The sequence below is a fragment of the Macrotis lagotis genome, chromosome 1 (assembly GCF_037893015.1).
Source record: "Macrotis lagotis isolate mMagLag1 chromosome 1, bilby.v1.9.chrom.fasta, whole genome shotgun sequence".
NCBI lineage: Eukaryota > Metazoa > Chordata > Mammalia > Peramelemorphia > Peramelidae > Macrotis > Macrotis lagotis.
The window spans coordinates 925,156,754-925,225,025 of record NC_133658.1 but is presented as its reverse complement, the minus strand read 5'-3'; the positions used below and the strand labels follow the sequence as shown (position 1 = coordinate 925,225,025).

The following is a 68,272-nucleotide window of genomic DNA, read 5'->3' as shown; positions in this document are numbered from 1 at the left end:
AAATATAGAAGGTTAATTTTTAAGTTTTGACCTTTGGCAGAAAAAAGATTCCTCATCCCTTATCTACAGAATATGGTTTTTTTCCCCTTTCTTTTCTTTGCTTCTTTTTTTTTTTTTTTTGCAAGGCAAACGGGGTTAAGTGGCTTGCCCAAGGCCACACAGCTTGGTAATCATTAAGTGTCTGAGACCAGATTTGAACCCAGGTACTCAACTCCAGGGCTGGTGTGCCACCTAGCCGCCCCCAGAATATGATTTTTTAGGTTCAAACTAACTTCTGGTCATTCTTTCATTAATAAGGGAAAACAGGAGGACTCCAAACTTTATATCTACCCTCTTCCTACTAAATGTGAATTCTACAATGGACACATTCAGAATGGAGGAGCTCTCCTATTGAGATCCAGAAGCTCTACTATGAGAGAGAGAGAGAGAGAGAGAGAGAGAGATCATGTTCTGGATCCCCACCAAGGGGAAATTCCCCAAAGTCTCTAGATTTGGCAAGCTGGGATGGGGATTTGGACAGGAAAGACTACTGACTTCTCTGATGTCTTTTCCTTCAGCAACCTGATATGGGCCTGGCCTTACCGATCTTTTCTCTTGAACCTGGAAGCCAGAAATGCCCAAAGAGATGGAAGAGAACTCTATTCCCATTCTTACCAACACCTCCAACTCCAATGAAGGTCCAGGAACTGGTTTCCCTCAGTGAATTCCATACCAATGGACTTTGGGACTCCAGTCTGACACTGATATTTAGGAAATGGAGACTAAGAGAGAATGTTCAGTCAGGTAGGAGGAGAACCAGGAGAAATCAGTGTCATGAAAACCTAGGGAGGAGAAAGTCTCTGGGAGAAGAGGGATCAACAATGCCAAAAGATTGACAGAGAAGTCGAGAGGAAGAGAAAAGACAAACGATTATTGTTGGCAACCCTTGAGAACTGTTCCTATTGAGTGGTGGTCTTGGAAGAGAGATTGCAGGTGTATGAAATACAGGGTAACATTGATAGAGTTTTTTAAAATTCAATTTTACTTTATTTTCAGTTCCAAATTCATTTCCTATACTTTCCTCTTCTCCATTCATTGAGAAGGTAAGTAAAACAAACCTCATTTAAAGCAAATTCATACATTAGCCACATCTTTAAAAACAAGAAAAATCAAGAAAAAAAAGAAAATCTGCTTTAATGTGTACCCTTTGTACACATTGCCTTCGATCTGGGTATGGATAGGGTGTTTTGTCATTAGTCCTTTGGAACTGTGGTTGGTTACTTTGTTGATCAGAGTTCCTACTCTTTTCACAGTTAATTATCCTGACAGTATTGTTATTAATGTATAATTTTGGTTCTGTTTATTTAATTTTGCATTCGTTCATATCAATCTTTGTAGGTTTTTTCCTGAAATGATGTCCTTCATCATTTCTTATAGCATAATAGTGTTCTATCACATTGATATATCATAATTTGTTCAGTTATTTTTCAATTGAGGGACATTCCCTCAGTTTCCAAATCTTTGCTATCACAAAAAAGAGCTGCTATGATTGATTGGTTCTTGTATTTTGTTATCAAAGAAGACCAAAATGACATCACTATGTTAGAGTGCGTCTGGCAGTATATCTGACTGTGACTGATCAGAACAATATGAGCTCAGAATGCTCTATCATAGAAGCTGGGCACAAATAGTCCGTGTGAACACCTTGGGTGTTTACTCTAAACTTATATGTCATGTTTCCTCTGAACTGCTTCATTCTGCCTTGCCCATGGGGCACAGCACCCTCTCTGATGAGGGCACACCATGTTGGGTGGTTGCCACCTAGCCACCCCAGTTCCAAAGAGAGACCTTCAGGGTGTCCCTGCATTTCTTCTTCTGACAGACTCCCCCTCCCAGAGAGCTTTACCCTGTGTGAGTTCCCCATAAAATAATCTTTTTTGGCAAGGGTCCAGTTGGCATTTGAACAACATGGGCAGCCCATTGGATTCATCCTCTCTTTAATAATGTTGAAATGCTTGGTGGTTTAGCTCAAGCAAGGACCTCGGTGCTTGGTCCTTCTGCTAGGTGATATCTAGAGTCTTCCTAAGACAAAGGGCAGTGATTCAGTTTCCCGGCATGATGCTGGTAGACCATCCAGATTTCATAGGCATATAGCAATGAGGTCAGCACAACAGCTCAGTAGACCAGTTTAGTAGTCAGTCTATTAACTTCTCTCCCACACTTGCTTTTGGAGCCTCCCCAATCCTGAGCTAGCTCTGGCGATGCCAGTCTCAACCTCACTGCTAATGTGCACCTCCCTGGAAAGGACACTGCCAACATCACTGAATTTATCCACAGTCCTCAGAACTCCTCCATTTGCCATAATCTATAGTTCTACATATGGATGGCAGGGGCTGATGGAGCACCTGGGTTTCTTGCTGGTAATTATTAGGGCAAAATTGGCAAAAGTAGCAGAGTCAATCTATACTTCACTTCCTCTTAGCTTCAGGGGCTGTACTGAGGGCACACAGAAGATCATAGACCAAAACTGCCTCCACTTTGGCCTTGAGTTGTGGCCTTTTCAAGTTGAAGAATTCACCATCAGTGTGGTAGTTAACCTTGAGACTGTGTTCATCCTTAGTGAAGGCATTTGATAACATGGCTTAAAACATTAGGCTAAAGGGGCAGCTAGGTGGTACAGTGGTTAGAGAACCTGGAGTCAGGAGGGCCTGAGTTCAAATCATGATTCAGACAGTTAATAATTGCCTAGCTGTGTGACCTTGGGCAAGTCACTTTAACCCCATTTCCTTAAATAAATAAAATTTTTAAAAAAATTTTAAAAATCATGCTAAAAAGTATGGGAGCAAGGACACATAATTGTTTCACTCCACTGGTGACAATGGTAAAATTCTGAGCGCATTGTCTAATATCCAGAACCAGGCAAGCATGGAACCATGAAGTTGACATGTAATACTGATGAACTTCTCTAGACAACTAAATTTTGACATACTTTTCCACAAATCTTCATGATTGACAATATTAAAGGCCTTGGTCAGATCTACAAATGTTGTATTCCTGTTCTGTTCCTGGCATTTTTCCTGGAGGTGTTGGACAGTAAATACCATATCAACTATTCCCCAACCCTTTCTGAAGCCACACTGGCTCTCAGGGAGGTGACCATCTTCCAGGTGAAGGATCAGTCTATTGAGAGGGACTCTGACAAAAATCTTCAGCAATGACTAAAAGAGAAACACCCCTTTGATTGTCACAGGACAATCTATTCCCTTTACCTTTATAGAGTTGGAAGATGGAGGTATCTGAATTCTTGGAGGATCACCTCTTCGTGCCATATAACCCGAGAAACTTCAATCAGTTTTTGGATGAACAATGGACCCTCCACCTTGCAGATCTCAACTGGGATAGAATCAGTGCCAGATGCTTTGCCCTTGAAAGGAGCCTAATGGTGTTCAAAATCTCTTCTTCAGTTGGAACTTCAGCTAGGGACTGACTGACTTCAACTTGAAGAAAACGATCAGTGACTTCTGCATTGATTGACGATGGTCTGTTAAGAACACTATGGCAGTGTTGAGCCTATCTCTCTAGAATCATGTCCCTATCACTAATCAGTGTGGATCTATCAGCATTGAGTAGAGATGCACCATAGGTCTTTGGCCCATAAATAACCTGAATAAAACTGAATTTGATTTGCCTTCTTTCTGAGCCAAGAATCCTACATCTCTCTAAGCTTCATTTGTACTTTTGATGAAATTAAACACTGCTTTCTTAGAAATGGATGAGCTATCTTGTTGGTAAACCCTGTTTTTCATCTAGCAGCTTCTGTACTTTCCCATCATTTCCATCAAACCAGTCTTAATGTTTGTGGGTATTCTGACTCAGATGAGCAAAAGCAATACAGCATATCAAATTTCTGAAAGCTGCCCACTCTTTTTCTGTTCCACTATTGCTAACTGTGTGTTGGTTCAGCTTTCTGAGTTAGTAACAAACTGTTCCTGCTCAGGGAAGCACTTTTATCTCTTGACGTTAATTCTTCCTTTGCCTTGAAGCCACCACTTGGGTTGAATATGAATATTTAGCTTGGAGAGGATGAGGCTATGATCAGTTCAGTATTCTGTGCCACACTTTTATCACTCTCATATCCTATCTCTCCTTAAAATCACATTGTCTATTAAATGCCAATGTTTGCTGAGAAGGTGCATCCAGAAAATTTTATTGCATTTAGGTAAATGGAAGACCTTTGTGGTGAGAAGGTCACGAGATGCACAATTCTTCAGTAGTAGGTGACCATTGCTGTTATTTCCAACTCTATTCCTCCCAAGGACTCCCTGCCGTGTCTGATAATCTGAGTTACTGAATAAAGTCACCCAGAATTATAAGCTTATCCTCTTTTGGTACAGATGATAAGGGTCTCCAGGTCTTCATAAAATTTTACTTTGATTTCAAGAAGATTCGTCATGGTGGGAGAATAGGCACTGATGTTGGCATGGCTTTTTCCTTCAAGTGGCAATCTCATTTTCATGAGATTGTCTTTCTTTCCTTTTGGTAGTAGGCATACGACCTTGTTAACTAGATAAGTCAACATTAGGGGACTCCCCTTCATTTGATCACTCCAGAAAAACATCTATCTAGCTCCAACTTCAGGAAGCTGGCCTTCATTTGACATCCTTGTTTCACAGGACTGCTATTTGGATGTGATCCTGCTGAGTTCTCTTGCAACAAGAGCTGTTCATTTTTCAGGTCTATTGGATTTTGGATTGCCTTTGAGTGGGTGCATATTCCATGTATTGATGGTGAGTGGAATCATCCTTGAAGAAGTTTTTTTTTTTTTTAATTTGTGTATGTGTTTTTCAATCACAGAATGGGTGTCCTGCCTGCCAGATTTGGGTAAATATGCACCCTTTTTCTCTTTCTTTGTTCACTTTGGGCTATAGTCCTAGTATCTGTCAAAGGGTAAGCACAGTTTTATGACCCTTTGGACATAGTTTCAAAGTTGCTTTCCTTTCACTAACAGTACATTAGTGTATCTGTTTTCCCACATCCCCTCCAGCATTTGTCATTTTTCTTTTTTGCCATTTTAGCCAATCTTATTGGTGTGATATAGCACCTCAAAGTTATTTTAACTTGCATTTCTCTTTATTATTGGTGACTTAGAACATTTTCCCCCATATTTCTTTTGATTGGATTGATTTATTTCTCTGAAAATTGATTATTCATGTCTTTTGATCATTTCCTGGTTTAGTTTAAAAAAAAAATTTAGGTTTTTAAATGTTTTTTGCAAAGCAATGGTGTTAAGTGACTTGCCCAAGGCTGTGTACAGCTAGGTAATTAATAAGTATATGAGGTCAGATTTGAACTCAGGTCCTCCTGACTCCAGGGCCGGTACTCTATCCACTGCACCACCTAGCCACCCCTCTGGTTTAGTTTTTGCAAAAACCTTTCAATTTTATAAAAATCAAGATTATTTACTTTATCACCATGAACCTCTCTAGCTTTTATTTAGTCATGAACTCTTCCTTTACCCATAGATTTGAGAGGTAGTTTCTTCTATACAATTCTAATTTCCTTATGATACCACTGTTCATGTTTACACCCTGTGCCAATTTTAGACTTATTTTGAGAGATTGTATGAGATGCTGGCCTATGCATAGTTTCTGCCAGACTACTTTCCAGTTTTCCCAACACTTTTGGTTAAATAGCAAGTTCTTTACCCAAGCCTTTGGGTTTATCAAACACGAGGTCACTCTACTTCTGTGTGTTATGTGTACCTTATTGTCCACTGATCCACTATCTGTTTCTTATCTATTATTTTGATGATTACTCTTTTGTAGTATAGTATGACCTGGTACTGCTAGCTCACTTTCCTTCTTGGTTTTTCCTTCCATTGATTCCATTGATAGTCTTGACCGTTTGTTCTTCTAGATGAATTTTGTTTTGATTTTTTTCCCTAGTTCTATAAAGTAGTTGTTTTGGTAGTTTGAGTGATTGACACTGAATAAGAGAATTAAATTAAGTAGTATTGTCATTGTTGTGTAATTCATATTTCCCCCAATTATTAAGATTTATCTTGTCTTATTTGTTTTGTAATTGTGTTCATAGAGTTCTGTGTATATCTTGACAGACTCCTAAACACTTTATACTGTCTTCAGTAACTTTAAAGATAATTTCTTACATCTATGTTGATTATTTGTGTGAATTTATTTTCTACCCTGCAATTCTACTGAAAAATAACAAAGATGATTCAATGGATAAAATACTGGGCTTGGAATCAGGATGACTCATATATTCATGAGTTCAAATTCCTCCTTAGATACCTAATTGGTTGTATAACCCTGAGCAAGTCACTTAACCCTATGTGCCTCAATTCCTCATCTATACAATGAGCTGGAGAAGGAAATAGCAAAACATTCCGGTATTTTTGCCAAGGAATTCCCAAATGGAGTCATGAAGATTGGACATGACTGAGCAGCATCAGTAACAAACTTGCTGAAGTGATTGTTTCAATTAGTTTTTTAGTTGATTATCTGGGCTTGTCCAACTGTGCCATCACATCCTATATAAAGAGTGATAAATTTGCTTTCTCATTGTCTTATTTTTTCAATTTTCTTATTCTTGTAGTATTGTTATAATTAGCATTTCTAGTTTAATATTGAATAGTAATGGTGAAAATGGATATCTTTGCTTCACCTCTAATCTTATTGGGAAGGCTTCTAGTTTATTGCTATTATAGATAATCCTTGTCTTAGCTTTGGATGAAATGAATAAATATTGACAAAAATTATAAATGACCCAGATTAACAAAATAGAAAATAGAATACATAAAATCATTATCTTAAAAAAAAGAGAAATTGTGGGATGGCTAGGTGGCGCAGTGGATAGATTACTGGCCCTGGAGTCAGGAGTCCCTGAGTTCAAATCCGGTCTCAGACACTAAATAATGACCTAGCTGTGTGGCCTTGGGCAAACCACTTAACCCCATTTGCCTTGCAAAAACCTAAAAAACAAAAGAGAGAGAGAAAAATTGAACAAGCCATAAATGAAATCCCAAAGGGAAAAAACTCCAAATTCAGATGAATTTACAAGTGAATTCTACCATATATTTGAAGAATGATTAATTCCAATGCTACATAAAATGTTTGGAAAAAATAGGTAAAGAAGAAATCCTACCAAATTCCTTTTATGACACAAATATGATTTCAGTACTCATTTAATTGATTATCAGTTTTAATGGCATAGAGTTGAACCAAATAGTTCCTAATAATTTCTTTTATTTTATCTTCCTTCGTTGTGAATTTACCTTTTTTTTTATTTTTGATACTGGTAATCAAATTAGTCAATGACTTGTCTATTCTATTTGTTTGTTTTTAAAAGTAGGTCTAGTTTTATTTGTTAGTTCAATGATATTTTTATTTTCAATTTTGTTAATTTCTCCTTTGGTTTTTCAGGATTTCTATTTTGATGTTTAATTGGGGTTTTTTAAATTAGTTGATCTAATTTTTCTGCTACATTCTCAAGTCATTGATTTATTTTTTTCTCTCTTTTATTGTACATAGAGACATAAATTTACCCCTAAGTACTGCTTAGCTGTATCCACAAATTTTGGTATGTTACTTCATTGTTGTCATTATCTTTAATGAAATTGTTGGTTTTATTCTTTGTTCTTTGCCCAAATCATTCTTTAGGATTAAGTTATTTAGTTTCTATTGAGAGTTTTAATATATGCTTCAAGGGTCCTTTATTGAATGTAATTTTTGTTTTGTTATGGTCAAAGATTCATCTAGTATTTTTGTTTTTCTATGTTTTGTTCGAGATTTTTATGCCTTAAATGGGGAATTTTTATAAAGTACAGTGCAGGGGCGGTGGATAGAACACCAGCCAGGAGTCAGGAGTACCTGACACTTAATAATTACCTAGTTGGGTGACCTTGGGCAAGCCACTTAACTCCATTTGCCTTGCAAAAACCTAAAAAAAAAATAAAATAAAGTACAGTGCATTACCGAGAAATAGGCACACATTTCTATTCCCATTCAATATTCTCTACGACATCTAACTTCTAAAATTCTATTCATCTCCTTTCTTTCTGGTTGATTTTGGGATGAAACTTATTTTTATCTGAAAGGGGTAAATGGAGATACCCCACCAATATAGTTTTGCTATTTTTCCTGTAATTCACTTGATTTTTCCTTTAAGAATTTAGGTACTATTCCATTGGTGCCTGCATGGTTGGTATTGATATTAATTTTTTATGGTACCTTTTAGTGAAGTGTAGTTTCCCTCTTTATCTCCTTTAATTTGGTATGTTTGTTTTTGCTTTATCTTAGCACATGCTTGCCACCTCTGACCTTTTGACCTCAGTTGAAGCATAATAAATTCTGCTCCGGTCCCTTACTTTTACTCTGTTTCTGTTTCAGATATTTTTCTTGTAAGCAATATATTGTTGAATTTCATTTTCACAGTTAATTTGCCTCCATCTGCCTTTTTACTTTGTCCCTCTTTCAAAATCTATTTTGTTTGTTATCTCTGACTCCCTTAATCTGCCCTCCCTCTTATTTCTACTCTCCTGAGGCCATATTTGAACTCAGGTACTCCTGACTCCAGGGCCGGTGCTCTATCCAGTGAGCCACCTAGCTACCCTATCCTCTTTGTCTTAATACCTTTTCTTCCTACTTCCCTATTGGGGGAAAATGAATTTCTGTACTCAATTCTGAATCTTTGTATACTCTTCTCTCTTTGAGCCAGTTCTGACGAGAACATGGCTCAAGGTTGCCTACTCCCCCAATTGCCTCTCCAAAGAAACTCTTTCTTGATTACCCTGTTTATGTGAGATAATTTTCTTTAATCCTATTCTCCCTTTCTTTCTCTCCCAGTACATTACTATATATTCTGCAATCTTCTTCTGAGATCATCAAAATATAATAGAATCATACCCAGGCTCTCTAATTAGATTCCCTGGAAGACCTCTAGTGATAATAAAATTCTGAGGAGTTACATGAATCATCTCCCCATATAATAATCTACAGAGGTTTTTGTCCCTTAGGATTTCTTATTCGTAATTACCTTTTTAGGTTTTTCTTGAGTCTCATGTTTGAACATCAAATTTTTTATTTAGCTTTTCTCTTTTCATTAAGTATTTATTATTTCCCTATGAAGGATTATATTCAATATTCCTGGGTAAGTTATTCTTGGCTGTATTTTCTGGAATATCACATTCCAGACTCTCTGCTCCTTTATTGTAGTAACACTAAATCTTGTGTGAACCTGACTGTAACCCTATGGTTATTGAATTTTTTCTTTCAAGCTGCTTTGAGTACTTTCTCCTTGATGTTATAGTTTTGAAGTTTGGCTATAATATTCCTGGGAGATTTCATTTTGTAATTTCTTTCAGGAGATGATAGATTTTTTCAATTTCTACTTTGTCTTCTGCTTCTAGAATATCTGATTTTCCTTTAAAATTTTTTGAAATATGATGTTATAGCTTCTTTTTTTCTGTTCATAGCTTTCAAATAGGTCAATGATTATTGTGATAGATAATTAATTGGACACCTATTTTATTCCAATCAGTATTAATCAGTTTCATATAACTCCAAAGGAGTGGTTGTTATGCTTTCTGAGAGTAGACCTCAGAGCTGTGAACTACAGATTATAAATTTATTTGCTTAATCACAAAAAGTTAACTAGATATCCACTTTTGTGTTTCCTTGTTCAGCTGACCAGGCCAGTGTGACAGAGGTGACTCAATTACATATAAAGCGGCCCCAGCTATTTTTGTTGCCCCTTAATCCTTTGTCATCCCTCTATTGCCCAATACGGGGAGATGACCACTTAGTTAATGAGTGATCCTGGTTGTTAGATGGTAGCTTAACCAGTCCATCAACCTATGGATACTGTGACATTGACTCATCAGTCTAACTCCATGAGCCTTTCATTGACTTTGCTAGGACCTCTGGAAGGTGAAGCTAGGTCTGTTAAGGTCTGCTCATTAGCCCATTTGTCAACCAATGAGATTATGAATTTTTTGTATTCCTCTAAGGGGTCAAGGACAAGGCCTACCCTCCAATCAGACTGTATTTTTGACCTGCTCTATCTGTATTGTCCGGGTATCAAGCATTATAAAACTAAGGCCCTGGGGGAAGGGGATATCATGAGTATCTGCAGTCCTCTTCATTAGAGGGGATGGTGGGTGAACTCTTTAATAAAGTGCCATTGGCTCAGAGCTCTGTCTCAATGGTTTTTCCTTGAAGATTGAACAAGTTTGAAAATATTATTTAATCATGTCTCCTCAATCTATTTTCCAGGTGTGTTGGTTTTCATATTGTCTTCTATTTTTTTCCAGTCTTTTGACTTTCATTATTTGTTTTTTTTTTTTTGCAAGGCAAATGGGGTTAAGTGACTTCCCAAGGCCACACAACTAGGTCATTAGTAAGTGTTTGAGGCTGGATTTGAACTCAGGCACTCCTGACTCCAGGGCCAGCGCTCTATCCACTGCATCACCTAGCCACCCCTGTTTAATTACTTCTTGAAGCCTCATAGAAGCATTAGCTTCCATTTGATGAGTTCTAATTTTCAAATAGTTATTTTCTTCAGAAAGGTTTTATATCTCTTTCCCCAAGCATTTAATTTTCTTTTCAAAACTTTCATTTTTTTTCCATTTTTCTTTCTCCACTCTAATTTGGTTTTTTAAATCTTTTTTTTTTTTCTCTTTTTAACATCTCTTTGGTTAGCTCTGGCTTTAATTGATCTAGTCATTCCTTTTGGACTTGTGGCCAGTGTTGATGAACAGGCTCATAGGGTTAGGCTGATGAATTGATGTCAAAAAATATTTTTCTTTGAGTCATGATTTGCAGCGATTTTTCAAGTTATTGTCTCCTTTTATATTTGTGTCTTGAGTTTCCCTGTTATCTTTTTTTTTTGCAAGGCAATGGGGTTAAGTGACTTGCCCAAAGTCACACAACTAGGTAATTATTAAGTGTCTGAAGCCAACTTTGAAGTCAGGTCCTCCTGACTCCAGGGTGGGTGTTTTTCCCACTGTGCCAACTAGCTGCCCCAGTTTCCCTAGCACCTTAATGGCTCTTTATGATCTTTTTTTTGTTATTAGTTCATTCTCGGCTTTAGATTTCAGGCTATGAGGGAGACCTAAGCATGTTTCTAAGAAGCTAGGAAGATGCATTTAGATAAAGAGACATTGAAGATAAGGAAAAAATTGATAGGGCAAAGTACTAGGAGAAATGGGTAGTGATGTGATTAAGTACCTAGAGAAGGAAGCTGGTCTTGGCAAGCAAAAGGGTCACTTCCTTTTCAGAGACTAAAGAAGGAAAGGGTGGGTAAAAATATACACTGTTTTAAGAGAGGGAGTAGGAGAGAAGAGGAAGTTCATGGGGAATAGTCTTCACTTTCTCAGTATCATATCATATTGCCTTGGGGGACCAAATTCTTAGAGAACAACTGATCACTTCAGCTCTTTTAGAAATTCATCATTGGGCTTTCTAGTATAATTGTTCATGAGCCCTCACCACTGTGCTTCCCCAAAATTATGAGATATATTTAATTAGCTTGTTGACGGGGTATTTGTCATGCAGTTATAGCAGAGGTAATTGGTATGAGAACAATTCTCCAGATATGGGGCATATTCTCCCATAAGAACTCACAGGAGTGCAAAGGTAGTGAGTCAATTGTATGGGAAAGGATAGATTTACAACTCCAGGTCACTGAAATTCCTGGGGGCCTCATGAAATTCCCCTTTGGTGTGACTATCTGATGGGCTTGCAAGGCTCCTCCACGTGCTTAGAGTATCTCTCAGTCTTGAGTTCGGACCCTGCCCTCAGCAGTTGAGCAATGCTAATGGGAAGTTCAGGTCTAGTGACCTTTCAGAGTTTACAAGAACCTTCCTTTAGTCTATGGCAGAGGGGAGGAGAGAGATCTCAGTACTCTCCAAGGGGCAGCTTCTTGGTCCTTCAAGAGCAGGGTGACTACTGGGAATCATGATTCTGAATTGGCTCACTGTGATTTTTCACACACCCTGAAGGTATTTCTGATTCTTTCAACCAATACCAATGCATTTCCTATCTGAATTCATTTGACTATTACTTTTCTTCCCCTAAATTGACTAACGATTTCTCTGCATTGACTTTCTCCCCACTCTTATATTAGAAAAGACTTTAGTTAGTGACTGAAATCAATGTGAATCGATGCTGTGTCCTTACTAGCTCAATCTCCTTTTTTAAATTTCTTTTTCTTTTTTTAAGTTTTTGCAAGGCAGTGGGGTTAAATGGCTTGCCCAAGGCCACACAATGAGGTAATTATTAAGTGTCTGAGGTCACATTTGAACTCAGGTCCTCCTGACTCCAGGGCTGGTGCTCTATCCACTGCGCCACCTAGCCACCCCCTGACCCTGAAATTCTTGAGAAAGACAAGAGATGGACCAGGGGACATTAGACTGGGTCATAGCCACCAGGACCTAGACATATGGTGTAGACTGTGGGAGGAAGCCTCAAAGTAGAGTGGAAGCAGCACTGGGGAGCAAAGCCTGGGATTTGCCCCTTCTCCTGGCTCTCTGGGCTGTGGTTATGAGAGAAGGAGCACCCATTGACCACAGAATGACCCAGTCTCTATGTGTTCAAGTAGATGGAAGCAATAAGAGGTCCAGGATGGAGGTGGTCAATGACTGCAGATAGTTCCAGTATGCATAATGGAATTGGAGAAGACAGAGAGGGAAAGAAATTGAGGGGGGGATGGAGCTGGATGGAGGAGAAGGCAGAAAAGGGGATTGTGAGTATCAAAAGCATTAGAGATGTTGGCAGGGTGACCTTGCCAGCCATTTTCAAGAGAGAAATGCAGGCGTATCCCAGACTGGGTGAGCTGCTTCTTCTACTGAAATTTATGTGTATGGTGGACTTCCTAGGTGGACTGAATGGTTCTGATATTCTCTGACCCTGGTATCCCAGGCTGACACTGGATGTGGTTGTCCATTCTTGGAAAACCAAGAGGCCCAGGGGAGGCATCTGGGTCAGCAATAGTCTGGAAAGCCCATTCCCAGAAGCTGCCAATGGTTTAGTTCTGATGCTTTGCCTCCAGATATAAGGGAATAAGACTCTCCCTCAAAGATATGCTCCTTGTGGTATGCTGTGGTCTCTGAGTTCAACCTGGGTGTGAGGTTCCCATCTTTTTATTGCTAAAGAGAAGATGGTGTCTAAGGCCTTGCTTGGGGTGAGGTGGGAGGAGGTAACTAGTACCACCTCCTTTCCATGTCTGCAGGATAAGTAGGAAGTAAGAGAAGAAAGGAAGGTACTAGAAATTGGAGAGGTTGGGGAAAACTTCCTTAGAAGATGTGATTTTAGCTGGGACTCAAAAGGAAGTCTGAGAAACCAGAAGTCTAAGATGCAGAGGGAGAGGATTCCAGGCCTCAGTCACAGCCTGAAGGAACACTCAGAGCTGAGAGATGGGATGACCAGGAGGCTAGAGTCACTGCATAGAAGTGGACATTCTGGGGAAATAGGTGTAAGAAGTCTAAAAAAATGGTGGAGGGAGCTGGGCAAAGGCCACTCAGGATGGAGGTGATAGGGAGGGAGAGACCTGGTCAGCCCTATGCTTTAAGAAAATCACTTTGGTGACTGAATGGAAGATGGACTAGATTGAGGAAAGACTTGGGGCAGGCAGATTCCCCCAGTGACTATTGCCATAGTCCAGAAACAAGGTGATGGGGGCCTACAGAAGGTGGGGTAGTGTCAGAGAAGAGAAAGGGGTGTATTTCTTTCTTTTTTTTTTTTTTGCAAGGCAGTGGGGTTAAGTGGCTTGCCCAAGGCCATACGGCTAGGTCATTATTAAGCGCCTGAGGTCAGATTTGAACTCAGGTAGTCCTGACTCCAAGGCCAGTGCTCTATCCACAGCGCCCCCTAGACGCCCCCTAAAGGGGGTGTATTTCAGAGATGTTGCAGAGGTTAAATTCACAGACCATGGCACCATATTGGATAGGGTGGGTTGAGAGAGCATGAGGAGTCCAGGGTGATTCCTAGGTTGGGAGCCTGAGAAACCGGGAGGTTGAGGTGACTTCAACAGTCACAAAGAAAGGGGAGGTAGAGGAGGTTTAGGAAGAAGGACGATGGGTTCTGTTTCGGTCTTGTTGAGTTTAAAATGTCTACTGAATTTGAAAGCTAAGTTTGGAATTGAGAAGAAAGGTTGGGTGAGGTGAGGTCAATTGGACAGTCGTCAGCAGAGAGTTGGTTATTAGATCCTTGGGAACTGATGAGATCTTCAAGTGCAGTCATACAGAGACATAGAAGAGAAGAGGGCCTAGGACAGAACCCTAAGGGACACCTCCAGTTAGAGGGAGTGCCCTGGAGGAGGATCCAGCAAAGGAGACAGAGAAGGAGCAGCCAGAGAGGGAAGAGGAGAACCAGGAGTGAGATGGAAACAGAGAGACAGAGATACACACACACACACACACACAATCAGAGACAGACACGGAGAGAAAAAGAGACAGACAAACATATACTCACATGCCGTGAAAATTTGGAGAGTCTAAAGAAGAGAGGCACCATTAGTATCAAGGTTTGAAGAGAGGTTAAGGAGAATGAAGGTTGAGAAAGGGTCACTGGATTTGGCCAGTCGTTAATCCTTGGAGAGAGCAGCTTGGATGGACTGATCAGGTCCAGAGCTGGATCATTTTGTGGGAGAGCCGTGAAGGGGAGCTTATGGAGATCTCTCCAAAAAACAGAGCTCTGGATTGATGGGGCCTGGTCCCTAGCTCCCATTCTTGGGAGGCAAGGAATCCGATCCCATTTGCAGACCTGGGGGAGGACTGCTCGCTGGCTCTGAAGACTGACCCAGGTCACCCAGAAAGTCGGTGACAGAGCCAGAGCCTCTGACACCCAGGGCTTCAGTTTCCTGATCACATAAAGAAGAGATTGGGCCAGATGAGCTTCCACACCCCCTCCAGTCTGGAGGTTTTTCCCACAGAGTAGAATGGGTGGGAGGGGGGAGAATAAGGTCTTCCTGGGCCAAGAAAAATCTGGCTCATGGCAAGAAGGCGGATCTCACTTGGTGTCCCTTATCAGCGGGCACCATGTAGTGCCAACCTGAGGGAGGGGGAAGGGAGGGAGAATCTCCCGACCCCGTTATCAGCCCAGAGTCCATGGGGACGATTTTCAGGTTAAAATGTAACCAGACCCCCCCCATTCAACCACCCTTCCCCCCCCATGCCCAGGTCACACAATTCTAGGGGTGTCTGGTCAAACATGGAGGCTCGTGGAAGTGAATCTGGGAGGAAGCACACTCCAGATGTGAGACCCCCCCCCACCCCAGACTGGAAGGCTAGATTAGATGCCTAGGTCTCTAAGGGAGGCTGGGAGAGAGTAGTCAGATTCCTGGGCTGTCAGTGGGGTAGAGAGAGAGGGGAGGAGGAGGAGACTTGAAGGGGACCCTGAGGAAGTAGGAAAGGAAATGGGGGGGGATCAGTACCTCAAAAAACAGGCAACTGGACAGCTAGGTCCTCAGGGGACTGCAGGTAGGACTCTTTGGAGGCCCAGTCCCCTTGGCCACCTGCTGTTGCCCTCTCTCTAGCCTCTGCTCCTGGTGCTGAGGCTGGTGCCTTTCCTGGGCACCTGTGCCCTTTATTTCTACCTCTGGATGCCCTTGGACAAGCCCAGTTGGATCAGCGCCCTAGTCAAATGTCTCCCCATCCTTTGTCTGGCTCTCTTTGTCCGCACCACTGCCCTTGCCCGGTCCTATGGCCGATTCATTTGGGCCGGTCTCCTCTGCTCCGCCCTGGGGGACGTCTTCCTCATCTGGCCAGACCAGTTCCTCTTTGGTGAGTAGGGGAGCAATGACCTGGGCTGGGAGGAGGGGATGGGAATGAGTACTGGGGGAGGAGGGCAGTCCTTGGCTCCTTCCTTCTTGGATAATATGGCCCCCAAAACCCTGAGTCAGGAGTCAGGGGACAAACCTTCCTCAGTTTCTTCTAGGGCTTTGGTTAAGACTTTTCCCTTTCTTTTTTTTTTCTTTTTTTTTTTTTTTTAGTATTTTTGCAAGGCATATGGGGTTAAGTGGCTTGCCCAAGGCCACACAGCTAGGTAATTATTAAGTGACTGAGACCAAATTTGAACCCAGGTACTCCTGACTCCAAGGCCGGTGCTTTATCCACCTAGCCACCCCAACCCTTCCCTTTCTGAGACTCAATTTCCTCCCTCATAAAATGAAGAGGTCGGGAAATGACCAAGGTTCCTTCTAGAATGTGGTCAAGAGAAAGTCCATCCCCTGCAAGGAGAGGGTCTTGAACCCTGACCACCTTCCTCCGATTTGCAATGGGTGTCAATGATTATTCCATTGGCTCCAGGTCAGAAGGAGTCAAGCTCGGAGAGGGTTAAGTCTCTCGCTGGCCTCCCCTCCTCATCTCTCTCCAAGTTAAAGTTTTAGTAAGTATGGTCGTGTGACCTAGAGAAGAGGAAAGACCAGGGGCTAGTCCAATTCCTTTCCTTTATGTATGAGGAAACTGAGACTCAGGAAGGGAGATCAGAGGCAGAACTGAACACAGTTCCTCTGATGGTTCACAGTGGGAAAGCCTGTCTCAGGAGGTAATGAGTCCTACATTTTCAGTACTATGCAAGCAGAGGATGTGACCAATTGTCAGATACTATGGAGGAAAAGACCCTAGAACTTCAGATCTACAAGGGGCCTAGAGATGGAGTTAGATGCCCTCATTATGGAAAAGAAGAGACTGGTTTCCAAGTGCTCCCAGTGAGAGACTCCTGATGCTGAGACCTTGAGGATGGGCCAGATGACCTGGGTTCAATTCTGTTCTCTATCCCTGCCCCAGGCTTCTTTTCTCTCAAGTCAAAATCCTTAATTCATGGAATTTTATCACAAAGAAAACTGAGACCCAGAGAGGGAAATGGCCTTTGCTGGGTCATACATCTAGAAAGAATTAGAAGCAGCAACTAGACCCGGAACAGCAGCTGTGGCAATGGCCCACCAGCTGCCAACCCTGGCTCCCTTCTTTGCAGGCATGGCGGCCTTCACCCTGGCTCATCTCTTCTATCTCGGGGCCCTGGGCTGGCTCTCAATACGCCCAACCCTCATGGGGACTGTGGCTGCCTTCTTCGGCCTCTACTTTTGGTTCCTGCAGTCTCACCTCCCTTCCAACCTGCGTCTCCCTGTGCTTGTCTATTCCATTATTCTGGGTCTGATGCTGTGGCGGGGGCTGACCAGAGGCAAATGGGCAGCATATGGTGGCCTATTCTTCAGCATCTCGGACGCCGTCCTGGCCTGGGACACCTTCGTGCAGCCCCTGTTCCCAGGTCGCCTGATCATCATGACCACCTACTATACTGCCCAAGCTCTACTGGCTCTGTCCACAGTGGAGGACCAGGCCCCCAAAACTGACTGAACTCATAAAGACAGACTGTAGGGAGGCGCTGACCCCTGACCAAGTGGTGGCAGATCTGCCCTCCTGCCTGCTCATCACCTTCCTGGGATTCTGAAGCTACCCCTCCCAGTTATTCACTATCCCTCCCTTTCCTGCCCCAATCCTGATGCTTTTCTTCTTACTCATATGGCCCATGAGCCCCTTGACTGAAATTTTGTCTCCCCATTGCCCACAATCCCCTCCCCCATTCTGATTCTTGTCTCTATTACCCATCATCCTCCTGACTGGATGCTTCTTCCCCTCTCCCCAGTGCCCATTAAGTTCCTCGATGATGCCCACCCTCCTATCATCCACACTACCACCTTCATCTGACCCTTAGTAAAGTTGATTTTGGAAATGAATCGAATGTCTGTTGTTTGGAGGGTGGGAGCATGTCCCATTCTTTGATAACATGGAGTCTGCCGCCTTGGCTAGGATTGTCGCCCTTTAGCTCTCTCTACCTCTGTAAATCTCACTTCATCCCTTTGAGGAAAAATCATCAACTCTGGACTCACTTTCCTTCTTTGTAAAATGAAGGGTTTGGTTAGTGTTTTAGCACTTTTTTTTTTACTCTGGTAATTGAACTCTGAGGGTACCTTGGGAAGGTAGGAGAAAGCTGAGCGATAGATAAAGTAAGGATAGGGGGGGGGGTGAATATTCAGTAGTTTACTCTTGTCTGACTCTTTGTGACTCCATTGGAGTTTTCTTGTCAAAGATACTGCCATTTTCTTCTCCAGTTCATTTTACAGACAAGGAAACTGAGGCAATCAAAAGTGAAGTGACTTGCCCAGGGTCACACAACTAGAGGCTAGATTTGTACTCAGGAAGATAAGTCATCCTGACTCCAGGCTTTGTGCCACCTACCTGCCATAGAGGTACTTGAAAGGGTACTTCCCCCCTTTCCCTCTTTAGAATGCGAGCTCCTTGAGGGTCCAAATGTCTGTATTCTAATGTATTCTCCCTGCTATATTGGAATGATTAATAAATACTTTCTCTGTTGAAAAAAAAAAGAAAAAAAGATCTGCATTCAAGACCCAGGACTTCCTTTAAGCAATCTGGGGCCACACATTAGCTCTCCTTGGGGTTCATTTGAATTCTCCATAACATGGTGGGGTTGGGGAAAATGATCTCCAAGTCCCCTTCCTATGCCACCATGTATATTCCGTCTTTGCCTTTTGACCTGTCATATGACCTCTGGGGATTCTTCACTGGGTCTCTCTGAGACTTCCTTATTTGTGAAAAAGGAGGGGCTAATGAAAAGAGACAATTATCGATTGCTTCTAGGCTGAGTCTGAGGAATTTGAGAGTAAGGGAGGTAGGGCAGACTGGGGTGTGTGGAGACTAGGAAGGGCTCAGCACCTTCTCTTTTTCTCTTCTTCCCCATTCTTGTTTTTCTCCTCCCCTTCTCCCTTCTGTCCTCCTTCTCCACCCAAGGCTAATACCTGTGTCACCTAGGGCTCAGAGAAAGGAGAAGTTGTTGGGGTGAAAGTCCAAAACGAGGGTGTAGGGCTGGGAGCCCTGGACACCTAGCTTTCTCTTTTCTCTCTCTCTCTCTCTCTCTCTCTCTCTCTCTCTCTCTCTCTCTCTCTCTCTCTTTCCTCTCCCTCCTCTCCTCTCCTCTCCCTCCTCTCCTTCTTCTCCGTATCCCTTTGGCTTCCAGAATCATGAGTGGGCTCTCCCCTGGGCCCCGGCATCTGCTGAGTGTGGTGGTGGTGAGTGTCCCTGCTATGGGGGAAGGAACTGGCAGTTCTCTGGGTGGCAAAGGGTTGTGGGGTTTGGGGACATCTAGGCTCCTGAGGGACCAAGGGGTAGAGAAATGGATGGTTGGGTCCCCAAGAGAGGATAGTTTGGGAACCCAAATGCTTGAAACTTTGAAGGGGATAGACTCTGATGGAAGATTAAGAGAAATTCCAAGGACTGGGACTCCTGATTCCCAACATACCCAAGTTTGTTGTTAGCTCTCCTGCACCACCCACTTGGAACTTGGTCCTTGGAACCTGGGTTTCCTACTCTTTCTCTTATCCCCCTGCCCCATCCCTTCCCCTGCTCTTGGATTGTGGGCTAACTAACCCTTCTTCTCTTGGCCTGGAGCCAGTAGGATGGCTCAGTTTTATCAATTTCACCAATCCATAGTTTTCCAGGGCTCCTCCCTCCTTCTCTCTCACTTCTTTCTTTCAAGAAACTGGGAGGGCTGAGATTGGGGTGAACTTTGCCTGAAGGAAGAAGGAATTCCAGCCCCACCCTGGCTCCAGCTGTAAGACTCTTTTGTCACCTTTTATGTATTCTTCTCAATAGGTACTGGCATGCTGGAAAGGGTCCTTGGTATCTGGTAAGTGGTAGACAACTCCTTGGAGGTTGCCTCCCAGAGAGGGCTGAGAGGACCCTTCCTAAGGTAGGGTTTGGGGAGTTCACAAGGTCCCTTGTGAGCCTCCCTAGCTGACCTTCCTCCCTGCCTGACTTTCCTTCTCAGCCCAGGATGAGATCTCAACCTTGGATGTAGACAAGCAGACCAATAGTTCAATCTCCCTGAGGTGGGAGCCACCTCATGTGAACGTTAACTATATTGTCACCTGGTTCAAGGACAGTAAGATAATTGGGACAAACAACACTTCTGATAATTGGTACACTGTGAAGAATCTTGAACCTGGAACATCATATGAATTCACTGTCAAAGTGGAGGGAAGCAGCTCTGAAAAGAGCCTCAATGCATTCACATGTGAGATTTTGCCCTGTCCTGGGGTTGTAAGCATTATGGAGGGCAGGAGGAAGAGAACTCTATGCTGGGCAATCTCTAGGTCCAGACCCCTGTAATCTTTGCTAGAGCTATCAAGAAGCTTTCCCCAACCTGTCTTATTTTCTTGCTCTTGGTTATTTCCCATTTATCTTCTAGATAGTTTGCTTTGCATAAAATTGGTAGCATGTGAACTCCCCTATTAGATTGCAAACTCCTTGAGGACAGGGACTATATTTTGCCTCTTTTTGTATCCCCAGAGCTTAGCATGGTGCCCAGCACATAGAAGGTCCCTTAATCGATGCTGACTGATCTGAAAGCTGGCTAGAACTGGCATTCACTATTTTGCATTAGGCCTCATGAGACATACTTCAGTCTTATTGAATGTCTCAATTAGGAGTCTAGTGGGAAGTGGAGAGAAGCTTGAGGCAAGGGACAATGGAAGGTCACAATGTATTATCTAGGCCACCTGAGATCCATGGGCTCCACTAGTTCTCAAACTCAATGGTCTCTTTGTGGGAGAGCAGCCTTCTTTCCCTATCTGGTCAATCCAAGACCTCAGTCTCTCACTTGTGCTCTTAAGCACTTGGTGGGGAGGATAAAAAACCCTTCCCCCATCCACTTGGAGTTCTCCCTCACTCAGCACCCAATGAGATGAGGAAAGTGCTTTGACAGCCTAGTGAAAAATGAAGCAAATTGGGGAGAGACTGCAGATGTGGTGAGGAGTGTGGGAAGCCCTTCCTCCACCCACTTGAAATTCTGTCTCCTCACTCAGCACCCAATGAGGTCAGAGACCTCAAGATGAAAACCCGGAGCAACAGCTCAGTCACCCTGGAGTGGCAGGCCCCCGAGGGCCCCCAGCCTGCAGATTATACCTACTGGATCAGCTGGGGCAGAGGGAATGACCCACTGGTTCAAGTTAAAACAACAGGGACAGTGTATATGGTGGACAGCCTAGAGGCTGCCACACTGTACAATTTCACAGTGAAGGCTGAGAGGAATGGCGTTAACAGCTCTGACCAGAGCATCCAGGAGGCCACAGGTGAGATGGGGGGCTCTGCCTGGGGCTGATTCTGTGGGAGGTAGAACAGGGACCCCAGGGTCTCCCCAGAAGGACAGAATCTCAGAGCTGGGAGGCACCTTAGAGGCCATCTCTTCCAACTTTCCCCTCACAGGAGTGCCCTCTGCAATAACTGGTGGTCTTTGGGGAAAAGGCAAGGGGGAAGAAAGGTCCTCTGGGTCCCAGTCTTGGCATTGTTCTGCCTTACTGGATGCCTCTGCCATATTATACCTTTCCTTTTTTTTTTTTTTGGCCAGGAAATGGGATTAAGTGACTTGCCCAAGGTCATACAGCTAGGTAATTATTAAGTGTCTGAATCCAGATTTGAACTCAGTTCCTCCTGACTCCAGAGCTGGTGCTCTATCCACTGAGCCACCTAACTGCCCCCCATATTATACCTTTCTATGCCTCTCAGGGCCTTGCTCAGGATTACTTCCTGGGCATGCTTGTTGGAGACCATCCTTCCCAATTGTACAAACCAGGGCTTTGACCTGACACCCCTGTTCTGGGTAACCTTCCTCACTCACTTCTTCTTCCTCCTTAGTCCCTAATGAGGTCCGAGATCTCATGATGAAAACCCGGAGCAACAGCTCAGTCACCCTGGAGTGGCAGGCCCCCGAGGGCCCCCAGCCTGCAGATTATACCTACTGGATCAGCTGGGGCAGAGGGAATGACCCACTGGTTCAAGTTAAAACAACAGAGACAGTGTATATGGTGGACAGCCTAGAGGCTGCCACACTGTACAATTTCACAGTGAAGGCTGAGAGGAATGGTGTTAACAGCTCTGGCCAGAGCATCCAGGAGGCCACAGGTGAGATGGGGGCTCTGCCTGGGGGCTGATTCTGTGGGAGGTAGAGCAGGGACCCCAGGGTCTCCCCAGAAGGACAGAATCTCAGAGCTGGGAGGCACCTTAGAGGCCATCTCTTCCAACTTTTCCCTCACAGGAGTGCCCTCTGCAATAACTGGTGGTCTTTGGGGAAAAGACAAGGGGTAAGAAAGGTCCTCTGGGTCCCAGTCTTGGCATTGTTCTGCCTTACTGGATGCCTCTGCCATATTATACCTTTCCTTTTTTTTTTTGGCCCGGCAATGGGATTAAGTGACTTGCCCAAGGTCATCCAGCTAGGTAATTATTAAGTGTCTGAATCCAGATTTGAACTCAGTTCCTCCTGACTCCAGAGCTGGTGCTCTATCCACTGAGCCACCTAACTGCCCCCCATATTATACCTCTCTATGCCTCTCAGGGCCTTGCTCAGGGTTACTTCCTGGGCATGCTTGTTGGAGACCATCCTTCCTCCCCAATTGTGCAAACCAGGGCTTTGACCTGACACCCCTGTTCTGGGTAACCTTCCTCACTCACTTCTTCTTCCTCCTTAGTCCCTAATGAGGTCCGAGATCTCATGATGAAAACCCGGAGCAACAGCTCAGTCACCCTGGAGTGGCAGGCCCCCGAGGGCCCCCAGCCTGCAGATTATACCTACTGGATCAGCTGGGGCAGAGGGAATGACCCACTGGTTCAAGTTAAAACAACAGAGACAGTGCATATGGTGGACAGCCTAGAGGCTGCCACACTGTACAATTTCACAGTGAAGGCTGAGAGGAATGGTGTTAACAGCTCTGGCCAGAGCATCCAGGAGGCCACAGGTGAGATGGGGGCTCTGCCTGGGGGCTGATTCTGTGGGAGGTAGAACAGGAACCCCAGGGTCTCGTCTCCCCAGAATGACAGAATCTCAGAGCTGGGAGGCACCTCAGAGGCCATCTTGTCCAATCTTCCCTAACATGAGTGCCCTCTGCAATAACTGGTAGTTTAGTTAGGTATATAGCAGTAGACAGAGGTCAGGTCAGACTTTGGAGTTCAGGAAGACCCAATTTCAAATTCCACCTCAAACATTTCCTAGCTATGTGTGACCCTGGAAATGTCACTTTACATCAATCGGCCTCTGTTTCCTCAGTATAAAATGGGGATAATAATATCACTTCTCTTCCATGGCTATTGGAAAATCCAAGAGATAATACTTGTGTAGTACCTGGAAAACAGTTGGCATTTAATAGATGCTTGTTTCCCCTCTTCCTTGTCTATGGAGAAAATGGCAAGGAAGAGAAGGAATGCCTTTTTATTTTTAGAAAGATTTTATTTATTTTGAGTTTTACAATTTTCCCCCTAATCTTGTTTCCCACCCCCACAGAAGACAGTCTGTTAATCTTTCCATTGTTTCCGTGGTATACAGTGATCCCAATTGAGTGTGATGAGAGAGAAATCACATCCTTAAGGAAGAAACAGCAAGTATAAGAGAGGGCAAGATCAGACAATAAGATAGCAGGCTTTTTTTTTCTAAATTAAAGGAAATAGTCCTTGGTCTTTGTTCAAACTCCACAATTCTTTCTCTGGACACAGATGGCACTCTCCATTGCAGATACTCCAAATTTGTCCTGATTGTTGCACTGATGGAATGAGTGAATCCATCAAGGTTAATCATCGCCCCCATGTTGTTAGGGTGTACAGTGTTTTTCTGGTTCTGCTCCTCTCACTCAGCATCAGTTTGTGCAAATTGAGAAGAAATGTCTTAAAGAGTTCAGGCTCCCCTGGGTTTCCTTAGTCTTTGGTAGGAAGGCATCACTAGCAATCAGTCTACCATCACAGTCCCCCCCCCCCACTCAGAACCAGTTCATGTGCTTGGCATCATCTCCCTGGTGTCATGGTCTTCTTTGAAAACTAAGGACAAACATTATCAGTGGGCACCAACAATGTACCAGACATGGTATTAAGTATGGGGATGCCCTGCCCCAAATTCAAGGACCTCATTGGAGGAGACCACCTGCTCATGATGAGCAAAGAGGACCCAGGCAAGAGGTGGTTGTTGTAGGGGTTCAGGAGGGGCTTCTGATTCGAAGGCGGTATTTCAACCATCTTGAAAGAATCAATTGAAAGGAAGGAGGATGAGGGGGGGGGTGCCACAAGGAGGAGGTGAGGAAAGAGTCCATGCCAGGACATGGGTCATGGCCAGGATAAAGACCTGGAGGAGGGAAACACAGCACCATGTTTGATGAAAAGGAAAGAAGCAGGATCGTCCAGCTTGTAGAGGGAGGGAATGGGAGCAAGGTGGGTCGGACCAGGTGGTGAAGGGCATTTTTGATCCTGAAGGTGATAGGGAGCCATGGCAGTTGGATATGGAGCTGGACCATGACTGGGCCTACCTGGGCTTTGAGAAAATTGCTTTGGCAATGCAATGGAGGATGAAGCAAAGAGGGAAGAGACTGCAAATGTAGTGGGGAGCATGGGAAGCCCTTCCTCCACCCACTTGTTCATTTCCCTCCTCACTCAGTACCCAATGGGGTCAGAGACCTCAAGATGAAAATCCGGAGCAACAGCTCAGTCACCCTGGAGTGGCAGGCCCCCGAGGGCCCCCAGCCTGCAGATTACACCTACTGGATCAGCTGGGGCAGAGGGAATGACCCACTGGTTCAAGTTAAAACAACAGGGACAGTGTATATGGTGGACAACCTAGAGGCTGCCACACTGTACAATTTCACAGTGAAGGCTGAGAGGAATGGTGTTAACAGCTCTGGCCAGAGCATCCAGGAGGCCACAGGTGAGATGGGGGCTCTGCCTGGGGGCTGATTCTGTGGGAGGTAGAACAGGAACCCCAGGGTCTCCCCAGAAGGACAGAATCTCAGAGCTGGGAGGCACCTTAGAGGCCATCTCTTCCAACTTTCCCCTCACAGGAGTGCCCTCTGCAATAACTGGTGGTCTTTGGGGAAAAGGCAAGGGGGAAGAAAGGTCCTCTGGGTCCCAGTCTTGGCATTATTCTGCTTTACTGACCTCCTTTGCCATATTATTACCTTTCCATGCCTCTCAGGGCCTTGCTCAGGGTTACTTCCTGGGCATGCTTGTTGGAGACCATCCTCCCCAATTGTGCAAACCGGGGTGTTGAACTGTCACCCCTGTTCTGGGGTAACCTTTCTTACTGATTTGTTCTTCTCCCTCCTCAGTGCCTAATGACATCAGAGACTTCAAGATGAAAACCCGGAGCAACAGCTCAGTCACCCTGGAGTGGCAGGCCCCCGAGGGCCCCCAGCCTGCAGATTACACCTACTGGATCAGCTGGGGCAGAGGGAATGACCCACTGGTTCAAGTTAAAACAACAGGGACAGTGTATATGGTGGACAGCCTAGAGGCTGCCACACTGTACAATTTCACAGTGAAGGCTGAGAGGAATGGCGTTAACAGCTCTGACCAGAGCATCCAGGAGGCCACAGGTGAGATGGGGGCTCTGCCTGGGGGCTGATTCTGTGGGAGGTAGAACAGGGACCCCAAGGGCTCCCCAAAATGACAGAATCTCAGAGCTGGGAGACACCTCAGAGGCCATCTCTTCCAACCTTTCCCTCACAGGAGTGCCCTCTGCAATAACTGGTGGTCTTTGGGGAAAAGGCAAGGGGGAAGAATGGCCCTCTGGGTCCCAGTCTTGGCAATGTCCTCCCTTACTGGACTCTTCTACCATATTAAACCTTTCCATGCCTCACAGGACCTTGTTCAGAGTTACTAGGGCTCCTCTTCTTGGGCATGTTTGCTGGAGATCATCCTTTCTCAACAATCAGATAGACTAGGTTTTGACCTGACACCCCTGTTCTGGGTTACCTTCCTCAATGACTTGTTCTTTTCCCTCCTCAGTCCCTAATGAAGTCAGAGACCTCAAGATGAAAACTCGGAGCAACAGCTCAGTCACCCTGGAGTGGCAGGCCCCCGAGGACCCCCAGCCTGCAGATTACACATACTGGATCACCTGCAGAAGAGGAAATGACCCATTGGTTCAAGTTAAAATAACAGAGACACTATATATGGTGGACAACTTAGAGGCTGCCACACTGTACAGTTTCACAGTGAAGGCTGAGAGGAATGGTGTTGATAGCTCTGGCATGAGTATTCAGGTGACCACAGGTGAGATAGGGGTCTTTGCCTGGGGACTGATTCTGTGGGAGGTGGGACAGGAGTTCCCCAGAAGGACAGGATCTCAGAGCTGGGATTACCTTACTGGAATAATTGGACCCAGAGGTGTGAACCCAATGGGACAGCCAACACTACAGTTGAGGGGTATACTGTGGAGCCCCTGGAGCCTGGAAGCCTGTATGAATTCACAATATGTAGTATTAGTAATGGAGTCAATAGTTCTGCCCAGATGCTGCCAGTGTACACAAGTGAGGCAGGCCCCACACTTGGGATAGGGAGGATGAGACACTAGAATGGTGGGTGGGCACTAGAGTAGCCTGGTGGCTTCAAGAGCAGTGTCTTTTCCAGGATGGGAAAGACAAAGTGCCCCTTTTGGGTTCTTGATGATTAAAATGGAGATGGGTCCCAGGTAGGTGGAGGGCTATGACTCTTAGCCACTTCTCTTCCTTTCTCTTGTTGGCCTCCCAGTGCCCAATGAGGTCAGAAACCTGGAGGTGGTGAGACAGACCAACAACTCCATTTCAGTCAACTGGTGGGGACCCCCCAATGTCATGTACAAAGTGTCCTGGTTCTTAAATGAGACCCTCGAGAAGCAGGCTGTCACAAATAGCACCAACTTCACTGCTGAAGGTCTCACTCCTGGGACTTGGTACAAGTTCTTGGTGTGGGCCATGACAGACAACGCCCAGAGTCCTGAAAGTGCAGTTAATGGCTCTACAGGTGAGGTCCAACTTCCAATGAGGAGAGACTAAGGGTTCTGACCCTTCAGCACAAGATCTGGGGGAGGAAACTGGTGGACCTGGAAGCCAGGATCCCTGGGGTAATGGCGATATGGAGGAGAAGAGGGATGGTTAGACCTCAGGGCAAGCGAGGAGTTCATGTTGGATGACCGTCCTCTCAGCTCCAGATCCTGTCGCCATCATTTCCTGTGCTAGCACTTCTGCAGGCTATGGTGTTGTCCTGACCCTGGCCTGCCCTAAGGGGAACCAGGAGAGCCTTGAGTTTGAGGTGGGGACTCATCATGGTAGTTGGCCCGGGCCCTGCACCAGTCATAGCTCTGTTGAAGGACTCCAGCCTGCCCGATCCTATAGGGCCACCGTTTGGACCCTGTGGGCAGGGATGCGTGCTGCCTCAACTCCAGAGACCTGCCATACTGAGAGTGGAGGTATGACACCCAAGGGTCCTGTGGTGGGAGCCCAGGCAGTGGTTGAGGTTGCTCTTCCTCAAGCACCTCCCTGTCTTCCTTAACCCCCACTCAGGAGTCATTGCCGGAAGCATAGTGGGGGTTCTCCTCGTCATCCTTCTTGTGGGCCTGCTCATTTTTTTTCTTCAACGGCGTCATAGGTAAGGAAAAACCCAGGACTGTGAGGGGCAGGGGACCGCTGAAGCTTGCAGGGGCAAGGCTTGCCTCTGACTTTCTTTTTCCTCCCCTCTTCCTACAGGAACACAGTGCTGGAGAAGTCCCAAACCCCAAGTGGGGTCTGCAGGTGAGCCCTTGGTTTGGAGTCAGACCCAGTCATGGACTCAGGTTGATCTTGGGCAAGCCCCTTCTTGTCCTGGGCCTCAGTGTTCTCTGAAATGGGTTGGACAGAGATGCTCTGTGAGGTTTCAAGGGCCTTTCTCCTTGCCAGCTCCCTGGGAGACATCCATGCAGAGAATTTGGCAGCCTACATCTTGGAAAATCAGAAAGACAGCAACTATGGATTTGCAGAGGAATACCAGGTATGGGTTGTTAGCATCATTGGAATGTGGCTTCAGGCCCCTGTTCACCCCTTCTCACGTCCCCAACCTGACCTCTCCCATTGGAGGATATCAATTGACTAAAGATGATGGAGAGAGGGGGAAAAGGAAGAAGGGGGGAAGTGGAAGGAGGAGAGAGACAAAAAAGGGGAGAGAGAGAGAGAGAGAGAGAGAGAGAGAGAGAGAGAGAGAGAGAGAGAGAGAGAGGAGGGGAGGGAGAGAGAGACAGAAATAAAGAGAGACAAGAGAGACAGAAGAAGGTGACAAAAAGTCAGAGACAGAAGAGAGGGAAGGAAACAGAAATAAAAAGATGGAGAGAAACAGAGGAGAGATGGAAGAAAGTGAGTCAGAGACGGAAAGGAGGAGGGATGAGGGAGAAAGTGGTTAAGACAGACAGAAACTAAGAGAGACAAAGATGGAGAGAGAAGTCAACAGACCCACAAGTCAGCTACCAAGGACTTATGAAGAGCCTACTGTGGAGGAAGAAAGGCAGAGGTGGGGAGAGAACACCAACCAACCGCTCTGCCCAAACATACATTGAGATAGTCCCAGAGAGGAGGTGCAACTGGAATGGGGAAGGGGGGCACTCCAGGCCTGGGGAGGCAGGGAGGGCAGCTTAGGGAGGACTTTCAAAGTCAAATGGGACTTTCCATTTGGTCCTGGAGGTGATAGGGTGACCCTGGAGTTGTGTCTGTGGTATCTGTGTGGAGTCTGTGTGTGTGTGTGTGTGTGTGTCCATGTGTGGTGTGTAGCTGTGTGTGGGGGAGACTGTGGGTGGTGTGTGACTCTGTGTGTGTGTGTGTGTGTGTGTGTGTGTGTGTGTGTGTGTGTGTGTGTGTGTGAGAGAGAGAGAGAGAGAGAGAGAGAGAGAGAGAGAGAGACTTGATCAGAACCATGTTTCAAGAAACTCACTCTGGCTGGCCCGGAGTGGGGAGAGACTTGTGGCAGCCAGACTCCTCCGCAGGCTCTTGCATTGCCCAGGACGAGCTCAAGAAGGGCAGATCTGAAAGCAGATCGTCCGGAGCTGTGCAAGTGATTGGCTGGGAGTGGTGGTGGTGGAGGGAGGGAGGGAGGAGCAGGGGATGGCCCTAAAGAGCTGGGTGCCCGGTGACTGGCAGGTGGTGGTACCACCAACAGTAATAAAGGATTCAGAGGAAAGATCATGAGTTCAAGGTGTCTCTGCCCAGTTTGCCATGCCTAAAAGGTAGATGGACCAAGAGAGACAGACAGAGAAACTGAGACTGGCAGAAGCAGAGATGGAGGGAGATGACAGGCAGAACCCTGGCCTCTCTTCCACTCTTCTTTCCTCTGCCCATGGCTTGGTGGAGCCCTAGGCCTGCCAGGCAACGAAAGGGATGGGGAGAGGGGAGCCAGGCTGACAACAGACTGGCCCATCCTGCTGCGGAGAGCTCCCCTTTTGTCTTTGTGTCTCTTAACCAGGAGCTGGCTCAGGAGGGCACAGGGCAGTTGCAGACAGCGGCCTTGGCCTTGGAGAACAAGAACAAGAATCGGTTTTCCAATGTGCTGCCTTGTGAGATATAGATCCCCCCAGCCCCCGCCCCAAGGGAAAGGCACAGAGACCCTATCTCTCCCAGGCTCCCGGAGAAAGATGGAGATGTCCCCTCCCCTGTGGTCCAGAAGAGATGGACAATGCCACCCCTCTCCATCCCTAAGGGAAGAGCCCCTGGTCTTCCGTTGGCTCCCTGAGAGAGATGGTGCCGTTCTCTCTGTCCCCCCGGGGGGCTGACCCTCTGTGGGAGGTAGGGCTGTCCCCTTCCCACCTTTCCCTTGGAGCAGAGTGGCTTCCTCTTCTCCTGCCTCCCCCCCCCCCCCCCATTCCACCCTGAGAGCCCAAGGATGCTTCTCCCTCCCTCCTGTTTCCCCTGGGTCTCTCCTCTGTCAGACTCTATCTGGATCTAAGCTATTCATTGCCGGTTTCTCTATGTTATTGCCTCCTGGACCCACCTCCTCCTTCCCTCTTCAGATGACTGGTCCCGAGTCCCCCTGCAGCCCCTCCCAGGGGACCCCAGCTCTGACTACATCAATGCCAGCTTCATTCCAGTGAGCAGACGTGGTGGGGGAGGGGTGCAAGGTAGGGGGAGGTAGCTTTGTCAAAGCTGGGCTCCAGGAGATAGGAGGAGGGGCCGAGAGCCCCAAGAACCCCCCTCGCTCCATCCCTTTCCAGGGTCTCTTTGGTCCCCGGGAGTACATTGCCACCCAGGGCCCACTCCCCCAGACAGTGGGCGACTTCTGGCGCCTGGTGTGGGAGCAGCAAAGCCGCACCATTGTAATGCTGACCAACTGCGTGGAGTCTGGGAGGGTGAGATGGCCGTCCTCCCTGGGGCCCCCTCCCCCCAGCCTCAACTTGGCCCCCATCCCCACCCCAGACTCTCAGCATTGCCCTGGCTAACCCTCTTTGCATTTGTCTCTCTCTTTCTTCACCTTGCTTTTTGCTTCTAGTCCTGGTCCCCCCACTCTCCATGTCTGTCTTTGTCTCCTTCCTCTCTCCCCCGCCCCCTTCTCTTGGCTCCCTCCATCCCTCCCCTCCCCCTCTCAGTCTTTGTCTTACTTCATCTCTCCCCTTAACCCTTCTCCACTTATCTTTCTTCCTCCATCTCACTCCTCTATTCCTCCCTCTCTTTTTGGTCTCCCTTCTCTCTCTTGCTTCCCTCTCTTTTTCTATGCCCCCTCCCTCCGTCTCTGTCTCAGTCCACCCCCTCCCTTTGTCTCCCTTTAACCCTTCATTCCTCTGGCTCCTTCCGTTTCTCTCCTGCTTCCCTCTCTGCCTGTCTCTCTCCATTCCTCTCTTTGCCCCTCCCTTTCTCTTTGTCTCCCTCCATCTCTCCCCTTCTCTCTTTTTTGCCTTCTTCCATCATCTCCCTGCTCTTCTCCCTTTCTGTCTCTCCTCCCTTTCTCTTCAGGGTCTCCCTTCCATCTCCCTGCCCTCCCTTTGCATTGTTATGTCTCTGTCTCTCTCTGCCTTCTCTGCCATGCTGCTGCCGCCAGACCCAAATCTCCCAGTGATTCCTTAGAAGCCCCTGGGCTCAGGAAGGACCCCTTACCATTCCTTGCCCAAGCACCCCTCTGGTACCCTTTTAGTGTGTCCATGATGCCACTTGGTTTGGTGCCGGGCTGGGGACCAATAGATTGGGCTCTGGTTGAGGATATGGGATTCACCTACCACTACCACCTCTTCTGGGGACTCTCCCCATCCAGGTCAAGTGTGAACATTACTGGCCCCTGGATGTCAAACCTTGCAACTATGGGCGCCTCCGGGTGACTCTGAAGGGGGAAGATGTGACTAAACACTGGACCATTCGAGAGTTGCAGCTGTTTCATGTATGGACCTAGAAACCCCAATCCTTCCAGACCCAATACAAATCATCCATGTTCTCCTGGGAGCCATAATCCTGCCCCAAGGCCTCTTGACCTTTCTAAACTCACCCAATGACTTAATCTACCTCCTCTCCTGCCCAGAGCACTCTCAACTTCCCTAGATCCTCTGAGTTATCTTTCAAGGAGCACAACCAGACCAACCTAGCCACCCAAGCACCTCCAAGCAATTCAATGAGTCCTGATGATCACCCCCCAAGACAGAGTCACAGAGTTTGGGAGTTGAGAGGGAACTCGAAGATTTCTAGTCTAACAAGACTACAAGCTGATAGCCTCTGGAGGCCCCATGATTTCCCAATATTTGCATGGTCCTATAGCCACCCATGGTGACCCAAACTAACCACTAACCCTGGGATCCATTTCCTGATAGAAGCTTCCCTTATGAGTCCTTCCATTGACCTTCCCAGATCTTCCAGGGACCCCAAGACAATACTCACATCTCCCTCTGGGCCCCAACTCCCTTTCCTAGACTTTTGCAATAGAGGAAGGGAATAAGCAATTATTAAGCACCTACTATATTACATGCTTTACAAGCATGATCTTAATTGGTTATTCCAACAACCCTGGAAACTAGGTGTGGCTATTTTAAAACTGAGGAAAATGAAGTGACTTTCCCAGGGTCAAACAGAAAGTATCTAAGACTGGAATTGAACTCAAATCTCGTGCTCTATCCACTACATCACCCAGCTGCCTCTGGCTATTTTCAAGTGACCCCAGACAAACCAGTATCTCTCCCAGACTCCCCCAACTCTCTAAAATGTCATCTTTCCTTGACAAACTTAGGCACCTCCTCACCATCCACTTAGCTCCTTCCTCTGAGCTTGACCTCAGCCATTCTTCAGATTCTCCCTCTTGGAACTTCTTCCACAGCCTCTCCTCCGCCCAGCCTTGGTCTTGGAGCTCCTTGCTCTTTCTGGACCTCCCTGGTGGACTGCATGACTTCTCAAGGGCTCTTCTAGCCCCAAATTAGTCTTGATCCTTCTCTTTCCCTAGATGGATCTGAAGGAAAGCTTGTTTGTGCGCCAGTTCCACTATACTGCATGGCCGGACCATGGGGTTCCTCGGTCCCCAGACCCACTATTGGCTTTCCAAGCACTGCTCCGGAAGTGGCTGGATCAGAATCTAGGGGGAGGTCTTCCCATTGTCCATTGCAGGTAAGCCCCTGACCCTGGTCCTCCCATAAGCCCTTGCTCCTTCCAGGAGAGGGTCAATTTTTTTTAAAGCTTTTATTTATTTTGAGTTTTACAATTTTCCCCCATCTTTCTTCCCTCCCCCCCCACAGAAGGCAGTTTGCCAGTCTTTACATTGTTTCCATGGTATACAAAGATCCAAATTGAATGTGATGAGAGAGAAACCATATCCTTAAGGAAGAAACAAAGTATAAGAGAGAGCAAGATCAGACAATAAGATACCAGGTTTTTTTTTTCTAAATTGAAGATAATAGTCCTTGGTCTTTGTTCAAACTCCACGGTTGTTTCTCTGGATACAGATGGCATTCTCCATCACAGAGAGCCTCAAATTGTCCCTGGTTGTTGCACTGATGGAATGAGAGAGTCCATCACGGTTGATCATTGCCCCCATGTTGCTGTTAGGGTGTACAGTGTTCTTCTGGTTCTGCTCATCTCACTCAGCATCAGTTCATGCAAATCAGAGGGTCAATTTTGACCCCCCCCTTAGGAGCACCCTTCAAATAAATGATCCCCAACTTGGCTGTCCAGTTCATTCCCCAGAATAGACCTCCTCCCTGGTCTGGGGTTCCTCTTATTCAAGCCTGCCACTCCCCACTCCCCAATGACCCCACAAGTCCTTGGGGGAGTTCTTTTCTCTAGTTTTCTCTCCACACCAGTGCGGGTGTAGGTCGCACAGGGACCCTCATTGCTCTGGATGTCCTGATAATGCAACTGCAGAAGAACCAAAAGGTTGGGGTCCAGTCCTTCGTCAGAAAGATGAGGAAGAGCCGCCCGCTGATGGTGCAGACTGAGGTCAGGATCAGGTCAGGGTGGGATCAGTGGGTCCAGAGATCCCAGGATGAGGTTGGTGGGAGGTGGAGTTACATGTCTGGGTTCAAATCCTCACTTTGTGTGACTTTAGGCAAGCCATTTTCCTAGTCAGCCTCTATTCCCCTTTCTGTTAGTGGGGAGAGTGTGGATTGGAAGGTAAGTCCCTCTTCTGCTCTGGAGCCTAAGACCCTTCTCAGCCCATCTCCTTCTCCCACCCCCAACCCCTGCAGGGACAGTACATATTTCTGTACCACACTCTCCTGAGGTTTCTGCAGCTGTCCCAAGACAGTGGGGCCGATCATAGAGACCAAGAAGATGTCCTGTATGAGAATGTGGAGGCCATTCGAGAGTATGAGAAGGAGACTCGTGGGATCTAAGAGCTTACCCTCTCTGGGATTCTTCAGGATTCAGGATGGTCTCTCCCATGAGACCCCAGACCCCAGGATCTCAGAGGAGTCAGGAGCTGGGTATGGGAGCCTCTCCATCCTTGATGGGGAAGAGCAGAGGATCCAGGTGTCTGGGTCCCTCATTGACATCAAATTATGTAATGGGGATTTGGGGAGATCTCTAAGGGATGGAGCCTTGCCCTCCCCCCAGGGGATGAGGAAGGCTCTCTAGCTCCTCCTGCAGCCCTACCCTCTAATGTAAACTGTATATATTGTGCCTTAATTTATTAAATCAATACTCCTACCTCTGGTCTGATGTTTGAGGACCAGAATGTCCGATCACCTGGGTTGGACATAGTAATATTCCTTTTTCTGGGGACTTTGGGTATCTGTGCTGACTTTGGTGTGGCTGCCCTACATTCAGCACTTAGGACAGTGCCATGAGGTCCCCACTCTATCTGGTGGGAGCACCTAGGGTCAGACCCCATCCTTAGATCACTAACCACTGACTTTCTGAGGTCAAGACCCATCACCAGCCTTAGAAACTTATAGACTCTGGCAGAGGCAGAAAAATTATCCATTTATCCCTTTGAAGATTGAATGCAGAGTCCTGGGTCCCCCTGTTGGGAGACAACACAGTTTGAAGCAGAATTACTGAAAGGGAGACTTGAGAGAGAGAGAGAGAGAAGGAGCTACAGTCAGTCTTAGAGAGAGCCTGAGAGATGGTTAGAAGTGAAGGATCATCATTGGCTTTTAGAAATCATGGGGGGAGGAGGCAGTGGTTGAAGATGGGTGTCCTAAAAAGGCCTCCTGGGGAGGAATTGCACTGAGGAGAGGGCAGTCTGGGACCCCGGGGAGGGAGGCTGGCCCTGAAGAAGAGGAAGTCTAGACCACATCCTTGATCTCTTTAGCACCCATGAGTGCTCTGCCTCCATGATTCCTTATCTGACAGCAACTTCCTATTCTTTTTTGCATCCTTGAGCTTGCTATTTCCTACACCCCCTTCAATCAATGCCCCCTTTCATCCTTTTCAATCTGTTAGTGCTTTCTCAGCAACCTTCCCCTATTCCAGGGTTCCCATGACTCTCAAAAATGCTTCCATTTGACCCTACTAAGATCTTTGGCCCTTGTCCTATAGCTCTCTTTCCTTTTATAGTCAGCCTCCTAGAAAAGGCTGTCTACCCTCATGCCCATTTTCTAATCTCCCCACTCACTTCCCAATCCCTTGCAATCTGCCCATGGATCTCACCATTCCACTACAACTGTTCTCTCCAGGATCACTTAAATCAAGTGACCCCTTCAAAGTCCTCATTCTTTTTGTCTTTTTATAGTATTTAATGAGATGTTCCACCCTTCCAAGGCTCCTCTCCTCACTTCCCTTCATTCTTGAATAAGTTGCCTTCTTTGAGTCTTTTTGACCTTGGAATAATGAATTTTCCTTCCTGTCTGACCATCTCTTTGCTGGCTCTCTGCCCTTTTCATGCCCACTCACCAGGGATGTACCTACAGACTCTTGCCTCAGTCTTCTTCTCTTTACATCCTCTCTCTCAATAGCTCCCATGGGCTCAGTTATCATCTGTATGCAGATGACACCCAGATTTACACAGTCAACTCTCCTATCTCTCTTTTTTTAATTTTTATTTTTAGGTTTTTGCAAGGCAATGGGGTTAAGTGGCTTGCCCAAGGCCACACAGCTAGAAAATTATTAAGTGTCTGAGGTCGGATTTGAACTCAGGTCCTCCTGACTCCAGGGCCGGTGTTCTATCCACTGCTCCACCTAGCTGCCCTCTCCTATCTCTCTTGAAGAATGTTTTCAGCTGCCTTTTGAATATATATATATATATATATGTATATATATATATACATATATATATATAAACACATGTTTCATAGGAACTTCAACTCAGTGTGCCCCAAACAAAACATTGCTTCCTCTCATGCTTGCAGTTACCCCTCTTTCTACTCCACTAATCTCAAGATCAGCCAGGTTCCCCACTTTAAGGGCCTACACCAGAAAGGGGACATTATCAGAGGAGAGAAGGGAATAAATAGGAGAGGTATTACTAAAGTAGAAAACACAGGACTTGAGGCAGCCAGGTGGCACAGTAGATATAGTGCTGGCCCTGGAGTCATGGAGGACCTGAGTTCAAAACTGGCCTCAGACACTAAATACTAGCTGTGTGACCCTGGGTAAGTCACAATGCCATGGTCCCACAAAAACCAAAAGCACACACACACACACACACACACACACACACACACACACACAAGAAAATACAGGACTTGGGATATAGGGTGGGGGTGAGAGGAGTCACGGATGTGCTCATAGGAGATAGCGCTTTCTATAGTAATAGAGAAACAGGCATGAGGGGGAATTTGGGAGAAAATCTGAGTTTAGTTCTGGACAGCTAGAGTTTTAGAGATCTATGGGACTTCCAGTCTGAGTTGCCCAATAGACCATCGGAGAGGGCGCCTGGGGAGATTAGAGAGAGGGCCATGAGACAGACCATGGACAGGGTAATTGAAAACATGAGAGCTGCTGCTGCTGCTGTTTATCCTTTTTATTTTGCAAGGCAATGGGGATAAGAGACTTGCCCACAGTCACACAGTTAAAAGAGTATTTAGTGTCTGAGGCCCCATTTGAACTTGGGTCCTCCTGACTCCAGGGATGGTGCTCTATCCACTGTGCCACCTAACTGCCCCTTGTTCTTCCTTCTTGAAAAAGATCATGACATCAAGGAATTGATGCCATGGCAAGCTTGTGGATTAGATTTGAATGTGGATTGAGGCAAATGGGTTCCATATATGAATCAGGATGACTGGGGATGGCCCTGGATGCAAGACAATCAGGGTTAAGTGACTTGTTGAAGGTCACCCAGCTAGTATCATGTCTGAGGCTGGATTTGAACTCATGTTCCCCTAATTTTTCAGGACCAGTGCTCTATCCACTGCGCCACCTAGCTGAGTGAAATCATACATCTAGGTCACATAGGGACTTTCACACAGTCATCAGAATATTTTTCCTGAAGCCTGTGCTCAAAACCTGAATCATTTCAAGGACCAGACCCAACTCCTTTGTTCCACATTTGAAGACAGTCACAGTCTGGCTCCTCCCTCTCTTTCTGAGCTAGTTACACATTGTTCTCCCTTATATAGTCTGTGTTTTAGGCACCCTGATTTACTTGGTCTTCCCCACAGGGGACACTCTTCTTTTCCATCTCTGTCCCTTTGTCCAGGCTGTCTCCCATCCCTGGAATGTGCTGTCTCACTTCTAGCTTCCTCTGTCCCACAATGAATGAGCCTTGCTGCCTCCCCTTTGATGTTAGCATTCTCTTCCTTCAGAAATGATCTTAGCAGTTTAGTAAACAAAGTACTGGACCTGAAGTCAGGAAGACCTGTTCCAGATGCTTGACCCTGAGCAAGTCACTTCACCTTGGTAATTTATAAAATGAAGAAGTTAGACTGAATGGTCTCTCCACCCTACACTAGAGAAGGTCACCATCTGACAGAGATTTACACACACACACACACACACACACACACACACACACACACAGGCAAACCCATACCATAAGGTATTTCTATTTATTGGATCTCCCTTTATTTATTTTTTTTGCAAGATAGTGGGATTAAGTGACTTGTCCAAGGTCACACAGCTAGATAATTATTAAGTTTTTGAGACTGGATTTGAACTCAGGTCCTCCTGACTCCAGGACGACTCTGTCCACTGCATCATCTAGCTGCCCCTTCATCAGCTCTTTCTCTGGAAATGGAGAGTATCTTTCTTCATCTGTCTTTTGCAGTTGATTTAAGGATTTATAATATTCAGAATATCTTTCATTCACAGTTATTCTTGGAACAGTATTGCTGTTACTGCATACAGTATTCTCTTGGTTCGGCTACATTTCATTCTTCATTATTTCATGCAAGTCTTTCCAAGTTTTTCTAAAATCATTGAGATCATCATTTTTTTAAGTTGTCCTTCTCTGGACATATTCTTTCTTGGTTTTTTTTTTAATTAATCACTGATTCCAATTATATGTAAATCTAGTTTGCAACATTCATTTTTGTGAAGTTTTCTCCCTCCCACCCATCCTTCCCTCCAAACTAAGAAAACAAGTATTCTGACATAGGTTATACATGCCCGGTTATATTTCCCTATTAGTCATGCTGTGAGAGAAGAATCCAAACAAAGGGGGGAACCTCTAAAAAGAAAAGTCAAAAAACAAATTTAAAAAGTGAAGAGAGTATGCTTTGATCTCCAAGTTCATACTTCATAATTCTTTCTCTTGATGTGGATGGCATTTTCCTTTGCGAATCTTTTAGAATCGTCTTTGATTACTGTATTGCTGAGAAGAGCTAAGGTTACCATAGTTGATGATCATACAATATTGTTGATAAACGTGTACAATGTGGTTATGCTCGCTTTACTCGCCATCAGTTCATGTAAACATGAACTGAAATCTGCCTGCTCATCATCTCTTATGGAACAATAATATTCCATTACATTCATAGACTTGTTCAAACATTCCTCAATTGATGATGTACTTTCCATTTCCAATTCTTGACACAAAAGAGCTGTTGTGAATATTTTTCCACATATGGGACTTTTCTCCCTTTTAGCGATCTCTTTGGGATACAGACCTAGTCATGTTCTTTTTTGGATCAAAGAACATATGCAGTTTTAGATATAGCCCTTTGCTCATTGTTCCAAATTGCTCTCTAGAATGGATGGATCAGTTTACAACTCCACCAACAATGCATTAGTGTCCCAGTTTTCCCCCATCCCCATCCCCATCATCATTTATCATTTCTTTTCTGTCATATTGAACTCATTTCTTTTGTTTCATTAGTGATTTTCCAATTACATAGTTTTCATCATTCAGTCTTTTACAGAACTCATCAATTCTTTTTTTTTTTTAACAAGGCAATGGGGTTAAGTGGCTTGCCCAAGGCCACACAGCTAGGTAATTATTAAGTGGCTGAGGGCAGATTTGAATGCAGGTAGTCCTGACTACAGGACCGGTGCTCTATCCACTGTGCCACCTAGCCGCCCCCCAGAGCTCATCAATTCTTATAGCACAGTAGTATTCCATCACAATTATATACCACGACTTGTCTGTCCATTCCCTCATTATGCAAATCTCAATTTCCATTTCTTTGCCCCCCACAAAGAAAGCTGCTATAAATATTTTAGCTTCTTTTCCTTTTTCCCCTGACTACCTTGGGAAACAGACTTAATATTGCTGAGTCAGAGGGTATACACAGTTAATAACTAATTGGGTGTAATTTCAGATGGCTCTCCAAAATGACTGAATCAGTTCACAATTCCACCAACAGCATATTAGCATTCTAATTTTTCCATATCCTCTCCAATATTTCTCATTTCCCCTCCAAAATAGTTATAATTTGTATCTCTCTCTCTCTCTCTCTCTCTCTCTGCAAGGCAATGGGGTTAAGTGGCTTGCCCAAGGCCACACAGCTGGGTAATTATTAAGTGTCTGAGTCTGGATTTGAACTCAGGTCCTCCTGACTCCAGAGCCTGTTCTCTATTCACTGTGCCCCTTAGCTGCCCCTATTTATAAGTTCTTAACTCCTGATGCATATATTTGTCTCTTTTTTCCCTTATCTGATCACAGACTGACCTCTAAAAACAAATAAACAAAACCTTTCCTTCCTGCAGTTTCTAATTGAAGCCATGTTATTTATGCTATTAAAAATTCCCTAACAAGGAGCTAGGCCTTGAAATCTTAAAAATGATGACATATCCTAATGTAGATGGTAATCTGTTATTGCTTATTCATTTTAAACTTTTTTTAAACATTCAAAACTCAAACAAATAAAAGGAATCATTCACATTTTAGGACTTTCATTTAGTTTGGGCTAGAAATGAACTCCGTGGCCCATGGATCTTATTTTCCAACCATTATCTGGTAATGGTTTTTTTTTTTTGCAAGGCAATGGGGTAAAGTGGCTTGCCCCAGGCCACACAGCTAGGTCATTATTAAGTATCTGAGGCCGGATTTGATCTCAGGTCCTCCTGACTCCAGGGCCAGTGCCCTATCCACTGCACCACCTAGCCGGCCCTGTATTTCTCTACTCAATAATGATTTGGAGCTTTTTTTTTATGACTGTAGCTAGCTTTGATTTCTTCATCAACAAACTGCCTGTTCATAGCCTTTGGTCACTTCTCACTGGGGAAACGACTCATGGTCTTAACCATCTGGCATCCTCTCTGTGTTTGGAGTATGAGACCTTCATCTGAGAAACTGTATGGCCCCACCCCCACTTTCTGCTTTCCTTTTAGAATCGACAGTGCTTTTGGAGGTATAATCCCTTTTGAACTTCATGTGCCCATTTAAAAGCTCTCCAGGGCTCTGTATGTCCCGCTTCTGCGGATGCACGCAGCCCAGGGAGGGAGGCGGTGGCACCCTGGTGGGGGAGGCGGCCCGCAGACACAGCCGCCGATCTGGGGGGCCGCTTGGGCCGAGGCAGGCGCGGGTGGGCTCTGCAGGAGGAAGGCGAGGAGGCACGAAGGGTGGGCTGAGCTCGGGGAGAGTGGCTTTGGCGGTTGAGTGGAGGTGGATGGGGGAGCCTGGGACCCCGGCCGGGGAGGCTCCCCCGCGTCTTCACCAAGGCTCCGGAGTTGCCCGGGGCTCATTCCCCAAATCCAGGTTCCCTTTGGTCCTACAGTTACTAGGGGCGACCACGTCCCGCTGAAGGGAGGGGGTCAGTCCTCGGACTCCGCCCCCTGGGCTTCCCCACGCGCTGCCATTGGCTCTCATGTTGCCAGGAGCAACCGCGTCCTCATTCACAAGGGAGAAATCGAGGGGCTCCCACCGCGCGCTCCCATTGGCCCGTTGGTTGGAAGGGACAGGCTGGGAGCGGAGAAGCGTCTTTGTGGGGGCAAAGAGCAGCGAGAGAGTGGCCTGAGTGCCCCAGGGTGAAAGGGTGAGGTAGGGCCTTGGGGGGTTTTGGAGTGCGGAGGAACAAGGAAGGGGGCGAGGCGTCCAGCATCCCGGGAGAGGGGTCCGGGGACTGCACCTCCCAGGACATCTCAGCCCGGAGGAGAGGAGAAGAGAGGGGTGGTCCCAGCGGTGGGGTTTGAGGGGTGCCCAGGGTGGGTAACAGGCGGGGACTCGGCCTCCTGGGAGGCGCTTGGAGATCCTTGCTTGGCTTGGCAACTGCCCCTCAGGACAATGACGACGGTGACCGGTTCGGGTGAGGGCTTCGGCTCGGTGGCCTGGTGGGGCCTGTCCCCAGCGCTGGATCTGCAGGCCGAATGTGAGCCTCCCCCCCCCCCCCCCCCAGACTCAGTCCCAAGAGGTCTCTGGGTTGGATTGGCTGGGGGCCCGGGAAGGAGAGCAGGGTGGAGGCAGAGGGGCTAGGACTGAAGTCCGAACCCCCTTCCTGGTCTTTGTCCCAGGCCCTCCTGATGTCCCCAGCCCCGGGGACCCCCCGGAACTCGACATCCTCCTCCTGGGCTCGGTGGACGCCCGTCATATCCTGCGGACCCTGGCCCAAGCTCCACGCTGGCCCCTAAGGAAGCTCAATGTGAGCAGGCTTCCCCGGGGGGTAGGCACTGGGCCCTAGGAGAGGGCGAGGGGCCGGGCAGGACCCCGCTGCTTTGCCCCTCCCCCCTTCCGGGACGCAGGCGGCCCAGCCCCCAAACCAGCTGGTCAGGAATCCCGCCTTGTCCTTAGTCCCCCCACAGTTGGGGACTCCCGAGTCCCTGATCCCAAGCTCTAGCCTTTCGGGGACCCAGGCGTCCCTGTCCCTGCCCTCTCCCGCGGTTCCAGTTTCGATGGCTGCCTGCAGGTAGTAGACGCTCAAAGGTGCCTGGGGACGGATGCTAGCTGGGTTGGATGAAGAAAGCCCTCCTGGAAGGGCCAGGGCGACCTGAGCCCAAAGAGCCCGCCATGCCAGGTCCCTGACCCTGAGCTGTCCCATCTTTTCTCGCGCCTGGCCCTAGTTCTTTGTCCTGGAGAACAACCTGGAGGCGGTGGCCCGTCAGATTCTGCTGCTTAATCTGGCCTTCGAGCCTCCAGAGAAGATGGGCTTGCAAGGTGAGCCAGTTTGGAGGCTTCCGTTCAGCACCCCAACCCAGCCCGGGGGGCCCCTTTCCAGGAACCAGGGGTTCCAGTCCCCTGTCTGGAATGCAGCTCTCCTTGAGCCTAGTCCCCCCCTCCAGACGGAGACGCAAGAGTCCCTGTTCCCAGTCTCTGTCCTTGGGGGATGTAGGAGTCCCCCCTCCCAGACGTTCCTGCTCTGTCTCCCTTCCCTCCTCCCCACAGAAAAGAGCGAGACCTTCCTGGAGCTCTGGGGGAATGGGCTTGTGAGGACCCAGGTGGCCGAGTATGTTCGAACCGAGTCCCAGCGCATGCGTCGCCTCTTACCTGAGCCCGATGACCTCGAGGCCCAGCTTCCCCAGTTCAGCCTGGAAGCGCTCAAGGTTGGAGCCGGGATGGGGTTGGGGTGGGAATGGGTGGGGTCCTAGCTTCGGGATGGGGTATGCTCCTGTCTCTACTTTCTTGTCCAATCATCACAACTTCAATAAATTCACCAATTCGTTCTCACTTCTCTCTCCCTTCCACTTATTAACTGATACCCTACTTTGGGTCTCATCACCTCTCACTCTGACCAGAACAACGATCACCTTTTGGGGGGGGGGGTTTGCAAGAGGACGGGATTCAGTGACTAGCCCAAGGCCACACAGCTAGGTAATAAATTGTCTGAGGTCAGATTTGAACTCAGGTCCTCCTGACTCCAGGATCAGTGCTCTAGCCACGGTGCCACCTAGCTGCCCCAGGATGCTGATCTTCTAACTGGTGTCCTTGCCTCAAGTCAAGCCTTCTCCATTCTCTCCTCCATCTAAAATGATGGTCCTGAAGCTCACATTGGATGGGCGGCTCCACAAACTCCAATGTATTATCACCTCTAGGATTAAATAGAAACCTCTATTTGATACATAAAGCCCTTCACCACTTGGCCATTTAACCATTTCAACCTTTCATCATTATTCTCCCTCCACAGCCGCCACACCTCTCACACACTATGGTTGGGTTAGATTGGTCTTTTTTCCCTCAAATATAACACTAGATCTTGGGAGATCTGGGGGCACACGTCTCAAGGAATGAAAGGATGGGTGGGTGGATGGAGAGAAATCGTTTCTGAATGGGCACCATATGGGCACCGGGGATCCAAAGGCAACTTGAATTGCTGTACTGGCCCTCAATGGATTGGAGGGATGGACGAATAAAGGATGGGCGGGTGGGTGGGTGAGTGCATGGATGGGTGGACAGATAGATGCAAAAGATGGCTTGGTGGTTAAATGGATGAATAGAGGATAGTGGGTGGACGAGGTGGGTGGGTGAGTGAAGGAGTGAGTGGGTGGATGGGTGGATAAAAGGATGAGTGAATGATGGATGGATGGATGGAGAGAAAACATTCACGAATCTCCTCTGGTGGCTAAGACTTGGGGTTGGGCACTGGGTATCCGAGGGCCAAACCCCAGCCTTAGCCCCTCTTCTGGAAGAGTGTCCAATCTAGCCCACTTCTCCTTATCCTGTTTTTCGCTCATTGGGGCCCCCGCCTCCTGGCACATCCCGGAGCCAGTGTCCCTCCCCCAGTCTCCCTCTCTTTCTGCTCCCAGTACCGGGAGCGAGACTCCCTGGAGAGCGTGTTCACCTTCTGGGCAACCTCTGAGGCCTCGGCCTCCTTCCCCCTGAGTCGCCTGTGGGACTCTCGACTGCGAAGCTACCTGGGCTCCCGCTACGATGCCCGGCTCGGGGTCAGCGACTGGGACTTGCACATGAAGCTTCATGACCGAGGGGTGAGCGAACCTGGACTGCGGGGTCCTGCTAAGGGTAGCGGAAGAGAGAGAACTACCATTCCCAGAAGGCAACGGGGGAAGGTCGATGGAAGGCCACTCTCATTTCTCCCGGAGCTTCTTGGGAAATGTAGTTTGGGGCACGTCCGCACCTGCAGCTTCAGGGTGGAGATTGGGAGGCTGGGCGCCTGGGCTCCTGAAGAGGTGAGGAGGATTCCTGGTTCTTTGAGCCCCGCCTCCTTTGCCTCCCAGGCCCGGGTCATCAACAGCCGAGAGTTTCGTCGCTGGAGGGAAACCAGTGTAGCCTTTGAGATTCGGGATGCTTCGGCCTATCAACTCCCAAACCGGACCCTGGCGTCCGGGCGCTTGATGAGCCATGTGCGTCTCTAGACCTGCTCCCCATCTTTCCACCCTGGGGAACCCAGGCTTCATTTCCCACCTTCTCATCCCAAAGTTTCCCAGTCACTCCTGTCCCCTCCGGCCCTTGGTGAGCCAGGAGTCTTGAACTCCTGCCACCATCCCACAGGTCCCTCCTCCCTCATTTCTTTATTTCAGGGGAGCTGGGCCTCCAGGTCCCCAACCCTTCATTCTCAAGGTCCCAGCTGTCCATGTTGCGGGTCACAGGTGCCCCACCCCAGTCTCCTTGAGGACCCTGCTATCTATAAGTTGAGTAATGTCTCTCCCTTGACCTCAGCGTGGGGAGCGTGTGGCTGTGCGAGGCTACTGGGGGGACGTGGCTACCGGGCCCTTCGTGGCCTTTGGCATCGAGTCGGAAGATCAGAGTCTCCTACAGACCCGCAACGGGACCCCCGTCAAGGTGCTGCCTGGGCCCCACCTCCGGGACTAATCCCTTCCTCTGGCTTTTCCTCTCCGCCTCAACCTCCCCAGATCTAGGCGTTCTTGACCAAAGAATGGACCTGGCTCGCCATCTCTTTGTGTCTCCTTGTCTCTCCCCCTCTGAATGGTTTTATCTCTTACACTCAGAGTCTCTGCTTCCATTTCCCCTCAAGTTTTTCTGTCTTTGACTCTCCCTTTTGCTGATTCGGTCTCTCAAGCTCTGCATCTGACTTTTCCTCTCATACGGTTTCTTTTGTCATTTCCCCTTGGGCTCAAGATCTGTGGGCTTAGTTTCCCTCTTTCACAGGGAAGACTTCAGGCCCCATCTCCTATTCTGTCTCTGCTCTGGGAGCCAGTTCCACTTTATAGCTCTGCCCTCATTTGCTGCTTCTCCTTCCCACAGTGTGCCGGGGAGATCTCCTTGCACAATATAACCTCACTGCTTCAAAGCCTAATGGCGACCGGGGAAGAGGTGCCCACTGGGGTCCAACCTGAGGTTGAAGCTTCAGGGCCTGGTGAGGAGACTCCCCAACTTTCCTTCTTCCGAGTACCAGTGGCTCCTTTTAGTGTACTTCCCTGTAAGATAGATCCTTCCCTTCCCTCTCCCCCACTTGGGGTTCCTCGAGACCACCTGAGGGGAAACTGAGGCCAAGAGAAAAAATTGCACTCACCCGAGGATATATGGGGAGAGTTAGGGACAACCCTAGGGAGAGGAAAGAGTAAGGTCTTGTCTTGGGTTTTCCCAAGTCTTCCCGACCCAGAGTTGGAAGTTGGGGAAGGGACATTTGCACCCGTAGGAACCCTGCCCAGAAGTGTTCAGACGTGAGTCGGTCACCTGGACACATGAGGAGCAGCATAGGACAGGAAGGCCAAGGCTGGCATGCAGGGCTTCTGGGAAAGGGAGGCTCCTGTCCCCAAATCATCCTACTCTCCCCTCCCCTTCTCTTGAGCACTTAAGTGCTTGTCTCTCTCCTGGTTTCCTTCAGCCTCAGACCCCACAGGGTCCAGGCCTTTCCGGGTCCACTTCCTACCTCTGGGCACTGCCTCGATCCTGCACCATCGAAATCGCTTCTGCAGCCGTTTCCACCTTCTTTACGTATCCTGCGGGTAAACTGAGGGCTGGGTGGGTCCCCTGTGCCCCTGGGATACAGTAGTCAACCCTAAGGCCCTCTGCCCTTTCTCCATCTGACCCAGGCTTCCTGGGTGGCCTCCTCTGCCTTGAGATTCAGGCATCTGGCACTGTCAGTCCCATCCCTTCTTCCTTCCAGAGACCCAGGAACCTTGATCCTCCAAACTGGGTCACCCCAGTAAACCTAGTACTGCTCTCCAGACTTCTTCCCCAGCCCTCTCCTCTTTTCTCAGAGACTGTGTTCTCGGGGATCCCAGTTTTCTGTTCCTTGTCTCAGGCATCTTCATTCCCCACTCCTCTCTTGTCTCAGGGATTGGGGTGCTCCGATTCCCAACCTGCCCTCCCCCAGGGACCCAGGAGCAGAGATGCCCAGCCTTCTCCAGGAAATGGAGGGGGGAAGGCGACACACAGGCACCTGGTTAATCTGGTCCCTCTTCCCTAAGGGGGCACAGGAGCATCCCAATTGCCTTCTCCTCCCAGGGACCCCAGGAGCCCTGATCATGTCTGTCTCCTCCCTCGGGAGCCTAGGAGCACTGTTCTCCAGGCCTCTTTTCCCGGGGATGGGGACCCAGGCGTCCGAATTGTCCCCCTCCATCTTTCTGCAGGATGGTCCACCAGCTGAGCCCAGAGCTCGGGGCCTGCGTGGCTCCCGGGGGTCGCCTGCTTGTGGAATTGGCCAGGTGAGCGCTGTCCGCTCTCCGGGGTGCTGAGGACGCGGGCCCGACCCCGGAGCCCTGACTCTTGGCCTCCATCCTCAGGTACCTTGTGGACCTGCGGGCTAACCAGCTAGAGAGCTTCTCCGTTCGGGTCCGGGAGCTGGCCGAGGCCGCTGGCTTCCTGCCGCAGTCCCCCGAGGGGCCCCCCGAAACCTTCGCCCGCTTCTCCCGCAAGCCCCAGCCAGACCCGGACGGTCCACGGCCCCTGGAAACGTGGACTCCTCCCTCCGAGAGTTTGAGCCCGCCCCCCGAGGCCCCCGAGCCCGCCCCCTCTGAAATGCTGAGCCTCTCCTCCAATAGCGATGCTGCTGGAGTGCTGACTCCGCCCCCCGAGGCCCCCGAGCCCGCCCCCTCTGAAATGCTGAGCCTCTCCTCCAATAGCGATGCTGCTGGAGTGCTGACTCCGCCCCCCGAGGCCCCCGAGCCCGCCCCCTCTGATATCCTTAGCCTCTCCTCCAATAGTGATGCTGCTGGAGTGCTGACTCCGCCCCCCGAGGCCCCCGAGCCCGCCCCCTCTGATATCCTTAGCCTCTCCTCCAATAGTGATGCTGCTGGAGTGCTGACTCCGCCCCCCGAGGCCCCCGAGCCCGCCCCCTCTGATATCCTTAGCCTCTCCTCCAATCCTGATTCTCCTGAGGTATTGACCCCGCCTCCTGCGGCCTTTGAACCCGCCCTCTCTGGCATTCTTGGACCAACCACGAGCCCTGCTGTAGCTGCAGTGCTGAGCCCGCCCCCCGGAGGCTCGGGCCCCGCCTCCTCTGGCACCAGCCCGGTCCGCAGACCCACCACATTTTCGACCTTTGACCCTATCCCGGACCACTCTGAGTCTGGCCCCAGATTCTGAGACTCGGGGGCTCCCGAGTTGCAGCGGAGACCCCTTCCCCGACTTCTCCCTCAGTTTCTCCCATGTCCACGACTGTCCGGGCCCCAGGATTCTGATGCCGCCCCCCGATTCTGACTTCCCAGGAAGCCAGGACTTGGTAGAATAAAGAGAGTCGGACCCTAGCACCCGTCTGTGATCTGAGAGGGCGTAGATCTCAGGGCTCCTGGGTCCCCACGAAAAGTGGGTCTGGGCCTCAAGGGTGCTGCCTGCGGAGGGAGGAGGGTCAGTCTGGTTCCAGAGAGAGGAACGGAGACGCCCCTGCGTCTCAGATGCTGAAGAAGTTGGGCTTCAAGGTGGAGCCTCAAGACACTTAGGTCCTCAAAGGAGAAGGGGCTGCGGCCTGGGAAATTTAGGTCCCAAAGCTGAAGGCTGAGGGAATGAGAAAATGAGAGAGGTTCATCCCCTGTATCCCCAAGGCCTAGGGAATCAAGGAGACTTGAGACCCCTTGGGGAGGAGGAAAGAGGATGAGAATGTTCTAAGAGACCCCAAAAGAGGGGCCCGATGAGCAGAACTTCTGGCTCCCTGAGGGAGGAGGGGCTGGCGGGGCAGGCTACTGGGCACCCTATGGAGGTGGGACCTGGGGGAGGGAACGGCCAGTCCCCTTGCGCGGTGCCCCCTTATCTCCCCAGTGGAGAGTATATTTAGCCTCAGGCTTGGCATTTATCTCAGTGTCCCCAGAGGAGCCCGAGGCGATCGGAGGCTAGCGGACCCCAGCCCCCCAAGGTCATCCCGGAGACTTGTCCAGTGACCTTCCAACATGACCGAGGAGTGAGTGGCAGCTCGGTGACACGGATGCTTGGGTCCCTGGGGGCTAGGAATTCTGACCAGAATTGGTGTGGGGACAAATTAGACTGGAGAGGGAGGGGGCAAGGGGGGTGACTACTCCCTAAGGCAGTAACCTTACCCCCCCCCTTCTCTCTGCAGGAGCAGTGACACGGTGAGAAAGGGGAAGTGGGCCTCGGAGCTGGGGGGCCAGGGACTCCTGGATGCTTGGAGGGGGGTGGGACGAGGCCGAGGGGCCCTAGAGGATGTGGGCTGGAGGCCTGGGCTTGGGGGGGGGGGGGACTCTGGGACTCCTAGGGGAGAAGGCCCCTTTGGGCCGGAGGGTTCGGAGCCCGGCTGACCCGGGTGGTCTTCAGTTCCCGGCGGAGTCTACACCCGCACCCAGCCCAGCGGCACCCCCAGTTCGACGCCGCTCCTCTGTCAATTATCGCGCCTATGCCACCGAGCCCCATGCTAAGGTGAGAAGCCGTCACTGGGTGCGAGGCCTGAGCGTCAGTGCTGGGGGTGGGGGGACCTTCGGAACCCTCGCCCTCCCAGGGCGAATTCTATGGGGGGGGGGCTTAGAACACCGCCCCCGGGCTTCTAGCCTCGCCCCAGATCACTAGCCCTACTCAATGGATTTCTGACCCCCAGAATATTGGCCGACCCCAAGGCCTTCTGGACCCGCCCCCCCAGAACGCTAGCCAGCCCTATGGGGTTATGACCACACCCCCAGAACACTAAGGAACGCTTAGCCCCGCCCCGTGGATTTCTGGACCCCCCAGAGCACTGGCCTTCTGGCCCCGCCCCAGAACGCTAGGTCCTTGGGGTGGTGTTCTGGCCCCGAACTAGCCCCCACCCCAGGGTTTCTGACTCTCGGAAGACTAGCCAAGCTCGTGAATTATGGCTCTCCCCCCCCCCGCCCCGAATTCTCCCTGCCCCCCTCGGGGTTCTGCCCTACCCCCTGAATTCCAGGCCTCCCGAGGTCTCCATCTTGACCCCAGTCTTGTCTTCCCGCAGAAAAAGTCCAAGATCTCGGCTTCTCGGAAGCTGCAGCTGAAGGTGAGGGGCGAGGTCTGGAGAAGTCCCCCCGGGAGGGTCAGGGGAGGGGGCGGGGAGCTTCCCTCGGCTGCTCTCCTTCCTTCCAGACCCTGATGCTGCAGATCGCCAAGCAGGAGTTAGAACGCGAGGGCGAGGATCGGAGGGGGGAGAAGGGCCGCGCACTTGGGGAGCGCTGCGCCCCGGTCGAGCTGGCCGGCCTTGGGGTCGCGGAGCTTCAGGTAGAGGAGACACGGGGGTCCGGCTCCCCTTCCCGACTCCATCAGGGACCCAGGGCTCCCTGGCTCACTGCTCCACTCCATCAGGGCCAGGGGTCCTGGCTCCTCCACAATTCCATCAAGAACCCAGGAGTCCTGTCCCCCAAAGCCTCCAGAAAGTATCTCTTGGGGAACCAGGCATCCTCCCACTTCCTCAGGAGCTGTGCCGGGAACTCCATGCCAGAGTGGACAAGGTGGATGAAGAGAGATACGATCTGGAGGCAAAAGTTACAAAGAATGTCACTGAGGTAGGGAGTAAAGGGGGCAGGCTGCTCACTTGTGTGCACTTGGCCTTGGGGTCACCTAAAGGCCTTGGGGTCCATGCCTCTGGGGTTACAGAGAAAGAAGCTGGAGAAGTCCCAGGAAGGGAAGGGGCTATCTATCCCCGAGGGGTCAGGAGACTAAGGGACTTGGAGCCAGGAATCTACTGAGGTCACAGAGGATCCAAATGAAGGGCAAGCTTAAAGATGACTCATTCTGACTCTCAGCCAGGGAAGCGATCTGCCAATGCAGGGTGGAGAACAGACCTGTCCAGATCTCCAGCCTACTAGCCCTCCAAATCCAGGCCAAGCAAAGCTTGTCCCCCAAGGAAAGACTTGGAGGTCCCAGGCTGAACCCCTTCCATTTGTGCCAAACAGCTTTCCCTTGTACCAGGGAGTCTGGCACTTCTGCTGCCTGAGGAGACCTCTGACTGAGGGCACCCTGAGCATGTCCCCTGAGGGGAGGCAGCAAGGGGCATGAACAGGGCTGGGTATCTTCCATCTGTGCCAGCCTTTTTCCAACAAGGCAAAGAAGAACAAGCCTCCCTTGATTACTGGTCTCCCATCTCCTGCTGTGCCTTTCTTCTTAGGGTAGAGGCATGGTACCTTCCACTCAGTGATGACCATTCTCCACCTGATCATACTCTTCACATCCCAGTGACTCAAACCTACTCTTACCTTCCTCTCCCACCTGATTCTCCATGCCCATCTCCTCAGCCTTCCACCACAAAGTTCCAACCTAACTCTCCCCAGCCCTTCCACGGTGCCCTCTGGGATGCTTGTTCTACAGGCAACAATCTTCATCTATTCTCCTACTTTGTCCATGTACTAATTTTTTACTGAAACCTTGCTTCCCCTGAAAACACAGCCTCCCTGGCCACCCTCTCCAGGACTTGTACCTTCATTCATTCTCCTCAGATCAAGACTCCCTGTTGCTGCTTCCAGGTTTTCCCCCTTTCTCTATCACTCAGTAACTTTTCCTCCTTTGAGGTTCATATTCACCACCCCCCCATTCAAAATGCTGGCTGCTATTGTCTTCCCTTCCTCCTCAATGAGTTTGGGACCTAACTCACAATGTTTCTCTTCTCCCCAACTCCTGCCCTCATCCTAGTGGGCTTTAAGATACATAGTGAATCTCCCTCAGATCTCAGTTTCTCAACCTACTCACTTCCTAGAAGCTACTCTACCCCACCTAAGCCACACACAAATGTACATCTTGATGGTCAAGATTTCTGAAATCCTCTTAACTGATCATAATCTACTGGGTTTGCACTCATCCCTCTGCCTCTCCTTACATAACTGGTCTTCAGCTTCATCCCTTGACCTCTCAGTCATCTAGGCCACCTTTCCTGCACTAGTCACTTTCTCTTCTCCCCGTTTTGAACCTTTGGAGAGCCAATTTAACCCTCCACTGTCCGCTTCTCTTGAATTGCTAGTCCTCTTTTCATTTTGCCTATTTTGCCCAAGCTTTGATCTTGGATCACTCCCACCATTCACTCCTACACACATTACTGAATGACAGAGAGAATTATGCAACTGTTCTGTCTAGGCCCACTATAAATGTGTTAAACAGCCCCCTCCCCCTTGCCCTCACTGCTCCTCGTTGATTCTGTTATATCTGTCTTATTAATTCAGTCTTCCATTCTTCACATCAACTCTTCCAAACTTTCTCATCCTTCCACAAACCTCCCATGGCTCCGCTTCTCTCTTCTCTCTCAGTTGAGACCCTGCCTCCTATTTGATTGAAAAACTGAAGGTGATTCACCATGAGCTTCCTCTTCCCCATCTCCCATCACTCAGGTGTCATCTGCCCCCCTCTTCCTTCCCACCTGTTTTACATGAAAAATTGACCTTACCCCTCCACCTGCCTGGGTGATCCCATTCATCCCATCTCTTTCAACAGACTGACCTCACTGTCATCTCTCTGCCTACTGACTCATGTTCTATTGTCTATGTACATTCTTGTATCTGTCCCTCCTGAATAAACTCTCATTTGGCCCTTCCTGCTAACTATAGTCCTATACCTCTTCTGCCCTTTGTAGAAATTCTAGGCTTTCTCCAACCCTTCTTAATTCTAGTGCCCTAGGTGGCGCAGTGGGTAGACCACCAGCCCTGGAATCAGGAGAACCTGAGTTCATAATCCAGCCTCAGACATTTAATAATTATCTAGCTGTGAGACCTTGGGCAAAACACTTAACGCCACTGCCTTAAAAAGAATTCTAGTGCCCTTCTTTTGATAATCCCTATTTCTCTTGCCTAGAGTTTGCTATATAGATAGACAGATGCAGACAAGACAGACAGATAGATATCTCTATAGAGAGAGCTATCTCTATCCATCCACCCATTTATCTTTATCTTTGTCTATCTGTTTACATGTTATGCCTGTCATTCGAATGAGGGCAGAGATGGCATTTTATCTCTTTTTGTATCCCCTGCACTTATCACAGTCTGGCAAGTAATAGGCTTTTACTAAATGTTTGTTGACTGAACAAATTTGAGATGATTTCCCATGAATGGTGGGGAAGGTCAACAAACATTAAGGGCCTATTGCTAAACTGAGGAGATACCAAAAAAGGATTTCTGTGACCTTCAAGAAGGTCACAGTCTAATGGGGGAGGCAAGAAACAAAGGGTTATGTAGGGAGAAGGTCTAGGCAGGAGAAAGAAGAGGCAATTTGGGAGGGAGGCACAGAGAGAGGAGGGCTAGGAAAGGCTTTCCAAGGGAACTGAAGGAAGCCCAGAGGCAGAGGGAAGGAAGTAGAACATGCCAGGGGTAGGAAAATGGGTGTATGTGGAAAATGTGGGAAGTTGGATTCACCTCAACTGTTATTTATATCAGTGATAGTAATCACAATAAGGAACATTTGTAAGGTTGACAAAGTTAGTTTCTCATGATAAGCCTGCCAAGAGATTAACTGGGGGTTATGAGCTTGTTTTGACATATGAGTTTCAGAAACTGAGGCTCAGAAAAATGGAGGACTTGTTTTTATAGGCTTACAAAATCGAAAGCTGGAAAAGCCTTTAGCCATTATCAAGTCTGAGCCCTTCAGTTTTACACATGGCAATTCTGAGACTCAGAGGACTGGCTTCAGGTCCAGAACTTGGGTCCTCTGATTGGAGTGTGGGGCTCTGCCTGCTGTATATTGGGTGTGTAGGGTGGAGGAGCACACATCCTAGGGCTAGATTCAGGCCTGGGGGGAAGAAGGTGAGGAATTCCCATGTGTTCCCCTTCCCCTCCTGCTCCCCAGATTGCTGATCTGAGCCAGAAGATCCTGGACCTGAAGGGGAAGTTTAAGCGTCCTGCTCTGAGGAGGGTTCGCATCTCAGCAGACGCCATGATGCAGGCCCTGCTAGGAGCCCGAGCCAAGGAGTCCCTGGACCTCAGGGCTCACCTCAAGCAGGTGAAAAAGGATGACACGGAGAAGGTGAGATCTGCCAAATCCTTGCTTCTGGGATGTTCCCTCATTCATCTGATCATTAAGCTCCCACTCACTCCCACCTTCCTATAGGCCAGGTGCTATGAGAAGGGCCCAGAGTCCCAAGATAGAGGCTCACCCTGGAACCAGGAGGCCCTCCCCATGTAGCTGTGTAATTGAGCCCTGAAGGAAAAAAGAGACCAGGCAGGGAGCTGGGGTGCCATCAGAAACCAGGGTGTTCAGAAGTGAGCCCTAAAAAAAAAAGAGTGGACAAATGAAGCCAGGCAAGGGGTGTGGGCACCAGAAAGGGATCTGGGGTCTCAGGATACTGGGGATAAAAGGTCTGGGAAGTGACTTCTTTACTGTGTTCTCTTCCCTGCAGGAAAGCCGAGAAGTAGGAGACTGGAGAAAGAACATTGATGCCCTGAGTGGGATGGAAGGCCGAAAGAAAAAGTTTGAAGGCTGATGAGGTCAAATGGCATTCTCCCCACCAACAAACCTGGGCTCATGCCCAGCCTCAAATAAAATTCTGAGTTGGGGTTACTGAGTGTTTGTCTGAGAAAACCATCCTGGGAGCCCCCAGTGGAGAAAGGCAGTCCTAGGTGACCCCAGGTGGGTCAGTGTCCCCTCTAAGCCACAAATGACCTCCCAGTCTCTTGTACCTCTAAGAGTCTGTTTCATTAGTCTGAACTCTGCCAAGTTACCTTATGACCCTGGCCCAGTCCATTCTTTCCAATCTCTAAGCTTCAGTTTGTCCATCTATAGAATGAGAGAATTGTATGCAAGGATCTCTGGTGATCCTTCCATCTGTATGATTCTGTTGCTTTCTATGATTGTGAGATCTTCAGCAAATAACTTCCCCAGTCTGGAGCTCCTTCCCTGTCTAAAGGAGGGGGGGTCAGGTTTCTCAATCACACATTAAGCAGTGAGGGCCTGCAGGATCCTGAGCTAAGCAATGAGAACAGAGATCCCAAAGTGAGGCCATTCCTGCTCTCAGCAAGGTTACATTCTTCTAAAATCTAGGAGGGCCTCTAGTGATGGGGTGGGTGGGTTGGGACAGGGCAGGACAGAACTAGGAGAGTCAAGAAGCAACAGTGAAGATGGGAGGTATTGCAGGCAAAGGCTGGAAGTGGGAAAGTCTGTGTGTAGATTATCAGGAGGAACACTTAACATGGATAGAGCCTAAAGTTCATGAGGGGGAGTGACAACTGGCATCAAACTGGGAACACTGGAAAGTCCATGTGGCCAGAGTCATTGAAGCTTTGTGATCAGAGGTCATACTGCACTTCATGGCAGCTGTGCAGGCAGGAGTGACCTTGGAGGCCTTTCCTGGTCTAACTATGATCTTGGCATGATGGACCAGGCAGAGGCAGAATCCTCCCCAACCCCTAATATGAGGTCAGAGGAGGGCCTGGGTTCCAGTCCCAACTTTGCCTTTTCCTTCCTGGGCAAGTGCCTCCTCTGGAATGTGAACAGGGTGTTGTAGCCAGTAAACTCTTTAGGTCCTTAACAGTTCTGTCAGTCAATAGTTTTATTTGGGACCACTGAAGCTATGATGGAGCATCAGTTACTGAAGGGGTGGCCAAGGTCTGACCCAGTGGGAGGAGATCAAGGATTCCAGGGATCTGGCCAGCCAGCCCAGGGCCAGAGAGAGCAGGGACATGGGGGACTGTCCTGCCCTCCTCCTGATCCCCACCCCACCCACACACCTGTCATCTCCATTTAGGACTTGATGTCACCAAAGGGAAATTTTGATGGGAGACAAAGCAGAGGGGGAGGGGGAAAGGAGACAATGACAGAAATAAATGGACACAGAGATAGAAATGGAAAAATAAACACACAGAGTTGGAGACAGAGGAAAAAAGTAAATTTATGATGTATGACAACTAGCTGGAGGAACTGGAAATGTTTAATCTGAAGGGAAAAGACTGGGGTACTGGGGAGGAAGAGCTTTGTTCACTGCTTGTGGAAAAGGAATCGACTTCTTGGCTTTGGTCAATAGGGCAGAGCTAAGCACAATAGGTGGACATGGCAATTACAGTGATCCAAAATAGAATTTCAAGTAGAGAATGATGAACTGTTAATCTATAGGAGAGGAGTAATCTGTCAGAAGGTCATGGGGGGAACTGGATGGGGGGTGGCTCATTCCACAAAGAAATGAAAAAGAGAGATCTATGGAGACACAAAGAGAAATCCAAAGAAATACAAGAAAAGCAAGAGTTTATTGAAACAAAAGGTAGTAAATCCTTTTCTCACTCACATATGAACATTGGAAAGAGCCACAATAAAAAGGAAGGGTCAAGCCAGAGGATGGACAGAAAGGGGGACAGAAAGAGAGCCAGGGTGACACCTCCCACAACTGGCTCTGCCCCATAGACCCCAGGATATCTTTAGAGGCTCCCCCCCCTCCCAGGCTGGAGCTATAAAACACATGGTTCTCTGCCCCTGACTCACAGCAACTGTTCCAGTCTCAGCCAAAACCTCACTCTCACTGAAGCCTCACCCCCAGGTAATGGTGCTTAACATTGGTGGCCTCCTTGGCCAAGCCAGCTGCACAGGGTGATGGAGGCATCCAGAGAGAACCAGAGAGGGGAACTAAAAGAGAAAGGGAAAGACAGAGATGTTGCAGGTTTCCACACTGTCAAGGGAAATGTCTTAACTAATTAGAGCTGCCCCAAAGTGGAAAGGATTGCTCCTCATGCTGGATGACCTTCAGGTTAAATAATTACTGAAGATACCTTAGATGGCATTCTTTATTCTTGTTTAGGTATAGATTGGAGTCATTGGCCTCTGAAGTCCCCACTCTAGCTCTGCATGAGTGGGAGATAAGAGTAGAGAAAGGGAGAGAGAGATGGGGAGTGAATGGGGGGGGGGGAGACTTGAACCAGAGAGAGACAGGCAGAGACAAAGACAGAGGCAGAGAGGCAGGTAGAGACAGAAACAGAGAAACAGAGGTAGAGGAAGAGAGAGGAGACAGAGACAGGCAGAGAGAGGAAAAGAGACAGAGATGGACAGTCATAGACAGACTTAGTCATAACCAGTGACAGACACAGACATAAACAGTAAGAGTTAGGAAATTGGATGAGACACAATTTACAGTAAGGGTGAGGGTTTGTGTGAGAGAAAATCCATTGATCTGCCCATGGATGGGGAGTGTGTGTGTGTATATGGAGGGGGCGGGGGGGGGGGAGAAACCTGGAGACTTCTTTTCTAGTTGACTTTGACTATGACCTTGGAAAATTCCATTCCCTCTCTAGGACTCAGTTTCTCTATCTGAAAAACTGGATCGGAGAAACCCAAACTTCATTTAGCTCTTAAGAATATGAGATTGGGATGGGGTGGTGGTGGTCCTAAAGGAAAGTATTAAGGTCATGGTTTGGTGAGGGGAGATAAGGGCAGGTCTGAGTCAGGGCCTGTGGCAACTCTGTCCTTATTGGGACATATGGCTAGCCTTGGCCCTGGCCCGGGACCCCCAGAAATAGCTTCTGACAAGCTAGGAGAGGGAACTGGGGGCGGCTATTGTCTGTCCCAAGAATGCCTAGAGATAATCTCCCCGATCAGGTTCCTTCCCATCCCCCAATGCCCTTAGACCAAAAGACAGGTGGTGGGAATGGAGGGGGAGGGGCCCCTCCCTCTGCCTCCCCCACTCCACTGCAGCTCCCACTCGTCAGGGCCACAAGCCTTCTGGGCCTCCTCTCATCTCTCTCCCTACTCTTTCCAGGTTACTCCAACCATGTCAGACACAGAAGAGCAGGATTATGAGGAGTGAGTATGGGGGCGAAGCTGACAAAGGATAAGGGGCTGGGGAAGGGGTCCCCTTGATCTGGATCTAACCTCTTCCTCTCTCCTGTCCCAACTTGTAGGGAGCAACAGGAAGGTGAGTCGAGGGACTTGGGGCTGGGAGGGAAGAGCCCTGGGTTCTGAGGCTGCGGGCACTGGGCTTGGGACACCTGGGGGTCCGGAACCCAAGAACCGCAGTGAGGGCGGCCGAGGCGGCTGAAGCCGGGGAGAGGGTCGGGGAGGAGCGTTAACTCTTTCAGCACCACGGCGCTGTCCACCCCCCCTTCCCAGAGACGATTTTTTCTTTTTCTCTTGCCTATCTGTCCTCGATTCTCAGAAGAGGAGGCGGCGGAGGAGGAGGAGGAAGGTGAGCTCGGGGAGGTGGGGGGAGGCAAGAGGGATGCTCAGTTCTGTGAATTAGGGGTGGTGCCTGGAAGCCGGATTCTTGTTGCTGGGTGAAATCCAAAGAGAGATCCTCGAAGCCGAGCACGCCCAGTTCTCAGCTGGGGCGCTGGGGTGGGGGGCGGGTAGGGGTGGCAGCGCCTATTCTCGAACCCAGACAGGGTGAAGGTGCTGCCGAAGTCACCCGGGGGTGGGACTGTTCCCTGTGTTCTCCCTGTAACAACCTCTCCTCTCTCTCCCTCTCCCTCTGCACCGCTGGAGGGGCCGTTCCCCCTCCCCCCAATTCCTCGCTTCTCCCTCCCCGCTCCCCCCAGCCCCCGAGGAGTCGGAGCCGGTCGCAGAGCGAGGTATGGTGGTCGCTTCGCTTCCGTCTCCGGGAACCCGGGCGGGGGAGACAAATCCCGTCCAGATCGCGGCCCCTTTAAGCGCCCCTAGGCGCCCTTTAAACAATAACCAAGTCCCCCCTTAAAGAGGCCGCACCCACTCCTCCCTTTCCCACATCTGTCCCCTTCTTTCCTCGATATACATTCAAAGGTTTGGGGTTAGGTGATGGGAGGGAGGGGACTTGGGACCTTAAGAAAGTTGGAGGCTGGGAGACCCTAGATATCTGAAGTTCTGAGATCGGTGAAGACTGGAAGGTATTTGAATTCCTAATGGGGCCCCTAGGTCCCTGAGGGGGTGGGGGAAGGAGTCATGCTGGAAGCCAGGACGAAGGAGTCCTTGAGGAATGGGTTGCAGAGGAGAAAGGGGACACCTGGGTCCCTTAGGGGCAAGGGACTGGCAGGGGTAGGAAACAGGGGGAACCCTCCCCCCCAACAAGTTATGAATGTATATGGTCGCTGTGTGATCCCAGCTCTGCACCCCCTACCCCCTTTACCCTCCTCCCTGAGGGCAAGAAGAATTGGTATCAGAAATCTGAACCCTTCTCAAGTCTTCTAGGTCCCAGGATCAAGGGAGGCATTAATCTCCTGACTCAATTTCCCTTCTCTAATTTTCTTTCTCTGTCTTCAACTCCTCCCTTACAGAAGAGGAGCGACCCAAGCCCAGGTGAGCATCCATCCTAAGGGTGGATGATGGCAGAATGCTTGGGCACCCAGCAACCCAGAAGATTAATTAAGAATGGAAAGACCTTGAAGGATCTTTGGGACTTATCCTCTCCCATTTCACAGATGGGGTGGTGAGGTTCAAAAAGAGAGTCTTTTGCCCAAGGTCACCCAAAGCATCTCTACCAAAAGGAAATTTGGTTGACCATTGCATTGTAAAAAGAGAGAAATTGAGGCCTAGGAAAGAATACGGGACTTGGCCCATCTTATGGAGTGAACCTTTCTCTGAAACTCCTAGTTTGGGGTGGGGGTGGGGGGAAGACAGAGTCTTGCAGCTTCATGGAAACTGTGGTTTTGTCTCTTATCTGGGGGAGGGTGGAGAAGGGAGCAAAGGGGATCCTCCAACCCCACTTCTGTTTCTCTTCCCCTCCTCTCTAGCAGGCCTGTGGTGCCTCCACTGATCCCACCGAAGATACCTGAGGGAGAGAGAGTGGATTTCGATGTGAGTGATGATGCTAGGGGCTTCCCGTGCACCTCTCTGGAGCAACTGGATTTTAAATCTGCTCCTGCTCTCTGGATGGGGGGAGTAGTCACTAGTTAGCACCAACCCTTTCACCCTGGAGATCTTCCCCCTGAGCCTAAGTATCTGGTCACTGAGCCTGGTCTCCTGGAAGCCACTGGAAGACCATACATTCAAAACTTCTGGGGCAGCTAGGTGGTGCAGTGGATAGAGCACTGGCCCTGGAGTCAGGCGAACCTGAGTTCAAGATAATTACCTAGTTGTGTGACCTTGGGCAAGCCACTTAAACCCATTGCCTTGCAAAAAAAAACAAACCTAAAAAAAGGGAAACTAACAAAACTCCCCTGCTTCTAAGTCAGAGTTGGGGGACACCTGTCCTAAAAGACCTCCCTTTATGACCTCAGCTTCAAGATCCCCCCTTCAATCTCCTGTATGTTAATTGCCACTCCTAGGACATCCACCGAAAACGCATGGAGAAGGACCTTCTGGAGCTGCAGACATTGATTGATGTGCACTTTGAGCAGAGGAAGAAGGAGGAGGAGGAACTAGTGGGACTGAAGGATAGGATTGTGAGTGTCCAACCCCCTCCCCATGCCCAAACTCATACTGGGTCATGAGTATCCCCCTTCTAGGGCTGTGATTCTAGGAATTAGAAATCTACTCCAGCTGGGTGACTGGAGCCATCACAAGAGTTTGTCTCTTTTGGGATGTCAGAGATCATGGAATCTACCCTTCTATTTTACAGATAAGGAAACTGAGGCCCATTGACTTTTGTGTGGAGATCAAGGTCATAGTATAAAGTGGAACTTCTAGAGAGCATTGAATACATTCCATATTTTAGAGGCACCTAGGATACTTAGACACTTACAGGTTGTGTGATGCTGAGCAAAGCAGCTCACTTCTGTTTGACTCAGTTTTCTTCTCTGTATAATAAGAGCATCTCCCTCCCGGGATTGTTTTGTCAGGATCCAATGAGATGATAATTGTAAAGTGCCTTGCAAACCTTAAAGTACTATAGAAATGTTGTTATAATTAATTATATTATTAAAACTATTAGGGGCAAATTGAGACCCCCAAGAGACAGAGGAAGGATATCCCCTAAGATCATATAAATCTGAATCAGAACTTGAAATCAGGGCTTTTGATTTCCTTTGCAGTCTCTCAGTCTTATTTCCTGACTCTCCCAGGAATTACATGGCCCCGTGGGGAAATGGGGGTGCAGGGAAACTACGGGGGGCAATCCTCTCATCTCATTCACCCCTCTCTCCAGGAACGCCGAAGAGCAGAGAGAGCAGAGCAACAACGAGTTCGGACTGAGAAGGAGAGAGAACGACAAGCCAAACTGGCGGTGGGGCTCCTCTGCCCCTGCCCCTCCCAATCCGAAACCCCTCTTGCTGCTATGTGTATCTCAGGCCCAGCCCCTTGCCCTCCCTGAGACCAGGTGCCCTCATCTCTAAAGTGAGGGGACTAGACTCTGCCTCCTAAAGTTCCTTCTTATTGGGTCATTCTTTGAGCTTTGGCTTTGCTCAGGGAAAAGAGGTTATTTAAGACAGCCTCTCTGGTCTCAGTTTCTTCGGTAATGAATGAATGAGAAGGTGCTTACTCTGACTCCAACCTGCTAAACTCTGAAGAGACTAATTTCAATCTCCACAGTACTTGCCACTGTTTGTGTGTGTGTGTGTGTGTGTGTGTGTGTGTGTGTGTGTGTGTGTGTGTGTGTAGGGTGAAAATTTCAGAAGTACCTGAGACAACTCTCCTGTCCCCATCCCAATCTATCCTCTGGAACTGATGTAATCTCTTTCTGTACCTCCCCCACCCCCACCCAGGAGGAGAAGATGAGGAAAGAGGAGGAAGAGGCCAAGAAGCGGGCTGAAGATGATGCCAAAAAAAAGAAAGTCCTGTCCAATATGGGAGCCCACTTTGGGGGATACCTGGTCAAGGTGAGGCTGACTGGGCCTCTGAGAAGGTGGAGACTCAGGACTGGGAACCAGGGTGCCGGGATCTACAGTTAGCCTCCCTCCCCAACAGGCTGAGCAGAAACGTGGAAAACGTCAAACAGGGCGGGAGACAAAACTGAGGATTCTGTCTGAGCGGAAGAAGCCCCTGAATATCGACCATATGGGGGAAGAGCAGCTCAGGTAGGGTTAGAAGGGGAGGGGGGGAATAGAGTGAGAGAAAGGAGGGAGAAGGAGAGACAGAGAGAAAATGAAATAATGATAGAGACACTCACAGAGAGGTTCTGAGACACAGACAGGTGTGAGGAAGGTTGGAGAGAGACAAAGGGCAAGAGGAGACACATGCAGAAAATGATGAGTCAGATTTAGAGACAGAAGAAGAAATTGAGGGACATAGGGAGCCTAAGGTCAATCAGTCACTTGACAAACATTTATCTAGAATCTACACTGGGTCAGGCACTAGGAGGAAAAACAAAGCATTAGAATCATCCCTCCTCCAAGGGAGCTATGAAGACGAAGCACAGAGGAATGATGCCTGGCTGCCACCAGGGGGCGACCGTGGCTTGTCAGTGCCAGGGTCACTCCTCTGGGTAATGGCATCACCTTTGGGAGCCTTTAGCTGTCAAATGGCCCAGGTGTGTTTTGAACTTGGGGTGGTAATGAAGAAGAGTTTCTATTTTTGTCCTGGAGGCAATAAGGGGTCACTGAGTAGGGGGCTTCACTTTAACAGAAAGGCAGGGGGGTGGCTAGGTGGCACAGTGGATAAAGCACCAGCCCTGGAGTCAGGAGTACCTGGGTTCAAATCCAGTCTTAGACACTTAATAATTACCTAGCTGTGTGGCCTTGGGCAAGCCACTTAACCCCATTTGCCTTGCAAAAACCTTAAAAAAAAAAGAAAAGAAAAGAAAAAGAGAGAAAGGCAGGTAGAGTCAGAGAAATGAGTGATCTGAAGACCCTGCTAGACAGAGATGGTGGAAGAGTGGATTTGTGGAGACATGGACTTCAAAGAGGGCTGAGACAGAAAAGGTGGTGGAAAATCTCCCAGAATTAGGCCAGAGGGGAGGGAGGGAAGGAAGGAGACTGAGAGAAGTTTCCAAAATCAAACAAGAACTAGGGATGTACACTGAACCTGAGGTTGGAGGACCTGGGGGGTAGAAGGAACCTGGGGGGCGTAGGGGTTTGATTTGGAGTGGTGTTTGCAAGTGGGTGGGGGGCTGGAGCCTATGGTCATTGGCCCCCATCATGCAGGGAGAAGGCCCGTGAGCTGTCTGATTGGATTCACCAGCTGGAATCTGAGAAGTTTGACCTGACAGAAAAACTTCGGCAGCAGAAGTATGAGGTGAGGGCAGAGGAAGCCTAAGTGAGGTAGGCTGGGGTGTCCATCATTTATTCCTCTGAACTGACCTCTCAGTTTTTCTCCTCCTCAGATCAATGTTCTCTACAATCGAATCAGCCATGCCCAGAAATTGTAAGTTGGCCTCCATTTCTCCCTCTCCCTTGTTTTGGTTCAGAAGTCCCAAAAACCCCTTTCTTCCAATACCTGAGCCACCTCCCCACATCCTATCATTTCTCTCACTGTGTCTCTGCCTCCCTTCTCCTGAGGGTCCTTTTTGCACCTGTTTCTATCCTTTTGAGTCTGTACCTCTGTGTGTGTGTGCATCTTTCCTTCTCTCCTCTTTCTCAATCAGTGAACTTCATTTCACTTGTGATCAGGATTCTAGAACTTGCTAAAGGGATGTCTAGAAAAGGAGGCCATGATCTCAGAGAACCCAGCATAGCTGACTAACCTCATTTCTTTTTGGACAGGACTACAAACCTTTCAGATCTGAGGAATACTATACAAAGTAGAATCTTTTGTGCCATTAAAAAGATGGGGAGATGTAGTAGCTTCAGAATTAGTTGAGAGGTCAGATTTAAAGTGTACTCTGTGATGTCTGTGTCACTTTTGAAAGAAGTCCCCAGTGGGGTGCCCCAGGAAATGTCCTTACTTTGGCTCATGCAGAATAACCTTTCCCCCAGGCACTGGGATAAAGGCCTAGACAGCGTCCTTCTAGAATCCACAGATGCCACAGGCTGGCAAGGAGAGCTGCCATAATGGATGACAGAATCCAAAAGATCTCAAAAGACTCTAATAAGACGAAACTCTATGGGAAGAAATATCTTATACTTTGGTCTAGGATGGTAGGAACATGTGGTCAGAGATGCCACATTGGAAGGAGCCTCTGAGTCCACTGAGTTCAAAGTCTTTGTTTTAGAAATGGAAAACAAGTCTCCAAGAGGGAAGGTACTTGTTCAGAGTCATGCAGATAGCTTTCATGTGGGTTTCGCTGAAGTCACTGTAAGGACTGAAATGCAGCTGAACGGCCAACCAGAGGGCTGATCCTCCAGTGTACCGTATTGGGTCAGCTACGATCTGAACAGGAGCATGGAACCTCGGACAGGGCTCCCAAAGATCCCAAGGCCCACTTCTTTAGGCAAGGTATTCTTTTAGTCTATTCCAATAGGACCTCATACACATATCAGATGGGTGAGCTCGGGCAACGAAACTCTAAATCTTTGCTTATTCAGTTAAGAAAATGAAGTGGGTTGGATTTTTATGATCACTTCCAAACTCTGAGTCATGGAACCCTCCAACGTCCTCAAAGGGCAATACAGAAGTTCATGTTGGGCTACAGTACTGATGCAGACTTGAACATTGGCGCTAGTGAGAACAACACCACAGAGATGTAGTACTGGGAGGAGAAAACGGTCTGGTCATGAGACTGGTCACATGGCCTGTGGTTAGGTCCCCGGAGGGAGGGGAGATGGAATGTGTAGAGCAGTCTCTAGATGAAGTCACCTAGGGTGAGAAGGTGTGGGAGACCTGTGCCTCACTGGAAGATTGAGATTCACTCATGCACTGCAGTAGCCAAGTCAGTATTTTATGCTTAGGGTGAAAACAAATCAAAACCTTGGCAAATCTATGTTAGAGAAGGAATGTTAGGAATGGTCACTGATCTCAGAAAGATTTGGAGGTGATAACGAACTACAAGATCAGTTTCAGGCAACAGTGTATTGTAGAAGACAAAAAGAAATTCAATTGAGAGACATTAAGAGACATATATAGATGCCCAGAACCAGGGAATGACTAGAACCAAAGCTCTGGGAGAAGAGAGTGAATTAGCCAATAAGAGTGTGTGTGTGTTGGTGCTAGGATGCCTCCTTGCATCACTTTTGGATGGGCCTGGTAAGTTCTGGGCTTTGTAGCCCATCATAGACATGGATTTGTGGTCAACCAACCTGGGAGTGTCAACTAAGATGACTCCTGTACTCTGCCTAGGACAGGTGAAGAAACAGGGGACATTTAGCCCAAAGAGAAGACTGGGGCAGATCTAGCATATAGTGGCTGTTCTTGAATATTTGGAGGTTTCAAATAGGAGAGGGAGTGATCTCGTGCTTTTTGGACCTATGGAGCAGAACTAGAAGTTGGGAAGAGAGGTTTCATTTAGGTTGGATGTTGGGAAGAGCTTTTTAATGATAGGAGTAGTCCAGTATGGAATGGGCTGCTTGTCCTGAGAAATAGTGTGCTGCTTCTCTTTGGAGTCTTCAAGCAGAGATGACGCAGCCATTTGTCGAGTGTGGGGGAGAGGGGAGTGGCTCCTTGCTCAGGCCAACTCTCAGGTTCTTGCCAGCTTTGACATGGACATATGAAATTTTGATATCTCAATCTTGACATCTGGGTTTTTTCCCATTTCTTGTCTCTATGCCTCTTTCCTCTCCTTTCTCTCCCTCAACTCTCACTCCCTCTCTCCTGGAACTTTTTCCTCACTTTTCTCTCCTTCTGAGCCTATCAGTCCCTCCCGGCATCTGTCTTCCTTCATGGGTCTACCTTAGTTTCAGTCTCTCCATAAGTAAGAAACAAGTTTCACTAGAGTGAAAGCTCATGATGATTGAATGAACCCCTTACAACTGACTTTGAGACCCATGGACAACTGCTTTGGGGGTTATGGACCTGGTCTTGTAGAGTCTGGGAGCTGGGCTTCCTGGGATCCCATCTTTCCTGGGTCTAACTCCCATCCATTTCCCTGAGCAGCAGGAAAGGGGCCGGCAAAGGTCGCGTTGGTGGACGCTGGAAGTGAGCCCCCCGTCCAAAGAGAGACCTGGAGAGAGAAATGCAGCAGCTCTTCCCATCTCACATGCTCCAATCCTGTGCCCCTGCAAGCACCTCCTGCCCTCAGCCAACCCTTCAGCATTTTGCCTGAAATTATGGAATAAACACCCCTCCTGAGCAGTCAGCCAAGGCCCAATCTTTGGTTCTTTGGAAGGAAGGAGTTTCTACCATCATTCCTTGGGCTTTGGAGTGGGGTGTTCTCAGCTGATTGTCCTTGTACAATACTGTTCTTAAGACTTGGACATGGGTGACAGACAGGACCCTGAGAGCACTTTTCATAGTCAATTTGGAATTATTGCCTTCAGAGAGCTTATATTCAAATGACAGAGATAATACATACATACTACATACACACACATACACACACACACACACACACACAAAAGAATGTGAGCATCACCTTAGTTTGGTGCTGACTCAGGGGGCTTGGCCCTCCCCCCATCACCTCCAATTTGTGGTTAGGCAATCACTGAGTTTAGGAGATTGACTCTAAAGAGGCTGAGTTGCTAACTTTCTCATGATCTCTGCCAGCAAGTCCTTCCTGTCAATCAACATGTATATTTAAGGACCTAAGCACTATCTTATTTCTAGTTCTAGATGCCCCTAACCTGAACCCTCAGGGAAAACCACATGTCCAGGGATTCCACCAAAAGGAGTAGAAAAGTATGCAATGTACAATAGAGAGAGGTTAGCTATGGTTTTCCTCCATACATAAGAAATGCTTAAATATAAAAGACTCCAGCGTACATTGATTAAGGGTCTCAAGATGAATGACATGGATCTCCCTAGAGCTAAGTCAGCCAATCTAGGGCTTAGGCTCAACCTCCCTTCCCAGCAATCTTCTTCACAGGGAAGAGTGTGGTTGCAGAAGGCAACTCTTGCTTCCAGTTTGCTCTTAATGAGGGGGCCAGACCCTCCTAGTGTAGGAACTCCCAAGACTAAAGGTGATCACCTCAGAATTTCTGGTCACCTCTGGGAAACAAAAACCTCCAAAGAACTGATAGCTGTGGACCTGAGGCGGGTTAGGTAATGCCTGTGTGAGTGACTACTGAGGTGGGGTCAGAGATGATTGCAAGTCTTCTCTCCTTTTAAAGTTCACTTAGTGGGCAGGTCTCCTTACTCAGTGGTCAATAAGGAGATTGCTTCACATGTCCTTCAGTCTGGGCCAGGGCCCTGTGACTGCAGTCCAGGGTCATGACCATTAGAGGAGCTCAACTCAACTTCAGGGATGACTCCTGCTAGCTTTCCAGTATATTCCAAAAGAATGCTCGATGACTTTGAGTGAGAGAGGAGTAGAATGTATGTGTGTGTGTGTGTGTGTGTGTGTGTATCAGACAAGGTGGCAACTGAATGGATGAAAAAGGATTTATTAAAGGTTTATGAGGTGACAGAACTGTGCTAAGTACTAGGAAACAAACACCAATGTCAGGTTAGTTCTGGCCCTCTAATGAGGGGAGGTGGTGGCCATGGAGAATCACTAGAGTGAGGAAAGTGAGGGAACTGGAGGGACAGTAGATGGCAAACAGGACCTGGAGATAGGAAGACCAAATTCAAATCTAACCTCAGATTAGCTTTGTGATTCTGGACAAGTCACTTCATTTAAAAAGATGGGAAGGGTCAGGTTGGAAAGACCTCCAAATGCCAAATAGAAGATTCTCAGTTTATTGATTTTATTGAGTTTATTGATTAGGGGAGTGATGTAGTTAAAACTGTACTTTAGGGAAAATCATTTTGGTAGTTTTATGGAGGTTGGCTTGGGGAAGAGGAGAGGCAGGGAGACCAACTAAAATCAATCATTAAGGGTAGCTAGGTGGTGTAGTGGATAGGCCTTGGAGTCAGGAGGACCAGAGTTCAAATCCCACCTCAGACACTTGACTCTTACTAGCTGCATGACAAGTCACTTCACCCTGATTGCTTCTAATCCATGGCCATCTCTAGTTATCCTGATTCCTATTTGATCATTGGGCTCAGATGGCTCTGGAGGAGAAAGTGAAGCTGGTGATTTAGCACAGCACCCCCTCACTCAAATCCAATTCACATGCTTGTCATGGCATCACCTCCCCCCATGTTGTGGTATTCCTTGAAAGTGAAGAACATTATATTAATCGCCTACTACCTGCCAAGGCACTATGTTAAACCCTGCAGATAGAACAACAGGGGAAATGACAGTTGTTAGCCTCGAGGAGCTCACATTCTAATGGAGAAGAGAACAAGCCAACAAGTTTATCATAAACAAACTATATTCAGGATAAATAGGAGACAAATAAGAAAGGAAAGGCAGTAGAGCTGAGAGGTTGGGAAAGGCTTCCTATAGAAGATGGAATTATATTTGAGACTTGAAGCAAAGAAGGCAGTGGGTGGAGATGAGAAGGAAGAGCATTACAGGCATGAGAGCATTCCAGGAATATGGGCTAGCCACGGAGAATGCCCAGAGCCAGGAGGTGGAGGGTATTGTCTATAGAACACCCAGGAGGCTGGAGTCATTGGATCAAAAAGCATTTGTTGAAGAGTAAGACATAAGAACACTAGAAGCAGGGGCGTCTAGGTGACGCAGTGGATGAAGCACTGGCCCTGGAGTCAGGAGTACCTGGGTTCAAATTCGGTCCCAGACACTTAATAATTACCTAGCCATGTGGCAATTGGGCAAGCCACTTAACCCCATTTGCCTTGCAAAAAAAAAACAACCTAAGAACACTAGAAGTTGGGGGAGGGTGATGGTACTAGACTTGAAGGTCAAATAAGAGAATTTAGTATTTGAACTTGAAGGCAATAAGGAGTCACTGGAGTTTATTGAGTAAGGGGGTGATTTAAACTTTAGGAAAATCCCTTTGATGACTGAATAGAGAATGTTGTGGGGAGAGACAGGAGGCAGGCAAGAACCCCAGCAGATACTGTAATAATTAAGATTTGAGGAGATGAGGGCCTGTACCATGGCAGGGTTCATGTCAGAAAAGAGAAAGGGGCATGGTCTAGAGGCTTCAGAGTGAAATCAACAGACCTTGGCACCATACTGGATGTGACAGATTTGAGACAGAGAGAAATTTTGGATGATTCCTAGGTTTTGAGCCTGAGGGACTAGGAGAATGGTAGAGCCCTCTACAATAAGAGGGAAGGTAGGAGGTGGGGTGGGTTTGGAGACAAACATACTGAGTTGTCTTTTGGATATGTTGAGTTTCATCTGTGTACTGTACATCCAGTCTGAGATGTCTTAAAAGCAGTTGGAGAAAGGAATTTTGAGGTCAGCAGGGAGGTTGGGACAGGAGAGGTATATTTGCAAATCTTCAGCATCAAGATGGTCATTCGAGGGCAGCTAGGTAGTGCAGCAAATAGAGCTCTGGCCCTGGAGTCAAGAAGACCAGAATTCAAATTTGGCCTCAGACACTTAATTTCCTAGCTGTGTGACCTTGGGCAAGTCAATGAACCCCACTCCCTTGGGAAACCCCCCCCCCCAAAAAAAGACCATTGGTGACTTTGGCATGATATGATTCGAAGTTAGATCATAAAAGGTTAAGAAAGTGAGAATGGTGTGGTTAGGTGGTGCAGTGGATAGAGCACCAGCCCTGGAGTTCAAATCCGGCCTCAGATACTTAATAATTACCTAGCTCTGTGGCCTTGGGCAAGCCACTTAACTCCATTGCCTTGCAAAAAAACAAA

General features: G+C 48.3%; 5 protein-coding genes across 9 annotated transcripts; all 5 read left to right on the top strand.

The window, feature by feature from the left end:
* The first annotated feature begins 14,893 nt into the window (after positions 1-14,893).
* Positions 14,894-18,338, top strand: TMEM86B (transmembrane protein 86B). The gene is given in 4 exon segments (XM_074220018.1): positions 14,894-15,151; positions 15,153-15,248; positions 15,529-15,775; positions 16,968-18,338. Coding segments are annotated over 4 exon segments (777 nt in total). The 5' UTR covers positions 14,894-15,100; the 3' UTR covers positions 17,351-18,338.
* A 694-nt stretch (positions 18,339-19,032) lies between these two features.
* On the top strand, positions 19,033-33,842 carry PTPRH (protein tyrosine phosphatase receptor type H). The gene is made up of 20 exons (XM_074219888.1): positions 19,033-19,080; positions 19,664-19,697; positions 19,839-20,084; positions 20,875-21,141; positions 21,704-21,970; positions 22,534-22,800; positions 24,480-24,608; positions 26,215-26,349; positions 26,570-26,821; positions 27,003-27,266; positions 27,361-27,445; positions 27,544-27,588; positions 27,733-27,823; positions 29,282-29,372; positions 29,826-29,902; positions 30,027-30,161; positions 31,058-31,180; positions 32,228-32,388; positions 33,081-33,216; positions 33,465-33,842. Exons 1-20 carry the CDS (start codon positions 19,033-19,035, stop codon positions 33,609-33,611), a joined length of 3,000 nt encoding a protein of 999 aa, XP_074075989.1. The 3' UTR covers positions 33,612-33,842.
* Positions 33,843-40,318: 6,476 nt separating this feature from the next.
* DNAAF3 (dynein axonemal assembly factor 3) lies at positions 40,319-47,557 on the top strand. Of its 2 annotated transcripts, none has more exons than XM_074220010.1 (12): positions 40,319-40,571; positions 40,816-40,904; positions 41,047-41,174; positions 41,593-41,686; positions 41,915-42,072; positions 43,273-43,452; positions 43,702-43,827; positions 44,144-44,266; positions 44,690-44,801; positions 45,273-45,393; positions 46,021-46,095; positions 46,174-47,557. In XM_074220010.1, exons 2-12 carry the CDS (start codon positions 40,820-40,822, stop codon positions 46,973-46,975), a joined length of 2,004 nt encoding a protein of 667 aa, XP_074076111.1. In that variant the 5' UTR covers positions 40,319-40,571; positions 40,816-40,819; the 3' UTR covers positions 46,976-47,557. The 2 variants fall into 2 exon arrangements, with proteins under 2 accessions (XP_074076111.1, XP_074076112.1); XM_074220011.1 differs by having other exon boundaries at positions 40,319-40,576.
* A 121-nt stretch (positions 47,558-47,678) lies between these two features.
* TNNI3 (troponin I3, cardiac type) lies at positions 47,679-53,311 on the top strand. The gene is made up of 8 exons (XM_074220017.1): positions 47,679-47,783; positions 47,940-47,952; positions 48,155-48,256; positions 48,798-48,839; positions 48,926-49,057; positions 49,252-49,341; positions 52,601-52,777; positions 53,151-53,311. Exons 1-8 carry the CDS (start codon positions 47,773-47,775, stop codon positions 53,232-53,234), a joined length of 651 nt encoding a protein of 216 aa, XP_074076118.1. The 5' UTR covers positions 47,679-47,772; the 3' UTR covers positions 53,235-53,311.
* Positions 53,312-55,211: 1,900 nt separating this feature from the next.
* On the top strand, positions 55,212-64,760 carry TNNT1 (troponin T1, slow skeletal type). Of its 4 annotated transcripts, XM_074220016.1 has the most exons (14): positions 55,212-55,277; positions 56,490-56,533; positions 56,632-56,645; positions 56,886-56,915; positions 57,265-57,297; positions 57,976-57,997; positions 58,432-58,495; positions 58,966-59,082; positions 59,784-59,861; positions 60,340-60,453; positions 60,542-60,651; positions 61,717-61,807; positions 61,896-61,936; positions 64,541-64,760. In XM_074220016.1, exons 2-14 carry the CDS (start codon positions 56,502-56,504, stop codon positions 64,584-64,586), a joined length of 792 nt encoding a protein of 263 aa, XP_074076117.1. In that variant the 5' UTR covers positions 55,212-55,277; positions 56,490-56,501; the 3' UTR covers positions 64,587-64,760. The 4 variants fall into 4 exon arrangements, with proteins under 4 accessions (XP_074076117.1, XP_074076113.1, XP_074076116.1 ...); XM_074220012.1 differs by lacking the exon at positions 55,212-55,277 and having other exon boundaries at positions 56,418-56,533; positions 58,435-58,495; XM_074220015.1 differs by lacking the exons at positions 55,212-55,277; positions 57,265-57,297 and having other exon boundaries at positions 56,419-56,533; positions 58,435-58,495.
* Positions 64,761-68,272: the final 3,512 nt, after the last annotated feature.

Excerpts from the sequence above, each read along its gene's own strand:
- PTPRH (XM_074219888.1), top strand. The coding sequence starts at position 19,033 with ATGAGTGGGCTCTCCCCTGGGCCCCGGCATCTGCTGAGTGTGGTGGTG. Across the intron at positions 27,824-29,281 it reads GATTTGCAGAGGAATACCAG|GAGCTGGCTCAGGAGGGCAC; the intron begins GTATGGGTTGTT and ends TCTCTTAACCAG. Across the intron at positions 30,162-31,057 it reads ACTGCGTGGAGTCTGGGAGG|GTCAAGTGTGAACATTACTG; the intron begins GTGAGATGGCCG and ends CTCCCCATCCAG.
- DNAAF3 (XM_074220010.1), top strand. The coding sequence starts at position 40,820 with ATGACGACGGTGACCGGTTCGGGTGAGGGCTTCGGCTCGGTGGCCTGG. Across the intron at positions 43,828-44,143 it reads CCGGGCGCTTGATGAGCCAT|CGTGGGGAGCGTGTGGCTGT; the intron begins GTGCGTCTCTAG and ends CCTTGACCTCAG. Across the intron at positions 44,802-45,272 it reads GGTTGAAGCTTCAGGGCCTG|CCTCAGACCCCACAGGGTCC; the intron begins GTGAGGAGACTC and ends GGTTTCCTTCAG.
- TNNI3 (XM_074220017.1), top strand. Across the intron at positions 48,840-48,925 it reads CTCGGAAGCTGCAGCTGAAG|ACCCTGATGCTGCAGATCGC; the intron begins GTGAGGGGCGAG and ends CCTTCCTTCCAG. Across the intron at positions 52,778-53,150 it reads AAAAGGATGACACGGAGAAG|GAAAGCCGAGAAGTAGGAGA; the intron begins GTGAGATCTGCC and ends TCTTCCCTGCAG.
- TNNT1 (XM_074220016.1), top strand. The coding sequence starts at position 56,502 with ATGTCAGACACAGAAGAGCAGGATTATGAGGA. Across the intron at positions 57,998-58,431 it reads GAGGAGCGACCCAAGCCCAG|CAGGCCTGTGGTGCCTCCAC; the intron begins GTGAGCATCCAT and ends CCTCCTCTCTAG. Across the intron at positions 60,652-61,716 it reads ATGGGGGAAGAGCAGCTCAG|GGAGAAGGCCCGTGAGCTGT; the intron begins GTAGGGTTAGAA and ends CCCATCATGCAG.